Genomic DNA, 60,948 nt, shown 5'->3' with positions numbered 1-60,948 from the left:
ACCAAGACTCGAACCACCCTTTTTGTGCCTCTCTCTCTCTCCTTCTTTTTTCAAGTCTTTCTCTGACCTTTTGTAAGCTGTCTTCTACTAACCCCGTTTTGTCTGTATAAAAACAGCATTCTTCTTTAAGGGCAGCACATAATCCTCCTTGTTGTAAGAAAAGGAGGTCTAGTCCCCTCTGTTTTGTAGGACTACCTCAGAGAGAGAAGTAACTGAATCCTTAAGATTTTTTAGGCCCAATTGTAGCTCTTGGATGTCTCTATCAACTGCAGCACTAAGCTGATTATATTGTTGGTTAGAAGTGATCAAGGAGGCAACCCCTGTCCCGGCTCCTGCAGCTCCTAATCCAATAATGACTGCCAAAGTAATTGCGGTTATGGGCTCTCTCTTAGTTCTGGACAGAGTTCCGGGCCCTTTTCCCCATAATCCTAAAAACTCTTCAACCTCATAAAAAATTAGGTGTGGAAGAAGGGCAACTTGTACACAATAATCATGTTTTAAAAGAAAAACGTGGGTAACTATAAAGGTGGTCAGTCCTGACGAGCAAGCAAGGTAGGTGTTGTTAGAAGTTGAAATATATTGAGAGGAGCTATTCACCACCAGAGTCTGATTGCAGACTTTTGTCAGAGCTTTAGGAGGCAGCATGTTGGGCCCAAGGAGACACAAACCTAGGCCTGAGACTTTGCTGAGAGTCAGACCGTGTTTTTCTGGTGGGCTCCACTGTAAGGTAGAGGTATCATTAGTAAACAATAATCTTTTAAAGTTGGCAATCCCCTCATAAAAGGGTGGGGTGGAGGAATAGCAGACCCAGCATTCTTCTAACAGCGTAAAGTTGGCCCCATGAATGGTTTGTACTGAGGTATTAACTAAGGTCAAAATAAGATTAGCAGTAGAAGGGGGGCCTGCGGGGAGTGTAGGTTGAAAGACTGAAAGACAGGGTGGGGAGGAGGGGGAGCCCGAGGGGTGACAAGGCCAGCAAATATCTTTCTAGGACTTTGGGCTGGGTTATTCCGGTGTAACTCTGAATTAGGACCTACAGCAACGTTGTTCTGTTGATTTGGAATAGATTTAAGTAATCTTATTTTAAAAGTTAGTCCAGGGTCCCAGTTGGATTTATAGAGCCGCATCCCCCATCGGAATCCCCTCTCCCACTGTTCTGGGGTTACTTTCTTTCTTGCCTCAGTAAAAGCAACAGTAAGGGGGTTACACCATCCTTTGAGATCGGAAGTGGCATGGCACTTAGCATTTAGGGGCTGTCTACCTGCTTTTGTAACTCTTGCGTTGGGGTATTTTCTCTTAACTGTAATATAATCCCAGCTGGACCTGGGAGCCCAGTAAGTGTCCCCGGTGGTCACACATTCCCAATTGTGACAATAGAAGTCAGTTTCATAGCCGCAACTTCTAGCCTTAGAGCGATCCCTATGTGGACCTGGACATACATAGACTCCCCCGGTCTGGAGTGCTAGTATTGCACGTCTCACAGCGTTACTGCAACCTGGGTCTGTAGCTGGGTCGCTCAACTCCGGGGCCCGGTCCAAGGAGGCAAAGAGATCAGCAGTACCCCAATATTCATGTGCTCCCAAGGCCAGTCGACAGAGATCTACTTCTAAACTAGGCCAGGGTGTAGTAGCAGAAACTATGGAGAAGGAGTTTGCAATGTCTCCTGCCTGATTAGTAATAACCCAGGTAAAATTAAAGACTTGATACGGGAAAGCACTCACGACTGTAAAACATGAAAACATCCATAGAAAAAGCATCCTTCCTTTTGTCTGAAAATCAAGCACAGTTGAAAGGCTTTCTTTCTCCTGTCCGGTTGGTGGAAGGCCGCCCCTTCGACATAGGCGTAACTTAAGAGGATTAGTCGTCTTTTCTAGCATCCACCTATCTGGATCAGCTTCAGGTGGTGCTCTCTTAACGTGAGACGCGTGGATCCAGGTGGGAATTCCTTCAACTTTGAGAGGAGATAGGCCTGGAACCTATTGGGAAACTGATTTTACGGAGGTAAAGCCACCTGGTATGGTGGGCGTAGTCAGCAATACCAGATATGGTCCTTTCCACCTCGGCTCTAATTTTCCTGTTTGATGTCTCCTCACCAGGACAACGTCTCCCACTTCAAACCTGTCTATCACCAGCAATATAGGTTCTTCTTAATTGTGACCATATCTCTTTTCTTATTGTTTCTAAGGCCTTGAGCCAAATCAGGAGATTGGAAGAGGGAGAGAAAGATACGTCTGGGCTAAATTTATCAGTTACAGACTTATAAATGGGTGGCGGGGCTCCAAACATCAATTCAAAAGGGGTCAAACCAAAAGGGCCAGGGGAATTTCGGACCCTAAATAAAGCATAAGGGAGAAGGGCTGTCCAATCATTTCCGCCGGTCTCTAAGACTAATTTTGTCAAGGTCTCTTTTAATGTTCTATTCATTCTACTTGTCCGGAACTCTGGGGTCTATATGCACAGTGTAATTTCCAATTGATCCCCAGCTGTCTGGCCATTCCCTGACTTACCTGGGAGACAAAAGCAGGCCCGTTGTCTGACCCGATTACCTTGGGTACCCCAAATCGGGGTAGGATTTCTTCCAGTATCTTCTTGGTCACCACATTTGCAGTCTCATTTTTTGTAGGGAATGCTTCAACCCAGCCTGTAAAAGTGTCTATAAAAACTAGTAGATATTTATTTCCATACCAGGCAGGCTTTACCTCCGTAAAATCAGTTTCCCAATAGGTTCCAGGCCTATCTCCTCTCAAACGCCTTCCTTCTAGGAGCTTGTTGGACCCAGCATTAGGAAACGCACAAGCATGGCAGTTTTTGACTAGATTTTCAGCAGCTTTCTTTAATCCAGGAATATAGTAAGGGGACCTCTTAACTAATTCTATTAACTTTTTAACCCCCAGATGGGTAAGGCGATGTATATCAGCCAAATATTCTCGCCCTTCTTCTTTGAGAATCCTTTTGTCAGTCTCTTTGGTCTCTAGTTGAGATTGAGTTTTTATTGTCAAAGTCATAGGTCCCTGAGCTGCCTTCTTTGCTTCCTGGTCTGCCATTTGATTTCCTTTTTGTATGGGTTCGGTCCCTTTTTGGTGTCCTGGGCAATGTATTATTGCTACTTTATGGGGCAAGTGAACAGCCTCTAGCAGGCTAAGGATCTCTTCTTTATTTTTAATATCTTTTCCAGCAGATGTTAAGAGTCCACACTGCCGGTATATTGCCCCATGGATATGCGCTGTAGCAAAGGCATATCGGCTGTCTGTGTAAATATTAATAGTCTTTCCTTCTGCCAGCTTTAGGGCCTGGATCAGTGCGATGAGCTCTGCTCTTTGGGCCGGTGTACCCTCAGGCAGACTGCTGGCCCATGTGACGGCCTTTCCATCCACCACCGCTGCCCCGGCCCTCCTCTTACCTTCTACCACGAAGCTGCTTCTGTCAGTGTACCAAGTCATTGCCCCTGGCCATGGTTGGTCTGTGAGGTCTGACCGGACTCCGGTTTCTTCTGCTAGCACCTCCTCACATTTGTGTATAGGGACTTCATCAGCCTCAGGTAACAGGGTAGCAGGATTGAGGATAGCCCGGGGGGGGGGGGGGCGGGGAGTTTACACGTTCAGTCAGCAATAGACTCTGATAGTGAGTCATCCGGGCGTTGGTCATCCAGCGGCCTGGTGGCTGTCAGATAATGCTCTCAAGCAAGTGTGGGGCCACTATCGTAACACTCTGTCCCATGGTCAGCTTGTCAGCGTCTTTGGCCAGTATAGCCATTGCTGCTGTGGCTCGTAAACAGGAAGGCCACCCACTAGCCACAGGGTCCAGTTTCTTTGATAGGTAGGCCACTGGTCATTTCCAAGGCCCCAAAGCCTGGGTTAGGACACCCCTGGCCACGCCATTTCTCTCATCAATATATAGGATAAAAGGTTTACTTAGATCTGGTAGGGCTAGTGCTGGGGCCTGTAGTAGGGCCTTCTTGAGAGTCTCAAAAGCCAATTGATGGTCTCTAGTCCAGGTGAACTCTCCTTTTTCTTTAGTCAAAGGGTATAGCGGGGCTGCCATAGTTGGGAACCCTGGGATCCACAGTCTACAGAACCCCGCAGTGCCCAGAAATTCTCTCACCTGGCGAGATGTGGTCGGGGTTGGAATCTGCATCACCGTCTGCTTTCTGGCCTCCATGAGTCATCTCTGTCCATCTCTTAGGGCGTATCCTAAGTAAGTTACCTCCCTTTGGCATAATTGTGCCTTTTTAGCAGAGATCCGGTATCCCAGTTCACTTAGCTCGACCAGGAGGTTTTGAGTCCCAATTTCAGTCTTCACTGGTTTTCCTGGCCACCAAAAGGTCATCGACATACTGCAAGAGAGTTACCTGTGTATTTTTGGCCCGAAAAGAGGCTAAGTCGCGGTGCAGAGCCTCATCGAATAATGTAGGTGAGTTTTTGAATCCTTGGGGCAGCCTCATCCACGTCAGCTGTCCGACTTGTCCACTCTCGGGGTCATGCCATTCAAAGGCGAACAAAGGTTGGCTGTTGGGATGTAATCTCAGACAAAAGAAAGCATCCTTAAGGTCTAAGACAGTATACCAGATTCGCTCAGGTGGTAGTGTGCTGAGTAAGTTGTAGGGGTTTGGCACTGTGGGGTGTATGTCTTGGATTCGTTTATTAACTTCTCTGTGATCTTGTACTGGGCGATAGTCATTGGTCCCTGGATTTTTTACGGGGTGGAGGGGGGTGTTCCATGGAGACTTGCATGGAACCAAAATTCCTTGTTGAATGAGTCTGGTAATATGAGGGCATATGCCCTCCCCTAGCTTCCCTACTCATGGGGTATTGTAGGACCCCAATGGGGGTGGCTCCGGACTTAAGCTCAATTACCACTGGGGGAACTTGTTTTGCCATTCCCATACCCCCCGCCTCGGCCCATGCACGAGGGAATCGGTCAAGCCAGTCTTGGATTCTCTCAGGAAGCCTTGGTTTATTTTGGTAGAGCGGTATTCTTCTCCTAATTGTAGAGACAACGTCAAGGCCCGGGGCTCTCCTCCTGCCCAGGTTACTTCTGGTTGGTGAGAGGCAAAAGATATATTTGCTTTTAATTTAGTTAGCAAGTCTCTTCCTAGCAGGGGCATAGGGCACTCCAGTATGACTAGGAACCAATGAGTCACTCTGTTCCGTCCTAGATCCACTGTTCGAGACGTGGTCCATGGGTACGATTTTTGTCCGGTGGCCCCAATTACTACAGTCTTTTCACCCCTTTTTAATTTTCCCAAAGGCGTCCGCAGAACAGAAAACTCAGCACCCGTGTCGACTAGGAAATGTATGGGAATCCCCTCCACGTCTAAAGTTACCCTAGGCTCGGGGAGGGGGGCCGAGCCTCGTCTCCCCTAGTCTTCCTCATCTCCCAGGGACAATATTTTTGCCTCCTGTTTCCTCTTGGGGCATTCACGAGCCCAGTGACCAGTATCTCTGCAGATTCTACACTGGTTTTTTTCCAGGTATGGTGGATCTCCTCCAGGCTTCCTTGGTTCCTGCCTCTTTCTGTCTCCCAGGTTCCCTAGCTGTCTAGTCCTGTCTCTCCTTTCTCTCTGGACAGTGTTTCCTGTGTTCCTTTATCTTTATGGCCTGCTAGTCCTGGCGGCAGGGCTCAGCCCTGAGTCTGTGGGATTTTGGGGTTTACTCTTTTAATTTTGTATTTTTAAACCTTAAATTCGTATAATTTTCCTTTCACATCCATCCCTTTAACTCAGGAGTTAAGGCATCTAAGAGGTTATGTACAGTGTTTCTTCATCCTGAATAGAAACAGGAAGCACATAGGTGTGAAATCAGAGAAATCAAGGTAGCTCAGTTGGTATTATTTTGTGGGGGGTGAAGATTTAAGAAATGCTGCCCTGCTGAAGGAGATATATCACTTGCGGTTGACTTGAGAGTTTAGATCTGCACACCATTCCTAGGTCTAACTCATTCTGCTGCATACTGAGGATGTGAGGTGTAAGCCCCCTCTTTTAGCGTCATGCGCAACACTTGTTGCACTGCCACTTTCATGGTGATCCCGTAATCCTCCGGAACCATAAGTCAAATTAAACTCTTTTATAAGTTGCCCTAGGCACGATGTTTTATTATAGCAACAAAAAAGGCAGTAGTTCACACCCGTAAACTTTTACATCTGGATGAGTAATTGAAGAGAATTGTGAAGTCTAAAAGGGCTATCACTTAAATTCATACAATTGCGCATATGAATTTACAAGTACAAATAAAACCAAGAGGAACACCATAATGCTTGATTGTTTACACTGGTCAGATGTTCTCTTCAGAATAATCTTGTGCAACTGAAGTATGTTGGCTACAGTTCTTATAGGATCCTTATAGATCCCCTATAGTATGAATTCTTTCAGGTCCCTAAATACTACTGTGATGTGTAAAGTCTTTAACAGATTAATTGCACACTAAGGCTTTTAATATTGCATAAAGAGATCATAACACGTAAAGCTTTACCACAATGACTGCATTCACAGGTTTCTTTGCACTATGGCTTTTTCTCCTGAGCACAGTTACTCGCACAGGTTTTACCACATTGCTTACCTCCTAGTGTCGTCTCAGGCAGGTGTTCTTCTACCTAGTCGCATATAACTGTGTTATGAAAAGGCTTAATCACATTGATTACATTTGTAGGGTTTCTTGCCAGGACATGTTCTTTTAGATATTTGTAAATAACTGTTCTGAGAAAAGGCCTCCTAATATTGACCCCATTTATAGGGGTACTCACTTTTATGAATTCGAAGATGACTGTAATATGCAAATACCATGAACAAGTAAAAGAAACTGTCCTAAGTACAGCCATTTTGCTATAAGACTTCATTTAATCATAGAGCGAAACTAAATTCAAGTTCCCAGAACATAAGGGAGCTGGAAACTCCCTAATAATTGATAAGCTTCCATAATTCATTTTTGTTTCCCAAAACATGATTGTTCCTAACCACGTTTCCCATTCCACAAAACATATTGACTGTTCCAAACGACAGCTTCTGTTATTCATCTTTTTTTCCCCCAAAAACACAATACCTGTTGTTAACCACAAAGAGAAAATGGATATGATCTTTAGACTGTAAAACCTACATCCTGCCTGCATCAGTGGACACAGATCAACTACATAGTGAATACCCGTAGCCCTGGTTTTTGTGTCGTGTTGGATCTCTAAGTGGGCTCCATAACATAAAGTCTTCAGCACATTGCCTACACTCATAGAATTTCTCTCTGGTATACTTTTGTGATGATGAAGACTATAAAACCGTTTAACGCCTTCACCATATTAAATACATTCTTGAGCTTTCTCTCCAGGATGAATTCATTTATGCCTCTGAAGTTTGCTGAGACTTACAAAGGCTTTCCCACATTGCTCATGTTAATAAGGTTTCTGTCCAGTGTGTGTCCTTTCATGCCTTTGGAGATGACTGTGGTAGCCAAAGGCTTTGCCACACTGGTTACATTCGTAAGGCTTCACGCCAGTATGGGTTCTTTCATGCACCCGGAGACTGCTGTCATACGGAAAGGCCTTACCACATTGATTACATTCATAGGGTTTCTCTCCAGTATGTGTTCTTTTATGTATTCGAAGACTATTGGGCTGTGAAAAGATTTTACCACATTGATTACATTTGAAGGGTTTCTCTCCAGTATGTGTTCTTTCATGTATTCGAAGACTACTGTGATATGCAAAGGCTTTATCACACTGATTGCATCCATAGGGTTTCTCTCCAGAATGTATTCTTTTGTGTTTTTGGAAACTACTGGGACATGCGAAGGTTTTACCACACTGATCACATTCATGGGGTTTCTCTCCAGTGTGTACTCTTTTATGTATTCGAAGTTGACTGTGTAGTTTAAAGGTTTTACCGCACTGGTTACATTCAAAGGGTTTCTCTCCAGTATGTGTTCTTTCATGCACTCGGAGAGTATCCTGGATTGAAAAGGCTTTACCACATTGATTACATTCATAGGGTTTCTCTCCAGTATGTATCCTTTCATGTCTTTTAAGATGACTCTGACTCGCAAAGTCTTTACTACACTGATTACATTTGTAGGGCTTCTCTCTAGTATGTGTTCTTTCATGCACTCGGAGACTGCTGAGACACGCAAAGGATTTACCACACTGATTACATTTGTAAGGTTTCTCTCCAGTGTGTGTTCTTTTATGGATTCGCACATAATAGCGTTGTGTAAAGGCCTTATCACATTTATTACATTTGTAAGTTTTCTTTCCAGTGTGAGTTCTTTCATGATTTTGAAGAATATTATGACATGCAAAGGCTTTACCACATTGATTACATTCATAGAGTTTCTCTTCCGAGTGGGTTCTTTTATGTCTTTGTAGAGTGTTCTGATCTGAAAAAGCTTTGCCACATTGAATACATTTGTAGAGTTTATCTCCAGTGTGTGTCCTTTCATGTATTCGAAGACTGCTGTGATACGCAAAGGCTTTATCACACTGATTGCATCCATAGGGTTTCTCTCCAGTGTGTGTCCTTTCATGTGCTCGAAGACTACTGCGATGTGCAAAGGCTTCACCACACTTCATATCTTCATAGGGTTTCTCTTCAGTATGACTTCTTTCAGGTCTGTAAAGATAATTGGTATATGTAAAATCTTTACCACATTCATTACACCAATTAAACTTTTGATCTGAATGAATTAATTTTAGAATCTGATCTAATTGTAAGGAGAATCAGATCTTAGCATTTTATCACTTTGTTTAAGGTGTCCTTTCATTATGGGTAGTTTTCCATCTTTGAAGATACCCATGATAGTAATGAAAGGGAAATTATATGGATTTAAGGTTTAAAAATACAAAATTAAAAGAGTAAGCTCCAAAATCCACAGACTCAGGGCTAAGCCCTGCAGCCAGGAATAGCAGGCCATAAAGATAAGAGAAAAGGAATGCAGGAACCAGCTCAGGCTATCAAGGACTGACCCATAAACCATCGGGCAGGAAGACATCCCCCCAGCTTACTCAGGGTCATACTTTAGCTAGATGTCCTCCAGACCCTGATAAGCCCCTGACTTCTAGCATGTACTCTTCTTCTTTGTTTTAACCTCACTGCTATGTTTAAATGAGCCAATTGTGTGTAACCGTGCCAAAATCCCCTAGCTTTCCCTATATAAACCCCTGACTTTTGAGTTTCGGGGTCAACTCCTCTGTCTCCTGCGTGAGACACGTGTTGGCCCGGAGCTTCGTTATTATTAAACGGCCTCTTGCTTTTACATCAAGACCGGTCTCTTGTGTTTCCTGGGGCGCACCATCCTGAGACTTGAGCGAGGTTCTTTCATTAAGAGCTTTTACTGCATGATTTACATTTATACACTCCTTTTCCTCCTTTCCCTTTTTCTTTGATGGTTTTCACATATTAGAAGAGAACTGTAAGAACGCAGAACCTTACCACGCTGATTGCATTCATAAATTTTCCTGTAGTGTGAGTCATAACTACATTTGTAACGTGAACCAGGGCAAACAGAAGAATTTCCACATTCCCAGGACTCATAGGGATCTTCTGCAGTGTGCGTTTGGGGTTGTATTCCCAATGAACTTGGAAAACTAATAAATTATAGACTTAGATCACATTCAGAAAATTTACTCGGTGGGGACTACAGAAAAGACTAAGTCAGGCAAACTTCATGACAGGCCCCAAACCAACAGGTTGCCAGACAAGGCCTAAGTTTCTGTTCCTTAAACTGGAAAGTGTGGGCAAGTCAGTTACTAGAAAATCCAGAGTCTCCATGGGCAGACAATCACGAGCTGCCTCATCACCTGGCTGCCTGTGGAAACTCCCTGGGGCCTTAGCCATTCCCAGAGACATGTAAACCCCTGAAAATGCAGACAACCAGGATAAACTACAGGATAAAGGACACCGAGGCTTCCCTGCAATTCCTCAAATTGGCTTTACATTAAGCCTGTGACGCTCACATGTCTGTCTTCCATCCTGACGAATGGTAGACGATGAATGCTGGATTTTTGCAGAATCAACACTGGCCTTTGCAGACTATTTGAGTAGGGGATATTGTTCTTCGGTCAATCACAGACCCTTACATGACTACATATCTTCTAAAAATTACTTTTGGAGAAAGAAGTGCATTGCTTCTTTCAATATCTCCATGTCTACATGGCCTGTATTCATTGTGACACATGATACATCTATTGAAAGAATAACAAATGAAAGGTTCCCACATTGCATTCACACAGTGTTGAGGACTTTTTGTTTCTCATAGACATGTAGTATAGGGATTAGGTTTTGTCCACAACAACGTTCCTGACTCTCATAAACTGCCCCTCTCACAAACTTAGCAACATTACTACAGGGATAGGAGTAAGACTAGCTTTAATTAAAATGGATGATTTGTTTATTAGAAGGTTTTGGTGATATACTTATGTGTATAACTTTTACAATATCTGAGTATTACAAGACCAAACAAATTGGCTGTTTTGTAGCATAGATCTAATACAGCTATGATTCCAATAGTGACGTCTGCTAAGGCATTGTTTCCTTGAATTCTTTCTTAGAGGAATGATGTGCAAACACAAATCAGATACCTGACATTGGGATACATGATGTCATGGTTCAAATATGCTTGGCCTAGGGAGTGGCATTATTTGGAGGTGTGGTCTTGTTTGAGTAGGTGTATCACTGTGGCGTGGGCTTTAAGACCCATATCCAAGTCGCCTGGAAGTCAGTCTTCTACTAGCAGCCTTCAGATAAAGATGTAGAACTCGGCTCCTCCTGCACCATGCCTGCCTGGATGCTGCCATGCTCCTGCCTTGATGATACTTGACTGAACCTCTGAACCCGTAGGCCAGCCCCAATTAAATGTTGTTTTTATAAGATTTGCCTTGGTCATGGTATCTGTTCATAGCAGTAAAACCCTGACTAATACACATGGTTTTGTGAGAATTTAATAATCACAAATATACTTCAAACAGTGCTTTTTAAAATGTTGCTTTTTAAAACTCTTCTATGACACAGTAAAAATTTCTTCAAAGGCACAATTGTATTAGCTTGTACATAAAAATTACCTTCCATGTCTTCTAGAACTTTGAAAATGTTCTTCAATATTATGGTCTTCCAAACTGTAACCTAAAATACAGTATCAGAAAAACGTATGCTCTATAATTGGAAATTAGGTAAAATTCAAGTTATTATCTTCATTAAACCTTAGAGCCAAGCCTGATTAATTTACGGTATTCTTTCTCATTCGCAATTGAAATGACAATAAAGGATCAATAACAAAAAGAGTTGCCCCTTATTTTTAAAAGTAAAGGAACATTTACTGTCATACCTATAGCAGTGAGGTTCCAGTAGGTCTCCAGCATCACATCTTTGTAAAGACCTTTCTGGGAACGATCCAACAAAGCCCACTCTTCGGAAGTGAAGTCCACATGCACATCGTTAAAGGTCATTGCATCCTAAAATATCTCAAACATGTGTACAACATAAAGACTGTTACTGGCAGCACTCTCAATGTATACTACATTGACAATACATTCTTATAATTCTGGTACTTCCAACGTCTATTCCATAATACGGATGTTATAATGGAATTACCAAGCAATTTTTGAAGAGAACTGAAGAGGATAGTGACCCTTGTCATTTCTCTGCCCTTTGAATAAGATATACTCTTGCAAGAGAAACAACTACTAACGGGGGGGGGGGGGGGGGAGGAGGAGCAAACAGATCAACAGTAGGGAGTACATATCAGAGACACGATTTGAATGATTACTGACAACAGAAAGGATGGGTAAGATGGGTGTACTTGCTCACGCCTTTAATCCCAGCAATCAGGAGCCAGAGACAAACCTATCTCACTGAGGTGGATGCCAGGCTAGTCCATGTAATGGGAGACAGGGCATGCAGAGGTATATATTAAGACCTTGATTCCCCTGCAAGAATCAATTAAACAAACAAAATAGAAAGAACTCAGAGGTCTTTACTGAAGTTCCTGCAAAGATATAAAATTGAATACAGTTCTGTATTCATCTTCCTGAAACTTTAAGTGCCCCAGTTTAAACTGTAATATTAGTAAGAGCTTACTAATAGGAAATACATGCTTACAGTTACGAATACATGGATAAAACATTAGAAATATAAATGTTAATCATAAATAAGCAACATAGGGAGGAGGGATGGCTTACCAGTAAAATAAGTTGCTCTTGCTAGTCTTGCAAATAATTGGAATCAACTGTATTTACAAGGTGACTAATAACTATCTACTATTCCAACTTCAGGAATTCTGAGGTCATGTTCTGACTACTATGAGGAACAGGCACACATCACGTGCATATTCATACACACAGGCAAGATACTAATATTCACCAGATGTCCCTCAACAGAGGAATGGACAGAGAAAATGTAGTATATATGTAGTATATTTACATACTAGAGTACTAGTTATTAAAAACAATGATTTCATGAAATTCGCAGGCAAATGGATGAAACCTGAAAATATTCTGAGTGAGGTCACCCAATCACAAAAGAACACACATGGTATTTACTCACCGATAAGTGGATATTAGCCAAAAAGAATCTCGGAATACCCACGATACAACTCACAGATCATATGAAACTTACAGGATGATGTCATTATGCAGCAAGGCAGGTCCAGGATAAGGATAGGCAGGTTAAAGTCTAGGAAGGAGGGAGGAGGAGGAGCAGGTGCAGGAGAGGAATCAAGATGGAGATGATGAAGGAAGATGATTCAGATCCAGGTGGTCTCTCTTGTTTGGTCAATTTTCTCCTGTCTAGGTGGGCAGTTTCTATCTTTATTAATTGGCAGTGAATTTACTCCGTGGATGTATCGTAGATTGAGAATTCAACACATAAATCTGGTTGTTAGGTTACAGTTTGTTGAGTCTTGGTGTTACCAGGTAGCTGGGACCAGAGTTCCTGGCTGGTCAGGGCTGGCCAGGGTGACTAGCAATGGGAATGGAGAGACCACTGGGGCTAGAAGACAGCTAGGCTAACGTGGCGTGGCATCATACTGGAACCAGCTGCAGCTGAGATAAATTGATGTCAGTTCTGTATGGCCCTACAGTGCCCGAACTAACGCCAGGGGTCCAGTGTGGAGTGGTGATGCATGGGAACCGGACGTGCTCCTTTTTAATTTTTACCGCAACAGAAACTCAAGAAGAAAGATCATTCCAAACTGTGGAGGCTACAGCCCTACCCAGTAGGGGGAAGAGAATAATCTCGGGAAGTAGAGAAAGGTACCTGAGGAGGAGTGAGGAGGGGGAGGGAAAAGGGGGCCAATTCAGATATGGGAGGAGATGGGGGAGACATAGAGAGGCTCAGGAATTTGAAAGTAGGTGTGTTGTAGTGGGGGAGGAGGAACTGGGGGTAGCCACTAGCAAGTCCCAGATGCCAGGGACCCAAGAGGTTCCCAGGACCCAACAGGGAGGACATTAGCCAAAATACCCAACAAAGGGGAGCGAGAACCTGTAGAAATCACATCCAGTGGATAGGGACGGTCCCCAGTTGAGGGATGGAGCCACCCACTCACCTCAAAAATATGAATCCAGAATTCCTTCTGTTCAAAGGAAATGCAGAGACACTAAAGGAAAGGCCATCCAGAGACTGCCCCACCTAGGAATCCATCCCATCTGCTGATACCAAACCCAGTCACTACTGCTGATGCCAAGAAGTGCTTACTGACAGGAGCCTGGTATAACTGTCCCCAGAAAGGCTCTGACAGAGCTGGACCAATACAGATGCAGATATACACAGTCAACGATTGCACTGAGTGCAGGGACCCCAACGGGTAAGTTAGGGCAAGGGCTATAGGAGCTAAAAGGGTTTGCAACCTCATAGAGCAATATCAACCAACCAGACCCCCCTCACCATGTACCCAGGGACTAAACCACCAACCAAAGAGGGAGTACCCATGGCTCCAGCTGAATATGTAGCAGAAGAATGCCTTATCTGGCATCAGTGGGAGGGGAACCCCTTGGTCCTGTGGAGGCTTGATGATCCAGGATAGGGGAACGCTAGGTCGCTGAGGCAGGAGTGGGTGTGCAGGTGAGGAAGCACCCTCAAAGAGGCAGGGAGGGGAGGGAGGAGGAGATAGGGGGGTTGTGGACGGGAAAATGGGCAGGGGGATAACATTTGAAATGTAAATAAAATAACTAATAAAAAAATTCAAAACAAACATGAAAGGTAGGAATAATGTCACACATCTCCAATCCTATGACTTAGAAGGCTCAGGTACTGTTAACATCATGAATGCATGCTGTCCTGAAAAACAGACCATACTCTCCGTCAAACTTAAAAATTGAAGATGTGGAGGAAGGTCGTCACAATAGCATATGCTTGACTTGTACAAGAACCAACACTCTAGGCCCACCAGCCAATAATATATATATATATATATATATATAGTCAGGCGTGTTGGCCTCCAGAACTCTAGAGCCAGGAGTCGGGTGGATCTCTAAGTTCAAAGTCTGCATGGGCTTCTTTCTACTTTGAGAACAGGGAAGGTTACACAGAGAAACTTTATCTTCAAAAACAAAAACAACAAAATTGACAATATGAAAACATCTGGCTAGCAAATAACTTATTGTTGAATAGTAAGTGCTTCTGATAGAACTTAGCTGATTTGAAGTAATAGTCTATAATAGTGAGGGCATACCAGCCTGAGAGGAATGTGGCTGATCAGGTTCATCCACCACAGAGTAGACATAAAAAACAGGAAATGGGTTGACTTTATAGACACTCGAATCTCACCCCCAATAAGGAATCTAGGATGGCTCCTACTACAAAAGCTTCCTTAATCTCCCCCCGAAAATTAAAAAAGAGAGAGAAGTGCTCAAAGACATCATACTATCTGAGAGCTTTTTGATTCAATTTATTGCAGTTGAAGTCTGGTCACTATTGGCTCGTGGTCATCCTGTGATGAACATAAATTTATTCTAACTTCAATGATCCTCATTCTCTGCAACAACTCCTACACTGTTCAAATGTCCAAAGTTCCTTCTGACACTCAAAGCAATCTCTTAATCACCACACCTTATAGAATCAAAGGCACAGAATACCCCTTCTCATTACAATGAAAAAGGAATGTGGATACCGAGAAGGAAGATTGAACCATGGCAACAAACCCAGCAGGGCAACACCAGATCCTGTAGCTCTGTCTCAGACACTTGGGGCTTCAGTTTCAAGTTGATCAGCTGTCCCTATCCCTGCGACTTCTCATACATCTCAGTTTGCTCATTTCCATCTCCTATATGCTGCTCTCCATGCAGATGCCTTGAAGCCTGGGTATCTCAACAGCCTGTGGTCTCAAAAGGTAACCAAGGATTCATCCTGACAGCTTCATCCAAGGAATGTTTAGAATCTCTTCACTGGAGCTCCGACGCTGTGAGACAGGGATGAAGTGAGTGTGCTGAACCCAAACCACAGAGGAAGAATTCCTCACCTTTGAGCTTCCAGAGCCAGCACAAGATGGGTGTTCCTGTCAACGTGACGTCTACATTGAGACAGACCCCGAGCCGCACTGGACGCACAGTTGCAGCAGATTTTATATGAAGTTCTCTCCTGGGACTAGGAATAACTCTGCCTACTTCTTCCACTTATTAAATGCTTAGCAGCATTACCATAAGGGCACACACTTGGGCCATCTCTTTAATGGTGATAATCTCCTTGAACACCCTGCTTCTGTTTCAGCACTTGACTGCCACCTGAAACTACCTAATGCTGCTTTTAATTACAAAACAGAAACTACATTATTTCTGTCCCACATGGTGTTTTCACCACAGTCCTGTGTCATTAGCAATAACCATCTCACAGATTCAATATTTTGTCTATGAAATCAGTCCGTTATTTTCTTCACGTCTGCCTTACTCATTTTCTCAGGGTATGGGCAGATTAAGAAAGATCTGGGGCCAAAGTATCACACAAATGACCTCATGGTAAATTTCTCATGGAGTCTATTTTTTCACTGAAATCCCATGGCCTTGACTTTTGCCTACATTACTCTTAAATCTCTGATCTTCCAGGTCCTACATGAACAGCTGATTAAGCTCTGTGTACAGCCTTTCATGTTATTGGTCACCTTAATTTCTAACATCTTTGACACTCTTCCAAAAGAGAACACTTCAAGTTTCTCTCCGGCAGCAAAATCCCTTTTTACATATTATTTTGTCATTGTGGTTCTAACTTGTTACTGTGCTGCTGTGACGGAATCCTCTAAGCAAAAACATCACAGCTGATAAACATTTTTTTTGTTTTTTTGTTTTTTTTTTGGATGGTTCTCTCAGATCACAGTCCATCACTTTTGAGCCTAGAATTGAAACTCATGCTAGAAAAATGGGCAAAAACTGCTTCCTGGCTTGCTCTCTGGTGTGCTCACTGTCTCACGCTCAGGCAACTTTCCCATCCAACCCAGGCACACCTGCTTACAGACATTGCCACCTTCAGTAGAAGATTCTTTCCGCATCAATCATCAACCAACATAATCTCTCAGACGCAGCAACAAGACATTCTGATGGGGGCACACCTTCAACTGAGGGGGGCTCCCTCACATGACTGTAGGCTCTGAAATGTTGAGAAACTAAAGCTAATTAGGCCACAGAGACAAAAATATATGAGAAAGTTTTAACCATCTGACAATCCTGCCAGAAGACCAGGTAGGCAGGCTGTCCAGAGATCGACCAGACTATCTGTTACTCCAGACCAAATTTTCACAGTTGCTGCAAGTGCTGGAACAGAACACCAGAGGCAGCTTCCCCTCTCCTGTGTCTAAACCTCGAGTAGATTGCTAAGATTATCTCTCCATGGCTCCTATTCCCCAGCCCCCAACACTAGTAAGCATTCCCCTTGGCACACATCCACCAATTAGGTCAGTAAAAGAGGTAATACTCAGCAAACCGCCTTTCAGAAAATTCAGAGAGCAAACAGAAAGAAACCCAGGGGGGAAATACTCCCACCCAAACAAGACAAACACAGAAATTAGCACCAAGACCTATAATCACCCCAATCTCAGATGTCTAGACACCAGAATAGGAATATAATCAATAAAAGCCAGGGAAATATTTCACCAACAGAGCCATGTTATCATACCACGGCAAGTCCTGAATGTGCCCACATGGCTGAAAGCACAAGAAAAAAACCTTAAAACCAACTATATAAAAATGATAGGATCCCTAAAGAGCAAATACATAAATTCATTAAAGAAATAAAGGAAAACACAAACAATGACACTTGAAGGAAACACATAAAATAGTTCAAGACCAAAAAACGGGAATAGAAGCAATAAAGAAAGCACACACCGAGGAAATCCTGGAAATGAAAATTTTAGGACTGCAGAGGCAAAATTCACCCAGAGAATAGAGATGGTAGAATCTTGGACATTAAAGATAGAATAGAAGGAATGAATACATCAAAGAAAATGTCAAGCATAAACATTCCATGGTCAGAACATCCAGGAGTTGTGGCACATTATAAGAAGACAAAAACTATGAATAATAGGAATACAGGAAGAAAAAGAACACCAGCTCAAAGAACCAGAAAATACTTTGAACATATAAAGGCATACCTACTAGGATTACACCCGTCTTCTCAATGCAGACTCTAAACACCAGAAGAGCTTGGATACATGTGCTGCAGACTAAGAAACTACAGAAGCCAGCCCTGATTATTATACCCAGAAATTTTTCAGTCACCAAAGATGGTGAAAATAAGACACTGTGAATAAAGTCAAATTTGACAATATCTACCTGCAAATATACCCCCTATACAAGGTGCTAGAAGAAAAATATGCAACCCAAGGAAGTTAGCTCTACAAATGAAAACACACGACATAAATAATCTCACATCATCAGCAAAACGGAAAGGAATCGCATACATTCCACGACCACCACCACCACCAGTGAAATACTTGGAATAATAGATCACTGCTCACTGATATCCCTTAATTTCAATGACTTTAATTCACCAATAAAAAGTCACAGCTAATAGAATGGAGCTAAAACAGGATCCACCCTCCTGTTATATAATAGAAACATCAAGGATAGACAATGCCTCAAGGTAAAGGGTAGGAAAAAAGATATTCTAAGGAAATGGAAGTAAGAATGAAGCTGGTATAGCCATTTTAATACACAAAATAGACTTCAAACAAAAATAAAAAAGGACAGCATATACTCTTCAAACTAAAAAAGTTCTAAGAACCGAACATTTCAATTCTTTTATCTACGCCACAAACATAACAGCACCCCCCACCCCATTGTAAAAGAAACACTTCTGCAGCTTAAATAGCATGCACTAGCAATGGGAGAGTCAATATCCCATTCTCAACAACAGACAGGTCTTCCAGTAAAAAACTAAATACAGAGACCAGGCATGGTGGCACAGGCCTTCAATCCCTACACCAGGGAGGAAGAGGCAGGTGGAACTCCGACTTTGTGACCAATCAGGTCTACACAATGAGTTTCAGGAAAGACTAGGCTACACAAAACAGCCCTGATTCAAAAAACTGAAAGCAAACACCACACCACCACCACCACCACCACCACCAACAAAAAGCTAAAGAAATACTTCAGCTAAATGATGTTAAAAACCAAATGAACCCAACTGATATTTACAGAACATTCCACCCAAAAACAAAAGAATATATCCTCTTCTCATCCTGTGGAATTTTCTCCAAAATCAATGACATGCTTGAACACACTGCAAGTCTCAACAGATACTAGAAAATGGAAATAATCAACTGCATCCTAACAGACTACCATGGATTAAAGCTGCATATCATCTACAGAAACAGAAAGCCTACTAACCAATAGAAACTGAACAACTGGCAAGAAGGTATTCTACATACTACAGAAAGAAAAACCTGGACAGAAACCCAGCTAACCCCATTCCCTAAAATCTGTCCTTCCTGTAAGATGTGCAGTGGCATGGAGGCACCAAACCTGTTTGAGTGGCCAACCAATGTTTGGTTTAACTTGTGGCCCACACATGAGAGGAAATCCACGCCTTACACTACCTGGATGGCCAGCAATCTCAGAGACTTAAATAGCGAGCATAGCGAGTGCATGGGTGTCTTAGTTAGGGATTTACTGCTGTGAACAGACACCATGACCAATGCAAGGCTTATAAAGAACAACATCTAATTGAGGCTGGCTTACAGGTTCAGAGGTTCAGTCCATTATCATCAAGATGGGAACATGGCAGCATCCAGGCAGGCATGGTACAAGAAGGGCTGAGAGTTCTACTTCTTCATCTGAAGGCTGCTAGCAGAATATAGGCTTCCAGGCAGCTAGGATGAGGGTCTTAAAGCCCGCACTCATAGTGACACGCCCACTCCAACAGGGCCACACTTTCTAATAGTGCCACTCCTTGAGCCGAGCATATGTAAACCATGACATTCCACTCATGGCCCCCAAAGGCTCCTTCAAACATGAGTCTATGCGTGCCACACCTAAACATATCATAATGAAAAATACATTTAGTCCAACTTCAAAAGTCCCTGTAGTCTATAGCAGTCTCAACAATGTTAAAAGTCCAAAGATCAAGGTTTCTTCTGAGATTCATCCAATCATTTAACTGTAATCCCCAAAGCAAGACAGGAAACCAGCTGGGCAAACTCTAAATCTGAATCTCTATGTCTGATATCAAAGTGGTCTTCAGATCTCCAACTCCTTCTTCTCATCTTTGATGACTGCAATAAACTTTTTTTGCCCAGGCTGGTTCAACTTCCTCTTAGCAGCTTTTCTCATCAGATAGACCTGGGTTCTGGCATCTTGAACATCTTGGGGTCTCCAAGGCAACCTCAGGGTTACAATTTCTCGTTTCAATGTCTGGGGCCCCCACATGATCTTCTGGGCTCCTCTAAAGCAAGAGTCACTTCTCCAACTCTGCCCTCCGTAGCATTCTAAGCTCAGGTTGATCCACCCCACTGCCACTGCTGTTCTTGGTGATCATCCCATAGTACTGGCATCTCCAATATGCTGGGGGTCTTCTGCTGCAACTAGGCTTCACCAATAGCCTCTCATAGGCTCTCTTCACGGTGTCAAGTCTCAAATCCTTTGCATGACCCCTTCAGTCCTGGGCCATCAGCTGCAACTGAGATTGCACTTTCACCAATGGCCTTCCATGGCTTCTCACAGTGCCAAGCCCCAGCTGTTCTTTATGACCTCTTCATGCCTTCAAAACCAGTACTCCCCAGGTGACTCACATTACCAAGTACAGCTGAAGCACAAGGTAAATCCTTGCTATTTTTGGAACACAGCTTCTTTGTGCTCTCACAAAATAATCCCCAGAAGATTTCAGTTCGGTGATTCTGGTCTCTTCTTTTTTTTTTTTTTTTTTTTTTTTTTTTTTTCCGGAGCTGGGGACCGAACCCAGGGTCTTGTGCTTCCTAGGCAAGTGTTCTACCACTGAGCTAAATCCCCAACCCCTCTGGTCTCTTCTTAATCATCACTAACTTGTTAGCTCTAGCTAACTAGCATCAACTGTCCCAGTATTCCCTTCTTGACTCTATAGCCAGAGCTACATGGCAGAAGCTGCCAAGTTCTGCTGCTTGCTGGGGCTAGAACATGCCCCCTTGTTCTATTACATCATCACCAGCTTTCTGTGTTCCAACTCCTTCACTGCCTAAGTTTGGCTGTCCTGGAACTTGCTCCATAGACTGACTTTGAACTCAGAGATCTGCGTGCCTGGGATTAAAGGTGTGATGATCTACCAAACCTGGATTTAAGTTTTCCTTCACCTAGAACTTGCTCTAGACTGGCCTTGAACTCAAAGATCTGTTTGTCTCTGCCTCCTGGGATTGATTAATGGCTTATAGTACCATGCCTGGACCTAAATTTAGCTGGGTGGGATCTTGCCCCAAAAATCACTATTCCATTAATTGTTTCCATCAATTTAATGTCCTTGAACACAAGGATGCAGCTCCATTTTACATCCTGGTATCCTTTTTATGCTTGAGCCATACATTTTATATTTCCCCTTTCTCAGCTTGCTATGATTTTTTAAAATGCTCTTCATGAGACTGAACCAGAGAACAAAGTCTATGATGGGTGTCTCCGAGACTTCCTTTGTCAGTGCAATTAATCTAAATTTCTTCACCTCAGCCTCAGGCTGACTCTTCAGACAAGGGCAAGAAGTAGTCACAGTCTTCACCAAAACACCATAAAACCAGTCTCTAGACCACATATTGAAATTCTCACTGAAACTTCTTGGGTCAGGCCTGCACGATTCAAACCATTCTCAGTCTTCCATATTCCTACTAGGACAGCCCATTAAGCCCCATTTGAAGCATTCCACTGCTTTCCAAATACAAAGTCCAAAAATCCACATTCTTTCAAACAAAAGCATAGTCAGGCCTATCACAGCAACACCCAGTCCTTGGTACCAACTTCTACCTTAGTTAGGGTTTTCTGTTTGAACAGACACCATCACTAATGCAAGTCTCATGAAGAACATTTAATCGAGGCTGGTTTACAGGTTCAGAGATTCATTCCATCATCATTAAGGTGGGAGCATGGCAGCATCCAGGCAGGGGTGGTACAGGAGGAGCTGAGAGTTCTACTGGTTGGCCTTCTACATTAGGTCCAATGCTTTGTCTTTTATTTTTCATATTGTTTGCTCTTGTTCACCTGTCCTCTCTCAGAGGCCTGAACAAGAGGGGAAGTGGATCTGGGGGAGATGGGAGGCAGGCTGGATTTAGGAGGAGTGGAGGGAAGGAAAATTGGTCAAAATAGACTGTAATGAGAGAATAATCTATTTGAATAAAAAACGTTAATTCAATTTTCCCTGAATGAAAGTGCAAAGATTGGAAGCAATAATGAACGAAGAGAAGCAAAGTCATGAAGACAGGAAAAGGATGATTCTGATAGATACAGGTCTCTTTCTGTTTATGTAGAGGATGACCATCGCACAGGAGTTCATGACAAGTTCATTCCTGGGCCCTGTCTAGATTTCTGAGGTCAGAAGCTTCGCTTTCAGCAATGTGAAACATATACCATGTAGGAAACAGACCCAGGTCACTCTCTTGTGTTAGCTTTTATAGTAGTAGTTTGGATGGCGGAATTACAGAGGTTCCTACTGCTTCAATTCTAAAACAGTATTCTTGTTCCTCTTTAAGGAAAACTTGAAAGACTATTCAAATAATAGAAATACATATATATGTATATATATATTCTTATAGAGTATTGCTAGAGAAAGTATATAATACATTAACATATAAGTATGTTAAAACATATAAATATACACATTAACCACCACATATATATAATGCATTAGACATATAAACTGATATATAAAAATTTTAAATCTTTAAACAAGTTCTCCAAAGCAAAAGGGTGGGTAATTTAGAAGAAAAGAGAGAGATCTGTCACTTGCCTAAGGCTATTGAATCTTTGTTAAAGTAAAATTTTTTTGTCATTATTTAAATTCAAGCATAATAAGTCAGTCTATTTCTTAACCTCATTTTTCCTTTTTCAAGCAGTCTGACTCTTTGGCAGAAAGCTCTCATACCATCCAAATAAAGTGGCTTCTCCACGTTTACAGGATACAATAACAGCACATTTTCTTCTCATCTCTCTTGCTATAAAAGCTTGAAATTTAGTTTTCCTTTTCCATAATCAACTAAAACAATAGTCAGAAAAAAGCCTTTGAAGGTGATTGCTTTGGCTCGATTCTCTATTCTTTCCGCCCTTCATTTTATATGGCTATCTTAAGTATAGGCCGAAGAAGTTCTCACATCCATCTGACAAATGAGTTTATTAAAGATAAAATTGAGATGGGAGAAAGAGGATTTATCGATCCTGCAAGAGCTATAACTCCACGTGCTGCTTTGAAACCCACTCAGCACTGACTGTGAAGTTCTGTACAGTCCTTTGGCCTTCGCTCTTTGTCTTCATTCACTTAGCACAGTGCCCTCCTCAGGCGCCAGCTTGTCCTGAGAAAATGAGCATTTACGTTATTTTATACCTCAAGCCACCATGAACATAACTCAAGGAGAATAAGAATTCTGATACTTCTTAAAATTAATTTCAAATGCACGGAAAACACACTGACAATATTAGTGGGATCCAGGGCAATATTGTTATTTTTATGAGAACTCTGTATAGTGTAGGTACACAAAAACATAGAGTGAGAATGTGTTCGTGGTAATGGGGTACTGTGAGTGTAGGTAATATGTCCACCTGCATCATAATACATACAGTGAATGCTTGTAATTTTACATCAACTGTAACAGTGCAACATGGTTTTAACTAACGTTAGTTAATATCTGTGGACAATCCCCACCTACTGCTCTCAGAGTTTATTTAGCGTACTAACACACAGTCCCAAGTCACACTCACATTCAGTGTTTGACGAATGGTTCTGGATCATGTTTTAGTTTCCTTTTATTCTTCCTATTTAAATCATACTTGGTGCAAGAACTTTTACGTGACCAGGATAATGTATTCACTGAAGTCCTCTTTCTATGCCTTTGTACATCATTTCACATCAGTTTCAGTTTCACAACCTTATTGTATTTAACTAAATGAATAATTATTTAGAATAACATCTTTTATTCTTTTACACTATATAAACAACACCATTAAAATGATGTATTAAAAAAAATGTTGGCTATGTTCAATTTACACCAGAAATCCAATACAATCCAAAGGAAATTCCTAGCAATTTACAGCGGGAAAAAAAAGCCCCTCAGAATTCTCATTAGGATTATAAAGAAATATTACACATAATGGGGTAATGTGAATTCTGTACTTACCACAAAGCTACAACAATGAACAATGAATACAATATTTGTGAAAGAATAAGTGGACCGGACGAAAAGGCCAAAACCATAATTCTAAAATATATTCAGCCTTTCCATAAAAGACCTAAGGAAAGGTCCACCAGGAAAAATGTGAACTTGACAAATGTTTCCTGATTGTACATTACACAAGGTAAATAAGCACAGACGTTACAACTACAAAAACAAACAAACAAAAAAACAAAAAAACCCAAAGAAACAAAACCAAAAAAAGTCAAAATTACCCAAAAACTGTTATATTTCTGACCCTCCAGCTTCTGTTGATTTCTTTTTTACAAACAGAGAGGCCCCATGCTCTAGAGGTCTCTCTTTAGAATGGAGGTGACCAGACAGGTGAACTGTGTCTCAGCAGGCCCTCGTGTCCCTTGGGGTTTCAAGCACACATAGCCTCACTAAAGACAACACACAAAGCAGTGTTGGAGAATAACTTAATGTCTGCTTCCTACCACATGGACCACGACACAGGATGAGGAGTTTGCCTTACCCACATCACACAACACCGTGCACACGGACAAAGCCCTGCATCTCAGAAGCTCCCTCTGTAGCCCGGAATTTAATTTCCCTGCGTCACACCACTGTGGCTGGTGGGGGTGGGAACACAAAAAGACTCTAATCACGTATTGCTGAAGGTAGAACCCATCAGCTCTTTCCTACCAGTATCTAAACGATTTATAAAATATCCCACAAAATTGAATGCGGAACGCAATGTTCAGAACTTCTAGAAACCAGACTTCAGTTTCCCAATCTGTCTTCCTACTACACACCGAAAGCAACGCCAGTGTGCGCACACTAGATAGAGATACTATAAGCACCACATTTACCACTGCCCGTGTTACAGAGTATGCCCTGCCTGAGGGAATCCTACACAGAGAGGGTCTGAGTCTAAGGGCCTCTCTCTGCCCAGTCACCACCTGAATCCACATAACCACGTCTGACCCACATTCTGTCTCAGTCCCAGTGGATCAGATATGGATAGATCAGCAGACCTGCTCCTTCTGGCCTGGGGAGCTATGAGGAGGACGACACTCACCATGGCATGATCTGTGGTCCTCCTCATAGCTCCCTGTAGTTGCAAAAGAGAATAATACTGGAAAGAACCTGCACGGTACCTCCCACGGCTGGTCCTGATTGCTGGGTCTACCCAGAGTCCCTCATTATCTTGGACATCAGAGCTGGGCCTCAGGACAATAGCATCTCCTCTACTTGGTGACGGAAAGACCCAGACAACTGAGGCCTTCACAGCTCTGCCCTGCTATCCTAGGGGCAGAGAGAAACCTAGTCTGGGAAGTTGGCACTTCAGTGCAATTTCTAGAGCACTTTCTGTTTTTCTTCCAAGACATGGGGTCCATTACACACTAACATCTCCCTCACAGCTGGGAAATCCTGCAACCAAACTTCAGTCAAAATCAAACATTAACAACAATTAAAGCAAAAGTGGCCATGAAGTTTAAAGCAAGGAGCAGTAACATGGGAAGCGAGTGACAAACAGAAATAAAAAGAAAAGGTCATGGCTGCTGCTAGAGACAGTAGAACATGGAGTTTATTACAGATAAAAGGAGAGCAATGCCAGAGGCAAGGACATCAGGAGGAGTCCAGAGTAGGCAGGACCCTGAGCCATTTGAGAAAAGGGGAGAGAGCAGAGGGAGAACCAGACCAACAAACCAGGAGGTTAAATGACAGATAAAAAAGACCAAGTAACCAAAACAAGGGAGAAGGACCTGCAGCCAAGTCTGCTTTGATTTGTTACATAGGCACCTCAACCATCTGTCTCAGGGTTTGAGACTTAACAGTAGGGGGGAATGGAGAAGTCCAGGGTAGAAGGTTGAAATTATTTAATTATAATCTCAAAAACTATTCTGAAAAGTGGAAACAGGCTTTATGCTCCAATATTCTTCAGGGACTAGACATACTTATTAGAGTACACCAAGTATTATTTACAGCTGTTCTTTCAGGGTGTGTGTTTTCAGAGAGGAAAAGCACCATTCCTGTTAGGCACAGTGACACCTGCTTTTCCAGATTGTCTATGTTGGTTGATTGGGCTTCTGGAAATAAGTTTAGCTTCTCATTCAGATTCTTGGACTGCCTTGGTCTGTGAACACTCCAAAATGGCCAGTTTGGAATTTTACTGATTACCCAACATTGCTAATGCCAACTACTGCTAAAACAGTAGTTTTAACATTTCTCATTTTCTTTCTCTCCATCCCTTTCTGTGCTGTGACTACAACAGCTATGAAGTTCATCAGTGAACCCAACTCATACACAGGTCACTCTTTGTCTTTTAATTCTCCTGAAAAAGTCAGAGAGAGTTTAGAGGCCACACATTCACTGGTCTATTTTCCTTCTCACTCATTTACAGTCAGGGTCTAGCCTGAGAGGAGTTTTGGGACACTCTTCCAGGCACTGGGCATCAGAGGCAGGATTAGGGGTTCAAAGCAAATCTTAACTATATAGCATGACCAAAGAATGAGCAAGAGGAGATGTTACTCTAAACAGAAATATGAAAGCACTTGAGAAAAAGGAATAAAATTCTTAATGACTGGAAAATAGAAACAAATAAGAAATTAGAGCAAAGATGCAGAAATAAAATGAATTTTAAATAGTAATACTGTCCCTATCAGTAGTCCTTCCAGTACACATCCCCACATACAATTTCAGATTAGAAAACCACTACATACCACACACAGCTCTGCCTGCCTCCCTTGAGTCCTGCTTGAAACTGAGAAACATAGGTGAGACCCCTGTGACCCAGTCCTCCTGCATGCGGGGACCACAGCAAGCCCAGCAGCAACGGTTCTGCCCTGACTTATCAGAGACCCCTCTTCCTTCCAATCCATACCTGCACCTGCAATTGAGGTTCTGCACCACACACTCCAACCCACAGCTCTGCTGGCCTTTGGGGAGGCTTGCAGCTATCCAGGACAACGAGTCCCAGAGGCTTACTTACCCAGGGACTACCAGGCACCAACACCAGAGTCAGCCAGATGGCAAAAAGCAAATGCAAGAACATAGCCAACAGAAGTAGTGCAAAATGACAACATCAGATACCAGTTCTACCACTATGGCAAGCCCTGGATCCTAACACACCTGAGGAGCAACGCTGGGACCATAAATCTCACCTCATGAAGATGATAAAGGCCTTTAAAAAGGATATAAATGAATCACTTAAAGAAATACAGGAAAATATAATCAAATAGGTAGAAGCTCTTAAAGGGGAAAGAAGTAAATAAATCCCTTTCAAAATATAGGAAAGTACAATTAAACAGGTGAAGGATAAGGATAAAATGGCTCAAGACCTAAAATGGAAATGGAAGCACGAAAGGAAACATAAATGGAGGCAACCCTGCAGATAGATAACCTAGGAAAGAGAACAGGAATTACAGATGCAAACATCACCCACAGAATACAAGAGATAGAAGAGAGAATCTCAGGCATACAACATACCATAGAAGACACTGATGCATCAGTCAAAGAAAACGCTAAATGTAAAAAATTTCTAACTCAAAATAACCAGGATACTTGGGACACTATGAAAAAAACCAAACCTAAGAGTAATAGGGATAGAAGAGGATGAAGATTCCCAGCTCAAAGTGCCAGAAAACATCTTCAACAAAGTCCTAGAAAACTTCTCTAGCCCAAAGAAAGAGATGGCTATAAACATACAAGTGTCCAGACAGGCATGGTGCGGGAGGAGCTGAGAGTTCTACTTCTTCATCTGAGGGCTGCTAGCAGAACACTGACTTCCAGATAGCTAGGAGGGGGGTCTTAAACCCCACACCCAATGACACACCTACTTCAACAGGACCACATCTTCTGATAGTGCCACTCCCTGGGCAGATCATATACAAACCGTTACAGAGAAGGAGCTCTATTTTATTCTCAATAAATCAGGGCCTTAGGGGAAGCTCCCTCCCCAAGCTGTTGCTAGCTCTGACAAGCATGTTCCTGGGCCTGAGAAAAAGCTGTCATTCTCCATACACTAGGGCCTCCTGGAAAGACTTGCTTGACTAGGCCAGCCCTTAACACAACCGTGTTGTGTTTTCAAAGAGTTATCACCCAATGTAGTCTTGCCCATGTGGCAAGAAAATGTACCTATAGGTCACATCAGGTCTTAATGTTAGTTATGACCACGTAATGCCCTCTGGGCAGCTTGTTAGAGGCCTGTTCTTGGATGTGACAACGAACCTCACGAGTGATTGTAAATCAGGGGGTCTCCTTTGTTATCGTTTGGAGCCAAATTTCTGGACAATTATGGTCAACAAACATGTGTATCCTAGCCTGTTAATCTCTACTAGGCCTGATTAGCGTGCTTCTTGTCTGTAGGGTGTCTTAGCTTAAATGTTATTTGATGTCACTTACTATTTGTATGCATTGGTAAATCTTTTACATCATCTAGTCTCCTCTCCTACGTCGCAGCTAAGTACTGGAGTGCTGCTACCCAACACTTGAGATACCTTGTACAACTTCCACAACGTTAACTCCAAATGGATCTGACACCTAAATGTTAAATGCTAAGGGCAGAACTTGTAGAAGACACAAGAGAAAGGAGGGCTCTCTAAGCTTGGCTTCCTGCCAAGGATATTTCTACACACAAGACTCCAGTCTCAGAAGTGAAGTAATTCCAAGGCCACCGCCAGGTCCAAGGACACCGAAAGACTTCAGAGGGGGCTGCAAATAGGCTGCTGCTTCTCACCCAGTCCCAGGAAGGACCCACCACTCCGGTTCCCAGCGCTCAGCCGCGTGCTCCTCCCCGTTGTGGGCAATGACCTTTCGCTCACGACCTCAGGACTTTGGAGCTTGCCTGATTTCCCCTCACAGCACCCAGAAGCAACGCACAGAGCACAGCATAGCAAATCATTCAAACCTGCTCAGCTACAGAAGGAATCCTGCAGCAGGGCACCCGGGGGAAAACAAAACCCTCCTCCTCTTCTGACTGGCAGGTCCGCTTGCAGGCTCTGACTACCCAACAAGTCTTGAATAGCTTGAGCACCTCTCTTTGGGTTAGAGTGTGCTGAGGGAACAGGGCGTAGTGTTCCAGGTCTAGGCTTTCAGACCAGGGTCAGACCATTTCCAGATAAGCAAAGGTCTGCATTTCGGTAGCACTTGTGCCTATCTTCCCGCACAGCCTCTGGGGAGGACCCACCACTCTCGCTCCCGCTGCTCTGCCCCTTCGTGGGCAGTGACCCTGCTCTCACCATGCCGTGACTGCAGACCTCGCCTGAGCTCCCTCGCCGCACCACACTGCAGCGCACAGAGCACGTCACACATTCAAGCCTGCTCAGCTGCAGAGCTGGACTCCCGGTACCGTACCCGGAAGAGCCCTCCTTCTCTTCTGACTGACAGGTCGGTCTGGAGACTCTGATTGGCCAGTGAGTCTTGAGCCGCTAGAGCGCCTCTCTAGGGTTAGAGTGTGCTGAACACAGTGGTTCTTGGGCCGGGCTTCCAGTCCAGGGCCGGACCTTTTCCGGATGCGTAGAGATTCGCATTTCAGTAGCACTTTTTCTTGTTCTCCAATAGCTACCACAGCCAGTTCCTGGGAGGTCCCCACCACTCCAGCTCCTTGCTGCGCAGCTGCCTGCTCCTCCCCTTTGCGGGCCTCGCCTGTGACGTCAGAGCTTGCCTGGTCTCCCATCACAGCACTTCCTTCCCTTTTCCTCCTGGAATCAAGGTGGTTAGCTTGCTGGGGAATTATCAATATGTCCCACAAGTGGAAGGGAGCTCAGAATATTAAGCGTTAAAGAGAGATTTTAGGGAACAAGATTTTTGTCTTGTGGCTTCCTGCTAGGTTCAACTACTTTCACCTGGGAGGTATAAGACAAGACTTGAAGGAAAGCAGGAAACAGATGACAAACATTGTGGAGCACTATTGCTACCCAGCACATCTTCCTCAGTGGGAAGGTGGAAAACAACAGAAACCACAGCTGTCTTAGTCTAGGATCTCCAGATGGACAGAATTGATAGATTGAGTCTCTGTACATAGAAAGTGTCTGTGTACCCATGGAAAGTTGAAGAATACTCTAGTGGTTCAGCCCATGTGGCTGAATGTCTCAGTGATCTTCAGCATATAACATAATCCTCAAGCAGCAGGCTCCAATGCCTTAAAAAAAAAAAAAATGAACGTGTTATCCAAAGGTCGGGAAAGCAAAAAGTGAAAGAACTACCATGTCAATGTTCTTCAAATATGCAGGCTGCCACCAGAAACTGGGGTCTAGGTTAAAACCGGATCTTGTTACCTCAAAATTACCTCAGATTAAAGAAGGGTTTCCCCCCAAGCCTCCACAGTACCCAACTCTTTGGGTTTTAGTTAACCCCAGATGTAGTCAATTTGACTAAGAACAGTAGCCATCACAACAGCCAAGGCAGAAGAACTGAGAAAATTTTCACTCTACTCCCACACCCTGTGGCAGACCAGGAAAACATGAGAGACATTTCCAAAGGAATGATTTTATGCAACAAAGGAAACATTGACATTTTACTTATGGAGTCCGGATATGATATAAGTTTGTGTAATCCTAAGCGTGTTAAGTTAAATCCTTTACTGAATGTGCTCAGGGTGTAATAGCAGACATAATTTAAGAACGTTCTTTGCTCGAGCTCATGCAGAAACACCTGTAAATTATAAAAATGATGGACAGGAATGACTCCGGAATGTTCATCTTGAACCATAAGGTCTTAGCTGAAAACAAGTAAATGACACTGTGAACGTAGATTGCTCAAGAGTCAATTATGTTAATTATGATGTGTGATCTGACAGATGGAGATATCAATGCCTCAATTCTCACATACACTAAGAACACAGAGCTACACATCAGGAAAGTCACCTGTCAGCACTGTGAATGAGTGCCTTTCTTAGAGGGACAGCTTGGCTGAGCTAGTCTAGCCTCAGGATGGGGCTGTTTTGCCCCTGAGCAGGCTGGCTCAGAGGAATGCCACAGCTGCTTCCATACAGACCAGAGGAGCTCATGTGAACTGGTCCTCACTGCTGTCCATCTCAGGGCTGTGACATCACGGTATAGAGTTCTATATTCCTAAGGTTCACTTTTATTTTATATGCATGTGCATTGTCTGTATGTGTCTGTGTTCAGTGCCAAAAGAGGTCAGAAGAAAGCAGGAGAATCCTGGGGCTAGAGTTATAGTAAATGGATAGCTACCATGTGGTTTCTGGGGATGGAACCTAGGTCTTCTGTAACAACAACTATTGCTCTTAACTGCCAATGTATCTTTCTGGCCACTTTTTAATTTAAAATTTATTTTTATGCATTTAAATTAGGATATATTACATTACTTTCCCCCTTGAAGTCCTCTCTTCATCCCTTCCCAAATTCTGCCCAGCCAATTTCTTCCTTGTTAAGTATGTGTGGATAAGTATACTCAGATATATTAATAAAATTCGCTGAGTCCATTTCTGTTGGTTGTGTGTATGGTTTCAGAATTGACCATGTTGCATCAGATACCCGAAGGGGGAGCTCATTTGCCTGAGACTAGTTCACCCACTTGCAGGAGAGTTCTACTTTTTAAAGAACAACAGGATGTTGAGGTTTGGAGCTAAATCTCAGGACAATCCTGGTGAACAAACATCTGTGTCCTAGCTTCCTATTTTCTAACAAGCCTTGCACTCACAAATCATTAGGGAAGCCTGGAATGTTAAAAGCACAGGTGCTGCACCAGCTCCAGTGGAGCCTGCCTGACATGAAACAATCCCGGTCAGCAGGCCAGAGATATGTGTTCCTTGGAACTTGGTCTCCTGGAGACACTTGGCCACTTCCTGCTCAACTTTCTGCCTAGCTGATTGGAATGGGTACGATCTAGAGTTACATACTGACTCTTTTGTTTCTTTTTTTACTAACAGGAACATCGAGACCCGATTTGGTCTTTATGGACCATGCCTCTTTGAAAGCACTAGCAAAAATTAAGTAGAATCAGAATGAAATTCTAAGAGATGTGATCCATAACTTACAACAGGTGAATTAACTGTGGAAAACCCAGATCTCCTAGATAGTGAAAGAATTAAGGCGCTAGCTATGAGAGGGGAAAGTCCTGTCAATTATGAAAAATCCAAACATTTAGGAATTCCTATCAAGTAGTTATATGGAAGAAAACATTATTTAATTAGAGGAAGGTGGTGGGCCACTCCTTTAGGTAAAAACAGCATGAGTAGATACAGGACTACTGCGGAGCCATTGCCCTACACAGGGACATATGATGAAGAAGGTGATAGATGGGTTAATATTGATGGGAAGAGAGTACTATATTATTCTTTAAATTTTATAGAATGCTTAGCCAGCACGTCCCCGTGCTTGCCTATTATCAAGAGGAACTATCCTATCTTTAAAAAGAAAATTACATGAATATTGGCTAAGAGAGAGAAAAAGACTAAAGATTCCTTACAGCTGGCTGTCCTGTTGTTATCCAAGAGATGATATTTAGAGATTGAGGTAAATGAGGTCTATGACCACCGTCTGGCACCAGTCTGATTCTCAGGAAAATTTACTTCCTGTTTTGCTTTCTGTTCTGAACTTCATGTAAATTGTTAAACTTTTTCTTGGTTATTGTTTGTGTGTACCCTGTCTAGGGGCCAAGAAAGTTGGCTCCTGTTCAAGCATTGTATGTAACCACAAAGCAGATTTCAGTGAAATCGCAGCAGATTCAAACCACCCTGAGTGTGTTGTGTCTGTCTGTCATTGCGTCGAACCTGTGCCTTCCTGAGTACCAGAGCCCTGCTTCTCCCGAGGTGTCCTCTGTCTGAGTGGTCTGTGGCGCACAGGGGCCTTGTTTCCCCTTTTAAGTAGGACTGAAGCACCCACACTTTTGTCTTCCTTCTTTTAAGCTTCATATAGTTTGTGAGTTGTATCATAGGTATTTTGAGCTTTTTGTCTAACTTTCACTTATCAGTGAGTACATACCATGTGTATTCTTTTCATCTGTGTTACCTCACTCAGGATGATAGTTTGTAGTTTCATTCATTTGCCTATGAATTTCATGAAGTCATTGTTTTTGATAGCTGAGTAGTACTCCATTGTGTAGATGTACCACATTTTCTGTAACCACTCCTCTGTTGAAGGGCACCTGGGTTCTTTCCAGCTTCTGGCTATTACAAATAAGTCTGCTATGAACATAGTGGAGCATGTGTCTTTGTGATATGTTGGAGCAACTTTTGGGTATATGCCTGGGAGTGGTATAGCTGGGTCTTCAGGTAGAGTTATTTCTAATTTTCTGAGGAGCTGCCAGATTGTTTTCCAAAGTGGTTTTACCAGCTTGCAATCGCATCAACAATGGAGGAGTGTTCCTCTTTCTCCACATCCTCTTCAGCATCTGCTGGCACTTGAATTTTGGATCTTAGCCATACTGATTGGTGTGAGGTGGAATCTCAGTGTCGTTTTGAATTGCATTTCTCTCATCACTAAGGACTCTGAACATTTCTTTAATTGCTTCTCTGCCATTCTAGAGTCTTCTGTTGTGAATTTTCTGTTTAGCTCTTTACTTCATTTTTTAATTGGGTTATTTGGTGTTTTGTAGTTTAACTTCTTGAGTTCTTAATATATTTAAGATATTATCCCTCTGTCAGATGTAGGGTTAGTGAAAAAATTTTCCCAATCTGTAGGTTGTTGATTTGTCCTATTGGTGGTGTCTTGCCTTACAGAAGTTTGTGGGTGCCCAAACAGACACGGTAAGGAGCCAGGCGTAGGCCTGAGAGGTTTAAGAAAAAACACATAGATTCAGGTCCTTTGTGTCACCAGAATGCCAAATCTTTTGCTTTATTCACTGAATATATAACCCAAGTTCACCAGGTAGAAAATTCCAGGAAGCACAATGGAAAAATGGGATTACACTCTCAGGAACAAAGAAAGAGGTACAAAAGACAGGAACTGATTATAGCCTAAGTGGTACACCTAGCTGTCTCTTCAGGGCCAGGGCATTCCTTTGCTAGGAACAAAAGGCTTCTATGTGCTTCAGCAGGGCTTCAGCAGGGGTCAAACACTGTAGGGGCCCAGGAGGGTCCGACAGAATTTTTTTAGTTTCATGAGGTCCCATTTATTAATCATTGATCTTAGAGCCTGAGCCATTAGTGTTCTGTTCAGAAAATTTCCCCTCCACAGGCCAGTCCCAGGAGCTAACAGAAATATAGTAGAGGTCTGCCTGGTCAGGTCTTAGTGGGAGTTTGCTTAATCCTTGAGACTTGAGGCCCTAGGGAAAGGGGAGACCTGGTGGGAAGGGGGAGCACTCTTTTGGAGGCAAAGGGAAGGACACATGGGATGGGGGGGCGCTCAATGACTGGAATGTAAATAAATAAAATAAAAAAAATTTAAGAAAAACCCAAAAATATTAGGTTTATAAAAGAGAAAATGTAAAATAATGCTTGCTTAATGTATTAAAGCTGCATCTTTGTGCATCTGTATGCAAGAATATATCTTGCTCGAAGCCAAACTTTGTGACATAAAAGTAACTTACTTGGTGTTGAGTTTAGAATATAATTAACTGTTGACATTGTTAAAACTTGGTTTTGCTTTTTCAAAATTATAGCTGTGCTACCTGTCTTCACATTTTAAAATGTCCTGTATTGTGATATTATAAGAGCACACAATTTAGAGATCTTAAGCTTTTTAAAAAATGTTTTAGAGTTTTACAAAAAATTAAAAACTGAGTGTTTAAAAAAAACAGCTTTAAAATGTTTAAAGTTATAAGGCCATGGAACATTTTAAAGTTTATCAGATATTTTTTATAATGTCTTTTTGATATATTATCTTGATGAATAGGTAAATAAAATACTAAAAATTAAGGCCACAACTAAATACTACAGACTGAAGAATTCCTATCTTATGATGTGAATGACCTTAGATACTGTAAGAATAAAATTTTTAATTAACTCCACTGCAAGTGAAAGACCTCTGGTCTGGGGAGTCCCTCACTCAAGTCTCGGGATGATGCGACCCCCCAAGAACTCACACAAGACCATCCTTGCTGTAATCACATGAGGTTTATTGATAGGAACCAGTGCACTGGGGTCAAGATTCGTATCCCACACAGGAGCACAGGAGTTCGACCCCCAGTAGCTGGGAGAAGGGGTATTTAAAGGAAGAAGCCACAACCCAAGGGGGTAGGGATGGCGTCATTGGAAAATGTGGAGAATACCAGTGAAAAGTCACAAGGAGAAGCTTTCTGTCTCTCAAGATTGCTTTTAAGATTGTAATCTAACTTTATGGTCAGCTAGTTCCTGGGAGAAGCTTTCTGTTACCTTTACTAAGTAGGGAACCACATATCTAAGGGCCTTATCTTTAAGCCCTTTTATCTAGTTTCTGGGAGAGCAGGCTCAGGAAATGTGACTTTTTACCTACTTACAGGTAGAGAGCAGGGTATGGAATTTGAGGTACTTAGGGCTTCTTAGGGGTGAGATAGCATTTCTAAACTTCTGACTTTTTGACTGTATTTTTTATTCTTTCACAAGCACTCAGGGACCTACTCGTGCCGAGCCTGGGGACACAGCCCCCAGTTCCAAGAAATAGGCTAGCCACAAGTCCATCTAGCACCAATTAAGGCCGGCTCACGAAAGACAAGAGCAGAGAAATGGTCTGGTCAGATAAGGTGACTAAATTTATGTTATAGATAAAGTGTGTCAATTTGAACAACCCAATGAAATTGTTACACACCTACTGCTTCCCACCTGAGTGAATTTCTGAATAAAATGAACCCCGAAATTGAGTTCAGGGTTGACTCCTCTGTCTTCTGCGTGAGATACGTGTTGTCTCCAGAGTTCTGGCTTCTCAAATAAACCTCTTATTATTACATCAAGACTGAGTCCCGTGTGTTCTCGGGGGTGGTGAGTGTCCTCAGGACTAGAGCGAGAGTCTCCTCAATCTGAGGGTCTTTCAATACTACCCCAGTCTGATATGAGGATTCCTGGGACAAGGGTCCTCGAAGGCTAGGTGATAGCAGCCGTGGCAAACAGAAACAAAGAACGGAGGCCATTTGAATCTGAGTGTATTTTGCAGCTCTCAAGCAAAGATTTTTATACATAATGAAACAGGTATTGAAATTCTTGAAGATGTCTTTAGTGAAGCAATCACGGATAGGACAGATAACATCATTGTCATTTAGCACAGTAAAGCACACAGTTAACTAAGACTCATGGCATATCTCCAAGAACAGGTTAATACATTTTTATGGTCAGCTATTGTTTAACATCTAGTGCCTAATTTTTGTAAATCTTCAAGGTGTAAATTTAAACTATTTTAATTCTTTTTTATTTAAGGCCCACTTTTGATGACATGCATGCATAGCCATATGAAAGTTTATTGTTGGGGAAGTTTTTATCATAATAGTGTTCTGTAATTTTGTAAATGATTTATGAAATAAAGAGCTGGTTTTCCCGGAGATAAGGTCAGGGCTAGTGACCCCATCTCAAGGGATGGATTTTTATCCATTTTTCTCGCTTAAAATCTCAGCCTAGGCCATCAGGAACATCTCGTAAATATGGAAAGGGAACAGAAAAAGATAAAACCGATAAATTGCCATGAGAACTATGGCTCAATATTTTGTTCCGGACAAGAGTTCCACAACCGGTTCCAGGAGGTTTCCTTCCTTCTAAGTTTTCTCTTTAGTTTGTGGAACTTGTCACGAAGATCCTCCTGGGGTTGGCGTGGCACTTAGGCCTCCCGACAAAGAGCTTGGAAGAGTTACTCGATGATGGCACCCGTGCCGCCACAGTTACCCAGAGACCAGTGAAGGCCTGAGGAGTTGAAAGAAAACACAAAAGCGGGTCAGTGGTGCTGAGGGAATGCCCTTTACTCAAGGTTTCAGGCAGATATATATACAGTCTTAGCCCTTGGTGGAAAACCCCAGAAGCACAGTGGAAAAACACCAGGTGCTTAAGTTTATGGTCTCAGGATAAAAACTCAGGACTTTGTAGCTGCTACATTGTATGCTACAGCCTTGGCAGGGGGGATAGGAGGGGTAGGGGGTGGGGGGAAAGAGAGTTGGGGGGTGAGGGGTGGGGGTGGGGAGTGAGGTTGGGAGGACACATGACACATAACACGGACGACACAACTCCAGGTTAACTCAAGGGTCATTTTTTACAAGGGAATCTGGGGATGCCTGCAAATCAGATCTTTGTTTTATGATTGGGATCACTACTACAACATAAAAAGGCAGGGGTGATTATCACAGGCTTAAAAAATTATCTGTCCTTACCTAAGGTCTATTCAAGCTAACAAAGACTGATTTAAATATGTATGCCTAGCCTCCTTGTTTTTATTTTGCATTGTTAAGCTGTAGCTGTTTTTTGGTAAAGTGAATCATACAAGAAAATTGTTATGTTCTATGATAGGATACCACATAAAAATCAAAAACATTCCCAGTCTCTGATGTTTTACCTTGCTACTGAAAGAGCATCAATTCGGAAATTGACAGTTTTGTTGTAAAGTGTTAAAGATAATTAAGAAATGCAAGTTAATAGTCACCTTATAAATGATCAAAGTCTTTAATATGTTCAGAACTATATTTATAGTCATGTTAAATAGTCATGTAATTAATTGCATGCTTTGCATAGCCTCCTGCTTGATGAGCAGATTATTAAAATCAGACAAGAATTGTTTGACCCAGATATTCTTTGTAGATACATACCCTCAAACCTGTCATAGATCTGCTGAATATGGCATTTAAGATATTTAAACTCTGAATGACAGAGACTCTCAGATCCTCATAATGACCCCAAGATCTCCAAGAAGAAAGTGGACGCAGCAACAAAGGACTCCACCTAATTGTGCTAATACCGGGCAAGATCTCCCCAGTGCCTCTCCGACTGCTAGGGCATAGCCTACACTCTGGGTAAGCAGCATGCTGGAGAATTGGTTGCCCCACTTTGCCTACACAAAGTAAGGCCAGCCCTTCCCACGCTCCTCCTGCACAGGAATGTATACCTTTGCCCACGTCGCCACGGAGACCAACAGGACCTTGGGATGGCTGTCTAGGTTATAGACTACAGATTAGTTCCTGTCATTTTAACTGCTACATAGTCTGTTACAATTTATCCTTCTCAGGTCTGTGATCACACTGATGGCTAAACTAACTCTAGCTTTTGTCAGTTAGGCAACATCAGACAATCATTAATTCATTAGTTCATTAAAGCTCACAGGTTTATCTTGTTTTCAGGCTTCATATCAAAGGACAAACAGGTTTCAGATGTAACTTTTCACTAAACAAACAAGCTTTACAATGACTGTCCTAAATAGTAATTCCTTAGGTCTCTGATAAATGATTAAAAGTTGATACACAGTCTAAGGATAAAAACAAATATAACTTCTAAGGACCTTAAAAACTGCATGAATATATAGAGACAAGGTCTGTTTTACATTTCTTCCCCTTTCTGTTCTGCTCTTGTGATATTTCAGAAGTTCACTGTTTGATGGAGCACTGACTGCTTGTTACTCAGTAGTAAGCTCAGGATTTTGTGTTTTCTTTGGTTGTCTTCTAAATATAGCTTAAAGATGCTTTTCATTAGGCTAAAACATCTTTCCAACCTATGCAGCTTGATCTCTGAACACACACACACACACACACACACACACACACACACACTTCACAATACACACACACACACTTATGTATTCATACATTCATATTCAACATGTATATGCATACAAATAAACACACACACACACACACACACACACACACACACACACACACACACACGTATTTAATGCCTTTTGAACCTAAAACTATAGTTTTTGCTGGAACTGTTTACTCCCATTGTCTTACAGATCCTGTTCAGTGTTTTTTCTAAATATGGATCTCAATACACTGGTAATGCTAACATATCTCCTTTTAAACTAAAATCTTGTGCAAACTTCAGGGAATAAAAGAAGTCCTAAGACTTGGATCCACCTGCCAGAAGTTAAAAGGACTCCACAAAAGTGTAGCCTATGTTTCTGTACCTGCCTATTCCTGAGAATGGGATTTCTCCTGGTTGTGGATTCCTCTCAAGCTGGGTTGATTCAGGTAACCTCGATCGCTCCGCCCTGCAACGTCCTTGTGGTCCTTCTGAATAAACCTCCAATGCATGTGTATTCAGAAAAAAAAAGAATCGTGAAACACCCATGCGTACACATTGTTCATTCACAAAGCTCTTGCCTGGATAATTTTAAACGTTTTATGCCAAATTTGTAATGTGGTTGTTGTTCTTGTTGTTGTTGTTGTAGTTTTTGTTTCGTTTTTTACCTTCCAAATGAAGTGAAATGTGTGTGTGTTATTTGAAAGGTTTTGGTTCTCCATGAAATACTTTATTATTTTCATTTCATCTATATTCTCCATCTACCCCTGTCCCCCATGTTAAAACTAAATAGCTTTAATGCTGAGTTTGGGTGACATTAATGTGTACATTGGAAGCACATTAGGATTTTGCTCCATTGAAGAAGATAACCTATTACAAGCAATTTCTGCTTTTAAATGGCTTAAAACAACTCTGCAAGATCACAGCTAATTCAGATTCGGAGAGTTATTGGTGAACTCAGTGTCACTGAAACTTAAGGGATAAGACTGAATTAAAGTCTAATCAACACATAGCACAATATGTTTCTGCACCTTTTTTAACACTTAACTTAGATTAAAAGTCAAATCTAGGGGCTGGGGATTTAGCTCAGTGGTAGAGCGCTTGCCTAGGAAGCGCAAGGCCCTGGGTTCGGTCCCCAGCTCCGAAAAAAAAAAAAAAAAAAAAAAAAGAACCAAAAAAGTCAAATCTAGAAGACTCAGCAAGCTTCCCTGCATATTAATGAATTCTAGTTGACAATAAAGATAAAAATGTATGTAAATTTAAGAATCTACAGGTACTTAACTAGAGGCATCTCTTTTGTAACATGCTTTCGGCTTTTCTCTGTTTTCATTGTGCCTTATGTCTTACATGAGAAACACAGAATTACTATTCTAAATAAAGGGAACAATAACTCAAGAACTCAGGTTTCTCTGAAAAGCACAGACTCACAAATTCTTTCCTTAGCATTGCTAAGTTTAGCAAGTTACTCAGAAGTAGCCCTACTTTTACTCTTGGCCATTTGTCTGCATTTAACCACTTCTGATTTCAACATGGACATTCTAAAGAGTTCTCAGCTTTGCCAAATGTTTTTGCTTAATTTTAAAACAAGAAAAAATTAACCAGGTATGTTGGTTCAGTTCCAGTACTTATGAAGCAGAGGCAGGAGAAACTGTAATATCAAGGCCGCCAGGGTTGCCGAAGGAGTTCTAGAACAGCCAGGGCAAAACAGAGGAACCTTATCTCACGAGAGGAGGGAGGGAGGGAGAGAGGGAGAGAGAATTTACCATAGCTCTTCTTACCTATGAAAAGGATCCTAAATGCTCTGTGATAATGACAGAAATTCTTTACATAGTATGTATAATTTCTGGCACTGTAGCCCCGATTTTAACTTCATCCCTTCTCTCAACAGTTTTAGCCATCTGTTCCGGTTCCTTTAACCCAACTCCTGTTCATCTTCCAGAAAGCAGACTTCATTGCTTGGCGTGAGGATGCCACTTCTTCCTACAGGGTGCACCTTTCTTGTTCTTCAAGCCCAGACAGCAGCTGTCCCATCTCTCGACCTCTGTAGTCTCCTAGAGCAGAAATGAAGTCCTGTGCCTTCCTCTGTTCTGTTATGGAATTTTACTAACAAATATCGTTTAAGATTTGCTGTATTAAATGCGATTTATCAAATTTCATTTCAATGATGTTAAATTACTATACCTTTTCCTCTTTGTGCTATATATTCCTTATGGACAGAGAAACTGCTACATTCATTCTATATTTAGGACATACCTTATGCCATATAAAGTGACATATTTTCAGTCATGGATGTAGCTTAGTAGGAAAACACTTCCCTAGCATGCCTAAAGCCCTGGATATGATTCCTTTGACAAAAGATTAAAAAGACATACACAATCAAATTTTGGTCACTTGAAAACAAAAACAACAAAACCCTAAACTTGAAAAATCATGCAGTTCAGCCATACATAGCTACTTATTAAATTTTGTGCATTTATCCTTTTGGGGAATATGAAGAAAGAGTACAATGCACTTTTCAATATCTAGAAGTTCAATGAGTCAACAGAATGACCAGAAGGTGACATTTGCCTCCATGTGCAGTTTTGGTCACATAAGAATGAAAAGAATATTATCTCAAATCTGCTTGTCAAATTCATTGAATGACTAGAAACCTGAATTTTGTACATGGAATACTCCTTTGAAAATACCTACTTCCAAAATAAATTTATAAGTAAAAGTAGACTATGTTTGTATATTTAATAAAAAACTTAAGGTTAGTGCTAAGGTTAAAAATAATGAATGGAATACTTACATATAGTCACTCATGATACCCACGTCACACCTATTTTTCTGTAAACAACATTTGTTCTTTTTTTTTTTATTAACTTGAGTATTTCTTATATACATTTCGAGTGTTATTCCCTTTCCCGGTTTCCGGGCAAAAATCCCCCTCCCCCCTCCCCCCTCCCCCCTCCCCTTCCTTATGGGTGTTCCCCTCCCCATCCTCCCCCCATTGCCGCCCTCCCCCAACAGTCTAGTTCACTGGGGGTTCAGTCTTAGCAGGACCCAGGGCTTCCCCTTCCACTGATGCTCTTACTAGGATATTTATTGCTACCTATGAGGTCAGAGTCCAGGGTCAGTCCATGTATAGTCTTTAGGTAGTGGCTTAGTCCCTGGAAGCTCTGGTTGCTTGGCATTGTTGTACATATGGGGTCTCGAGCACCTTCAAGCTCTTCCAGTTCTTTCTCTGATTCCTTCAACGGGGGACCTATTCTCAGTTCAGTGGTTTGCTGCTGGCATTCGCCCCTGTATTTGCTGTATTCTGGCTGTGTCTCTCAGGAGCGATCTACATCCGGCTCCTGTCGGTCTGCACTTCTTTGCTTCATCCATCTTGTCTAATTGGGTGGCTGTATATGTATGGGTCACATGTGGGGCAGGCTCTGAATGGGTGTTCCTTCAGTCTCTGTTTTAATCTTTGCCTCTCTCTTCCCTGCCAAGGGTATTCTTGTTCCCCTTTTAAAGAAGGAGTGAAGCATTCACGTTTTGATCATCCGTCTTGAGTTTCATTTACAACATTTGTTCTTACCTCACTGCAAAACATCCTGATTGTATTTCGTTGGTCACATTGACATTAAATATTCACGAGTGGATAGTTTGTGCCTTCCATCTTGGGGTTGTGTCAAAGTTATCTTCTAATTGGCAGGTCTTTTCAGAGTGTCTCAGGTTTCCTAGATGTTTTTTGTCAGGAAGTTTTTAGAAGGAAAAGAAAGGTTTTCATCAGGAGACATGGAGGGGACAGTCAGGCCTGGAAGTGACACCTGTTTGGATGGGGCTGGGTGATCAGGTTAACTTAGATAAACTAGTTGAGAATCTATCTAGCTAAGGCCTAAGCTTTGAAATAGTAAAAGGTCTCTGTATGATTATTTGAAGAACTAGTTGGTCAAGGAATAGCTGCTGCTGTATTGATTTCCCACATTTTTTAATATATACAAAATCTTAATACTCTTTTTTGTACCTGTAGATCCAAGAGACACTGTAAAATCTAGAGTACAACCTTCAGTCCAGAATACAAAATCAAAGAAACTGTCTTTGTCCTCTTCTTACCAAAGCCTTACCAAAGTCAGCTTCTCCCTAAGGCTGACTCTGAAGATATTTCCCAAAATACACAAACATGTGCTTTAACATACGGGCAGGTGGGAACGAGGAGGGAGAATTCATGTGGTGGAGGGTCCAGTGTTCATCCATCTCTAAATGAAAAAAACTTGGAAATGCCCAGTGGTTACACATTTCTTTAATCCCTACAATTGGGAGGCCTCAGAAATAGGAAGGTCCAAAGTTCAAGGCCATCTTTGGATATAGCCAATTGCCTGAGATACAAAAGACCCTGCCCCCTCTCCCCCCCAAAAAGGAGGGAAGTATAAGGAGAAGGAATGGAGGAGAGAGAAAGAGAGGGAGGGGAAAAGCTAAAAGAATTATTGCTGGTGACTTGTCTAAGGTAGACTTGGTGCCAGCACACTAAGTGAGTGGAAACATAAGTAGTTTAAAGGTTCAGTAACTCCCTGGTGATTCGAAGACTCAGCTGCAGCAGTTCCATCACCAGCTCTGAGCACTCACAGCCTTGCTCCACTCAATTTGCTGCACATGCAATCTCTAAGACAGATTTTTTGCTCCTTTGGTTGAGAAGAAAATGAGGAGTTTAACTATTCACAAAAAAAGAATAAAAGCATTTTCAAAATGTATTAAGGTTGCAGTAATCATTTATGATTTTCTTTGTTCCTGGACCTGCCAAATGGGGCATACTGTGACTTTCACAGATCAATATACAGTGTAGGCTTGAAACTTACACGTGAAGAAAATGTTCAAGATAATAGGTCACCTAAGAGTCTTAAAAAGTGTTCAGAATTAATATTATGAAAGTATTTCAAACCTAAAAAATTTAAAGGTCCCAATAGCAGAAGAGATAGAAGATTAAACAAAAAAAGGAGGGACACCTCAATGAAATTCAACTTAATAGTAAGCATTCATTAGAAAGAAAGTGAAGCAATATTTAAATGCCACAATGGAAGTTCATATTTTATATAATATAAAATATAATATAAAACTTCATATTTTATAAAGTTATAATACAGTTATAGTAATAACCTGTGTGTAGCATAGAAAGTCAGATTACAGAATAACAGGCTTTTTAGTGTCAACAATAGGAGATTATTCAAGATTCAATAATAGGTCTTAAACATATATCACAACCTTCCTAGAATCCCCACTGTGAAACATGCTTCTAAGTTCAAGAAAGTGTTCTTGAAGGCTGAGAGATGTAAGTAGTGTGAACCATTACCTATTATGTGAGAGACCCTAGTTTCTCTCCCTAGTGCCACGGCGGAAAACAAACATCTATATTCTTGAGTCAGTCTGTCCTTTTTATGTCCCTAGTAACATCACTGATTCAAAGGTACACCTGTGGTGGCTCTTCCTGGTTGTCATCTTGACTACATCTGGAATGAACTACAATCCAGAAATGGAAGGCTCCCCTGTGATCCAGATCTCGAGGCTGGAAGACACAGACTTCTGGCCTGGATCTTGCCATGAAGACCTTGAGTCATAGCAGCCATGAAAAGCTTAGGACCAGGCAAGTTAGTACCTGCCTTTAATCCCAGGGTGCCAGGGTCCAGCCTCGACGCAGGATCGGGGTTCTCAACTGGAAGCAGGGATATCTGGAAGATGCATAATAAATACATACAGACTACTCTTTGGGTACAAACTGACAGGCAATTTCAAGGCTTAAAGTCTCTCTCTCTCTCTCTCTCTCTCTCTCTCTCTCTCTCCCTCTCTCTCTCTCTCCTGCTCTCTCAAAGCTTGAGGCTGCACACACACTACATTCTCTTGCGCACTCTGCTTTTTTCTACTGTGCTTTTCTTTCCTCAAACTCCCACACCCATGCACACTTCTGTTCATTATCCTTTCATTCTCACGCACACTCTTCATACACACCTCACACATCTCTCACACACACCACATGCGCTCTTCTTTCACTCACACATGCTCTTCATACACAACTCACATTCTCTCTTCACTTACTCTTCACATGTTCTCCTCATGCTCTCTCACTCGCTCTCTCATTCACTCTCTAGCCTTTCTCTTGCCCCAGTCTTTTATTGATAAACCAGAAGCAGGTAGAAAAAAGACATTGTATAATCATTGCCAAATCAAATTCGAAAGAATAACCACAACCCACAAAGTATTAAGAATTATAATTGTTCCCCAAAGTTTCAAGCTTCCCTATTCCCAGGCCTGGGGAAGTTTAATAATTGTAAACTTATCATTATTTAAACTTTAACTTTTGACTTATTATACTTCAGAGCTCAAAGCTCCGAGGTCAGCTACTTGCATTTTTCTGTGAAGCTCTAATGATAAATGACATAGGCAAAGCTGCCAGGCAGTGGCCAGAAAGAATCATTAACCCTTAACTCAGTAGTTCTGCTAGCTCTCTGTTCCTTGCACACAATGACTCCCATAAGAGTCCCAGTATTTTGACTTAGTTTTACTAGTATATAATTTTATATATTCTATACTTCCTTATCCAGGAACCACTCTCAAATTTTATGTAAAACTTATTTCCTAATTTCAATAACTTTTTCTTTCTAGAGGTCCCAATGTTGGCTCTAATTCATTTTCCAATAATTTCTTTAATGTTTCTTTACAAATCACGCATTAATCTGGAACTATTATTATGCAGTTGTTACATTGTTTCCAAGATGAGAACACACAGCATGCACCTGGGCCGTTAGGGCTGTGCTATGCTGTGCTCCTATGCATCAATTTCCAATTATTTAAGAATCATTACATCAAGGAACATCTAGTTTCACAGAATTCACCAGAGCATAAGGAGAAAGAAGTAGGAAAGTCAGATATAATAGAATAATTATGCACACCAAGGCCAACTGAAAGGCAGTCACGCACAAATGAAATCTATACAGCCGTTGTCCAGGGCTAAGGTTAGGAGAAATGGGAACAACCAAAGAGCTGCTGCGGGCTACTGAGATGTCTCCATCCCGGCCTACTGCAGGCAGCCTCTTATTTCAGATGGTGGGTCCTGGAGGGATGTATCTCCTGCTTCTCAGGGTCCTAGATGCCACCTTTCTTTACAAGGAGCTGCTGCAGGCTTTTGAGATGTCTCCATCCCGGCCTACTGCTGGCAGTCCCTGTCATTGTATGTTGTCCCCAGCACCAGGGAATAGAGGCAAGGAGATCTCTGTAGTTCAAGGCCTGCCTGGAACAAAGCAAGTTCCAAATCCAGGCGTGGTGGGACACAGTTTTAATGTAGACCACACCTTCTGCTGGAGGTCTATATAAAGACATTGGAAGGAAGAAGATTATTGCTCGGATGTCTGTTGGGCCAGCTGAAACAACTAGCCCCGTGCGACTGAATAACCACTAAATTTTTGGACTTCCCATTCACAGCTGTTCATTGTTGGGTTCCTTGGACTACAGACTTTAAATTACAATAAATTGCCTGCCGGGGCCTCTTGGCCTGGAGAAGGTAGTGCTGGAGTGCACAGAGTAAGACTCTGGTGATGACTTTAAGGCCTGAAGGTCTCTGGATATTCTAGCTCTCTAACTGTACTGAAATGCTAATGATGACTTCTAAAACTTCCTAAAAAGTTTCTTGATCCTCCTGACGGTAAAAGGGTGCAGGCTTAGATGATTAACACCTGTAGCCTGACAGCAGGAGATTAGGCAATGTGGCCTTTGCTCTGTCTTAGCAGGAACTGTGCTGCTCTAACATTCAGCCTACGTGTCAGAGGTCGCAGAAAGAAAAAGGGACACTTAGAAAAGTGATTACAGCATTTATTACTAAGTTGTAAAACGTTTCCTATGAAAGCTACCTAAGGGGAAAAGTGGAAAGATTCTGGGAGGGGGGAAGTTCTCGTAAGGGAAAAAAGGCTCTTTTCTATCTCTTTGTCCTCAGTACTTATACATCTTTCAGAATACATGATCACATGTTACTAAGTTCATCACAAGTTCACACAAAAAATCAAATTGTAAATTGAAATAGAAGTTTACAACAGACAATGTTTACTTGCAAATCCATTAGGAGAAATTATCTGGCTAAGCATCCATCACCTGTCACAGCTCTTCAAGTTCACTGAAGGTTTAAAACCATAACTAAGTTATTAGTGAAGTTTTATATAGACAAACTCAGTCAATATTTTATCCTCTGTCCTAGCACCTATAATAAATCATTAGTTCCCTCTTTATGACGTTTGGTTAATTGTTTTACAACCTCTTGGAATGTGCTCTGAGTAGGAGAAAGTCTGGTTACCTTCTAAGAGCAATTAACTGGTGACACTTGGGAGACTGGCAGAGTTCTCACTGCAGCTTTGACTATCAGAAAAAGAGTTAATAGCAGTCCCACTATAAAAGGGTTTAGTAATCACTGATATAATTTTAGGAATTCTTATAGGATCATTATTGAGATTTAAGAAGTCATCTTGATAGAGCTGCAGAGATCTGCTCCAAAGGGGTGTGCTATTACATAATGATAGGTTATATATGTTTAATAATAACAACAGGAAAAGCATTTTAATAGCAGGAATCTTTCCTAAAATAAATCCCTTACAGCCTTGCTTAATAAGGGCGAGCCAGTTGCAGATTATATAATAATCCGAGGCTGGCAATCTCAGGATGATCACCCGCTAGTTATTAGCTTGTCCCGTTATATGGCTCCTGATGATTTCCTTAATACATGGAGACATTCCATAACTTCTGCTACTCTAGAGAACTCTGACTAATTGCAGTGTTTTTGCTTGACCCACTTGACAGTTTTGCAGTAAGCCAGACTGGCTCCCTGGTAAAGGGTCTGTGCAGTTGCTGGGCTTTACAAAGTAAGTTAGGCCTTTGGCGCAGTGGGCCAAGTGGTTCTTGGCCACATAGGAACCACTCCTCTCATCTTTTTGTCTGCCTGACACAGTCGACTTTGAACTTGGGTTGAGTAATCTTTCCCAGATGTCACCTAGGTACTGGTTCTTCTTCTGGGTCCAGGACCCAAAAGGCCCATTCCAGAACAGAGTCTCTATTGGGCTGGGAGTGGGGAGTTTAGGATCCAAGTGACATCTTTTACAAGGCTACCACAATCCCCACTGGACGACCCCAGGCACAGGCTGGAAAAATGAACACAGAGGGACCTAAAATCGATTGCCAGGTGCCACGGGGATGCCTGCTGAAAAATTTATCCAAATTGAACGTTTCTCAGACCTTGTACCCCAAATGCCGCACTTGTTCTTTGTTCTGTCCTGGCCACAGTAACTAGTCTAAATGGCCACTAGAAGGCACCCTAGAATTTAGTTAGCATCCTGTGTGATCCTGAAATTTTCTGCCAGCTTACTGGCAAATGGCCTAAATTCCTTTATATCTGGGTTTTTTGGGAACTTCACTCTCATCCTTCCCTCTGTAATTTTAGAACTTTTTCTAGGGACGCTGGCACGAATAGTTCAATAACATCCCTGTCACCCAGTGGGCGCCTCGTTGTCTTAGACCATAATAACTCCAGGCTCCCCCACTGGGGTGTCTCCTGGAAAATCTCAAATCTCTAAAGCTAACACACCCGACTTGAGGGCATCAAAGCTAGTTCACCTCTGCAAGAAGGTCTGGATTCAGTACCCATTAGAACATGACTCCAAGTGGACACTTAATGGCACATTAGATCCAATTATCTCACGGGATCTTCATACCCACTGCCAGCGGTCTGGTAAACGGGAAGAGGTTCCCTATGCCCAACCATTTACCTATGTTTGCTCCAACCCCTCCGTGTGTTCTTCTTGTTCCCTGACCCAATTTCTCTTTGCAAAGAAACCTCTACCAGATGACACTACAACCTTCGATCCAGCCAATGAACGCCCTCCTTTCTGCCGCGGACCTGTTTCCACGCCTCTGAAACCCCAAACCACTGCACATTCTCTTCTCCAGGCTACCCCAGAGCCTCCTTGCTCAGCCTCTCCAGATACCTTCCCTCCCCCTGTGACAGCTGCAGGTCACTCCAATCGCCCTGCATTGGCACCTTTACCCCCCACCCGCACTCCCCAATCACCTGCTCCAAGGCCACAGTCAAACCCCCAAATCCTTCTCCCCCTGGGGCACCTGACTCAGCATCCTTCTTCCTTTAAGGGAAGTTGCTGGGGTAGATGGCCTTGTCAGAGTGCATGTTCCTTTCTCTCCGAGTGAACTTTCTCAAGTACAAAGCAGACTGGGTTCCTCCACCTCCACCTCCTCTGCCTTTATTAAAGAGTTTCATTACTCAGTCTTCTAGCTTGACTTTCCACGATGTACACATGATCCTCACTAATAATTTACTTCCTGACAAATGCATGCAAGTTTGGGAGTAGGCAAGAGTACATGCAGATGAAACTAATCAAACAGATGGGACATATCCAATAAGATCTCAGGCAGTACCTGACCAAGATCCTCGATGGAATTATAATTCCGCAGGTTGTATTTTACCCAGAGATAGATTCATAACCTACCTCCTGGCTGGTGTCCGTAGGGCAGCCTTAAAACCAGTAAATTTCAAAAAACTCCAAGAGATCATCCAGGACAAACAAGAAAAGCCATCTCCGTTTTTAGAATGCCTTCAAAGGCCTTATTACATTATACTAATCTAGACCCTGAAAACTCAGAAGGTAAGCAACTTCTGGTGACCTACATTTTTCCCCTGAGCTATCCTGTCATAAAAGATAAACTGAGGTGGTTGGAAAGGGGTCCTAACTCCACAGGCAGAAGTTTTGGTGCTGTCCTTCAGTGTGTACCATGAGAGAGATGAGAAGGCCTGCAGACAAAAATACCATATGCCAGCAAAGGCTATCTGACCAGCCCCAGTCACTGCCCTGGACTCTTGGTCTTCTAAGGCTCAGAGACCACCAGGCCCTTGCTATAGAGGTGGTCAACAAGGTCCATTGGGCAAGGGCTTTCCCTAACTTCCACAAGCCAAAGGGGTCATGTCCTAGGTGCCATCAGGAGGAACACTGGGCTGCTGATTGCCCTCATGTTGTATAGGACAGAAGGACACCACTCCCAGGTAACCCTCCAGCCGATCTCCTAGGCTTGGCTATGAATGACTGAAGAGGCCCAAGCTCTCTTGACCTGACCACAGCCATCATTAGCAGGAAGCCCTAGGTAGTAATCATGGTATGTGGGTGGCCCATCTTCTTCCTTTTGGACACTCGGAACACTTACTCAGTCCTGACAGGGTTTTTGGAGACCCACTTACCTCTCTTGCTTTCCTATCATTGGGGTAGAAGCACAACCTTATCTTCCTCACCAGACCCCACCACTTAGTTACATTTTTAGGGGTGTACCTGTCACCCATTCCCTTTTGAGAGTGCTGTCATGTCCTGTCCCCTTATTGGGAAGAGATCTAGCTAAGTTGGGAGCCTCTATTTCCTTTGCTCCCCCATTCACCTAAACCCAAGCTTGCCAGCAGTTCCTCTGCTCCCTGTTCTAGCCATTCAACCCATTAACCCTAACATGTTGTTTCCTTTATCAGCTTCTCAGGTAAACCCCTGAGTCTGGGATGTCCAGAACCCCTCTGTTGCTAAACATCAGTCTCCTGTTGCCATCCAATTACTGAACCCTACCATGTACATAACCCAAGCTCAAAATCCCCCTCCCCAGAGCCTCAGGGGGCTTAAGCCTATCATTTCTGACCTCTTAAGGAAAAAAAAACTCCTTCGCCTTACCTCTTCTCCCTTTAACACCTCTACACTAGCAGTTAAGAAGCCTAATGGAACCCATTGCCTGGTACAGGACCTCAGCACAATGATTCTGCAGTGGTTCCCTCCATCCTGTTGTGGCTATTCCTTATACCCTTCTTCCCACTATCTCCTTCTTCCCATTTCTCAGTCCTAGATCTCAAGGATGTATTTTTTTTCTATCCCTCTAGGTGCCCAGTCTTAGCACATATTTGCCTTTACCTGGACAAATCTGGACACCCACTTCTTTACCCAACTCACCTGGACTGTTCTACCTCAGGGTTGTTGGGACAGCACACACCTATTTGGACAGGCCCTGGCTTCTGACTTACTTTCTGTGTCCCTCCATAAATCTAAGGTTGTCCACTACATAGATGATATCCTTCTTGTAGCTCTCCTCTAAAAATTAGCCAAGCTGACATCTTCTCTGCTCTTCTAGATTTACTTTCCAGGGGAGGCTACAGAGACTCACCTTCTAAAGTCCAACTGTCCACTCCTCAGGTCACTTATTTGAGACTAATAATTACCCCAACCGACAAAGCTATTACCATAGATAGAAGAATCTGGTTCAGTCTCTAACTGATTCTTCTTCAAAAGAAGATATTTTATCATTCCTAGAAATAGCTAGTTTTTTATGTCCTTGGGCTTCTTCCTTTTCTCTCCTTTCCTGCCACTTGTATGAAGCAGCATTAGGCCCCACCCATGAACCTCTCCACAAACTTGTTACCAAGCCCTTTCAAAGCCTCCAACAGGATCTCCTTAAGGCCCCAGCTTTACATCCCTCTGACCCAACTTGTCTTTTTTCCCTCTGCATAACTGAAAAAGAGGGATTTGCCCTTGGAGTCCTAGGTCACCAACTGAGACCCTCTTTTGCATACTTGTAAAAAAAAAAACTAGGTCTAACCATCTGGGGATGGGCACCTTGTATTTGTACCTTAGCAACCACTGAGCTCCTTATTCGAGAGTCAAAAAAACTAATTTTGGGTTGCCTATAGCTGTTTTCTCTTCTCAAAACCTGTCACAACTCCTAACTTACAAAGGCTTACAGAATCTACCTCCCTCTAGGGTTCTTTCTCTTCAGGTAGCACCAATAGAAGACACTACACTCACCTTTCAATCATGTCTGCCTCTTAATATTTCCAATCTTCTTCCTCAACCAAATACTAACCACTCCCTGTCTCACTCCCGGAATGAGAGTTTAGAGGAACTATTACCTCATCTTTCACACATACAGGAAGGCACATTGCCTCAGGCCATCTACACCTGCTATACAGATGGCAGCTCCTTTCTATATGAAGGGGCCAGAAGAGCTGGCTATGCCATAGTGTCAGACACCAAGGTGGTTAAGGCCTAGGCCCTCCCTGTTGATACCACCAATCAACAGGCTGAACTAATAGCCCTTACCCGTGCCTTTCAACTGGCACAGGGACAATGCCTCAACATCTACACAGACTCCACACATGCTTTCCATATTCTCCTGTCCACGCTGCTATCTGGAAGGAGCACCCGTTACTTATGATTAAGGAGGATCAGTAACTAATGCAAACCAAATTAGGGCCATGCTAAAGGACTCCCATCTCCCCACAGCTGCTGGAATTGTCCACTGCAGATCCCACCAGACAGATGACTGTATTGTCTCCAAGGGAAACAACCAGGCCCTTAGAGGCTTAGACTCATCTCACCCTCCCCAGGACATTCTCACACTACAATCCACATCTATGCCCTCACCCCCTGACACTCCTCAAACTCTGTCCCATCTTCACCAGCTCTCTCGTCCTAACAGCCAAGCCTTGTCTTATTTTGTTAAGACCACCTGCAGCCCACTCCTGAGGACCTGAGTTTCTTAAAATCTAGCACTGCCTCTTGCAAAATCTGTCAGATTTCAGACTCCAACTCCAGGTATCTTAGCACCCCTTTTCCTACCCTTCAGGCTAGAGGGTCCCTTCCTGGAACAGACTGGCAACTTGACTTTACCCACGTGCCCACTGTCAAATATGCCAAGTACCTCCTGGTCTTGGTGAACACCTTTTCAGGGTGGGTGGAGGCATTTCCCACAACTAACAAAAGAGCGCAGACAGTTTCTGATTTCCTCCTCTGAGAGATCATGCACTGATTTGGTGACTCAGCCTCCCTCCAGTCTGACAATGGGCCTAAATCTGCTCCCCAAATTTCTCAAACTCTATCTAAGGCCTAGAGATCCCCTGGCATTTTCATATTTCCTAGCATCCCCAGTCTTCAGGTAAGGTAGAAAGAACCAATTGCTCTTAAAAACCACTCTGGGCATGCTGTCACAGGAACTTTATCTTGACTGTGTAAAACTCTTATCCCTGGCTCCTTTAGACTACAAGCTCAAGCTCTCCTCAAGTGACCTCTCCTCATCTCACCCCTTAAACTCATGTATGGATGTCCAGTTCTAACTCCTGACTTTTCACCTAAATGCTCTCCCCTCCCCAATCACCTACTCACCCTACTACTTTGCCACTTCTGCTCTCTCCTATGGAACTTTGCTGACCACCATCTATCAAGGCCACATGCTGTCCCCTGTCCACTGTCTGTCAACACTGGAGACCAAGTTCTTCAATCCCCTCCAGATCATCAGCCCTACCCCTCTCTCCTAAATGGCAGGGCCTTTTCAAGGTAATTCTTGTGACTCCTACAGCTGCTAAACTCAAGGCACTCTCTCATTAGGTCCACCTGTCTTACCTAAAACCTTTCATGCCTTCACCTAAAAATTCTTCATACATGTTGATCCTAACAGCACCATGTTCTATTAAGCTCCAGAAGACATAGTGACCGCCTACCTTGTCCCGAATCCCAGAAAATGGGACTCCACTCCAGCAGCTGTACTTGGCCCCACTGGATTAGACACGGGCTTCTCATCCTACCTCTGCTATTTGTTTCCATTCAGGGTAGCCCTTACATCTGGAGATTTGAGGTTCAAGAAACCTACACTGATAACAAACAGTCTTTCAAAACAGGGTCAGGAAACTGCTCCATAGCCAGATGCCAGGAACTGATCCCAATTGCTGTCATCCCTGTATCTGTATCCCACTTAAATATTATGATCTCTTTGCTGGCTTTCTATTTGACCAGACAAAAGATGGCTGTAAAAAATGGCCAGATGAATATGGGGGCTGCCCATATGGGTCTTGTCAGATACATATGCTAGAATCATAGACCAATCACCTCTATCAACAATGGAAGACACTCTTTCTCTACACACAAGACCCATGGAATCCCAGGTAGGAGACAGGAGTTGTTGGTAAGCTGTACCATAAAAATCAAGCCAGGTCTCCAGCAAGTACTATCTGCATCCAGAGAAAATATGTCTCAATTGGCCAACCTCTAGAGATCAGAAAAGTAGGAGAAGTAATCAAACACTCCTCCGAGGTCCTTATGTCCTTGATTTTACCCCTCAAAAATGGTACTAACTTGTCATTTTGCCTTTCGCTTCAGACCTTGACATCAACACACCAACTCCTTCATGTCACCTGACCTGGTTGCTTTAAAAATTGCTGGCTATGTGTAACCCCTGGAACTAACTCAAAATTGCCTCTTCCAGCCTCTCCCATGATTCTGCCAAGTAACCTTAACTCAACTTCCCTGACTCTGATGTTTCAATGATTCCATACCTTTTCTCTATTCCTCTTTTTGGTGTGGCAGACTGTTTTGAGACCTCCGGGATATGTTCTGTAGGAATGCTAAGCTCCCTAGACTTCAATAGAACAATAACCCTTGACACCTCATCTCTGCCATAGTGCCCTGCAGACCAAAACATGCCAATTCTTTGTGGCACTCAGGTGTATCATCGCCTACCTGTCAGCTGGTCAGGAGTTTGCACGTTGGTATTTCTTTTCCATGAACCAGGAGTAATCCTGGGAAACAAGGCCCTGCCAACCCCAGTTGTAGATATGATGGCTGCCCAACATAAGAGGGCAGTTCAGGTTGTGCCATTCCTGGTCTCTGTGGGAGTAGCCATAGGTGCTGGTACTGGAATTACAGGATAACTACTTCATAACCCAATATGATAAGTTCATTTCTGAGCTTGGCACTGATTTTCAAGAGATGTCTGAGACCACGCTTACCATCCAGAAATAGATCAATTCTTTGGCAGCTGTGGTACTTCATAACTGATGGGGGGCTAGATATCCTGAGAGCAAAAGAAGGTGGTCTTTGCCTGTTCCTCCGAGAAGAATGCTGTTTCTACGTCAACCAATCTGGGATGGTGAGGAATAAATTCCAGCAGCTACAATCAGACATACAGAATTTCAGGAATTACGAGGCCTCCGATTCCTACATTTCTGAAAACCCTAAATGGAAGTGCACACTCCCTTTCATAACGCCTTTCCTAGTCATCTTCCTGGCATTATCATTTGGTCCTGCCTCATTAGTCTTGTTTCTACATTCCTTCAGTGACAAATTCAAAAGCTTTATAACCAAACTGTCAATCAGTTCCTGTTACAGGATTTCAGCTGCTATCCACAGAGGAGCCGCTGTTCACAGGGGGGCCTGATATGAATGTTTACCAAGTGCACCCTGATGGTGGAAGTCAGCTATACTCAAAACTGATAATGCCCCTAAATAGCAGGAACCAGTTTAAGAGATCCAATGCCCCTATTCCCCTTTCACCATTGGCTTCCCCCTCCTCCTTTTTTCCTTCTCTTTGTTATAAGAAAAAGAGAGGTATGTTGGCATCTGGAACTGGCTTTATAGCCAGGAACAAGCTTTAAGGTTATAGGGCGCTTATGAGTTCAGCGATGACAGTGATGTCACACATAGGCAACCAGGACTTGTGCATCTGTTGCCATGACAACCGTCATACATTTCCAGCATCCACCTGGTCCACCTCCCACCTTTACCTGCAAGTAGTTATGCCACAGCCCAAGTAAAAGGCAGACTCTTTCCGACCTCTTTCCCTTTCCCCCCTTATGTCTTTATCACTCCCTTTTGTCCTTTTCCCCACAAATAAACCTCTCACCTGTGGAACTGAACTGGCTTGGTATAATCTGTCCAGATTCGAGCCATGATTCTAACAGAACCATCATTCTAATATTGAAAAAAATTGACTTTCAACCAAAACTTATCAAAAAAGATGGACACTTCATACTTATCAAAGGAAATATCTACCAGATGAACTCTCAATTCTGAACATCTATGCCCCAAATGCAAGGGCACCCATCTTTGTAAAACAAAAGTTACTAAAACTGAAAGCACACATTGAACCACACACAATAGTAGTGGAAGACTTCAACACCCCACTTTCACCAATGGACAGATCATGGAAACAGTAACAAAACAGAGACATAGGTAAACTAACAAAAGTCATAAATCAAATAGATTTAACAAACATCTACAGAACATTTCACCCTGAAAAAAAAAGAATATAACTTCTTCTCAGTACCTCATGGTACCTTCTCCAAAATTGGCCATATAATCAGACACAAAACAAGCCTCAATAAACACAAGAAGACTGAAATAATCCCATGCATCCTATCAGATCACCACGGACTAAGGCTGGACTTCAACAACAACAACAACAACAACAACAACAACAACAACAACAACAACAGCAACAACAACAAACCAGAAAACCTACATAAACTTGAAAGCTGAACAACTCTACTCAATGATAACTTGGTCAAGGAAGAAATAAAGGAATTAAAGACTTTTTAGAGTTTAACGAAAATGAAGGCACGACATACCCAAATTTATGGGACACAATGAAAGCTGTGCTTAGAGGAAACTCATAGCTTGAGTGGCACCATAAAGAAATTAGAGAGAACATACACTAGCAGCTTAACAGCACACCTGAAAGTTCTAGAACAAAGAGAAGTGAATACACTCAAGAGAAGTAGATGGCAGTAAAAAATCAAACTCAGGGCTGAAATCGACCAAGTAGAAACAAAAAGAACTATACAAAGAATGAGCAAAACCAAGATCCGATTCTTTGAGAAAATCAGCAACATAGATAAACCCTTAGCCAGACTAACTAGAGGTCACAGAGAATGTATCCAAATTAACAAAATCAGAAATGAAAGGGAGACATAACAACAGAAACTAAAGAAATTAAAAAAAATCTGATCCTACTAAAATAGCCTATACTCAACAAAACTTAAAACTCTAGATGAAATGTATGATTTTCTAGACAGATAGCAAGTACCAAAGCTAAATCAGGATCAGATAAACCATCCAAAGAATCCCATAACCCTTAAAGAAATAGAAGCAGTCTTAAAAAGTCTCCCAAACCACCCCCCCCAAAAAAAAGCCCAGGACCAGAAGATTTAGTGCAGAATTCTATCAGACATTCAAAGAAGGCCTAATACTAATACTTTCCAAGCTATTTGACAGAATAGAAACAGAAGAAATACTATCCAATTTGTTCTAGGAAGCCACGATTACGCTGATACCTAAATCACACAAAGACCCAACAAAGAAAGAGAACTTCAGACCAATTTCTCTTATGAATGTCAATATAAAAATACTCAATCAAATTCTCACAAACCAAATCAAAGAACACATCAAAATGATCATTAAGCATGGTCAAGTAGGCTTCATCTCAGGTGTGCAAGGATGGTTCAATAACATATAAAGGTTTGACTCTTTTTTAAGGGAAAGTTCTAAATATAAATTTATCTTGCCACTATCTAGAAGTCTTATTTATGCCTTGGAGGTCATTAAGCATAGCTAAGCATATAGCTAAAAATTCCTAATTGAGGCCATTACACAAAAATCTTGTGGTATTCACTCCTAAGCAAATTCAAACAGTATAATGTGTGCAGAGTAAACAGCCAATTGAGTAATTCTGACTGTCCAGAGGAATAGGTTAAAAATCAAGGCCTCCATTTACAATATGCTTAGAGCGCTTTGAAAATGCAGGGGTCATATAGGCACAGCCCTGGAGGAGTAGAGCTCAGTAAATAAGACAGATTGACTGAAATAAAATAGCATCTTCCTACTTTATAGCCTAGATAATGGAACAATATAGTAATAGGTGTTAGGTATTAATGTTTGCTATTTATAAAAAGACCATTCAGATATTTTCTCTTTGTCTGGAGTGTTTTAAAACTGTTAGCACTGGCAACCTAAAAGTAGATTGTTACATAATAAATGTGTTTGCTTTGGAGGAGACATTCTTTAGATTCTCTAAATTGGAGATATAGGGGTGATAATAAAAATAAAATCTGTTCTATCTGTACATTCTAATTGTGACTGAGCTTGTAACCCTGGACATGTAACAAAAAAGCAATTAATCTGTACTTTTTGGATAATCTTTAGTCTTTGTTCTGTGAAATCTGCATAAGTTAAGTATCTGAATGCTAATAAGTCAGAGCTGCAAGATTCAGGCCTCACTCACTCCTCACTAAATGAAAACCTATCACTTCTTCTGGCCATCCTGTCTACAAATGACAAAGGGTCTGGGTTTGGGAAGCCCACGGTATGTGATGATATAGATGTTTTCTTATTCAAACTTTCTTTTTTTTTTTAATTGTCAAAGAACAAATTTCATTGATAAAACAAAATTTTTAGGATACATAAAATTATATACAAATACATATTTATAAAATTCCACCTCAGTGTATAGAAATATTTCACAATATACAGAAATTGTAATCCTACCATATTAACAAAACCAAATAAAACAAACTGATTAAAATAATTACAAAGCAGTACTTATATATCATCTAGTATTAAAATATGTACTATATACAAATTTAACACATAATAACTAATTAAGTGACTCTGTCATCTAATTTCATCTATGCTTTTAGATCATCTAGAACCCAAGGGTTCTGTCATCCATGCGCTTTTTAGGCAAGCGCTCTACCACTGAGCTAAATCCCCAACCCTTAATTATATATTTCTATTGAGTTGTTTTTCTTAATCTAGTCTATCAAAAAGTATTTATTTAATTTAATTTCTGTAGTCAATTCTTTTCCTTAAAGCACTTGAATTATCGCTTCCACCATTCCAGTTGCTGCTATGCTTTTCCTTCTCCATTCCCCTTTATTGTTCTGACTTTACACTCCTGTGAGATAATCTTTCTACTTCATATTTCCTCTGCCCTGAACTGAGTGAGCCGCTCATCTGCTTATGTTCCTCGGTGACTCAAGGCATTCCGTCCCCTCTTTGTATTGAGCGACCCTCCCAATAGTTTTGTGTAAAGCTTACTGTATGAATGTTCCTTCTCCAAAACCATTGGCATAATGAATAAAATTGGTCCTGATATTGATCGCCGGAGCTTCGTGGTCCATCCATCCCACCTGTTCCACACTCTGATATCAAAATCAATGTCTCATCGACTTAAGTAGTTCATCCCTTGCCGTACTCAGCTGACACTGAGATTCGTTGTCGTACGGTATCATTTCTCGGTACTGTGACCCAAAGTCTAAGTCATTGGTTCTTGGCTTCCTCAGTCAGACTCAGCAATTACTTCATAACAATGAGGCAGATGAGATGAATTCCCTTTAAATTAAGTCATAACTTTCTGATGCTTCCAATTGATGATTTCCTGGTTGTGAACCCCTTGGTTGGGGTCCAAACGATATAAACCGCTGTTCCTTTTTCAAACTTTCTTCATAGCCATTTGCATTGTATCACTCTCTGAGCTTGGACCTCAGTCACGAATCCACATGGTCACTATAAAATTTTAATTTGTACAAATGCAGTCACACTGTAGGCAGCCTTCTCATTTGGTTTCTTCATTTAGCACAGTTTGAGGCCTCTTCCATAGTGATGTATGTGTAGTAAACAACTTACTCCTTTTTGCAAGAACACTTCATAGTTCTTGTCGGTGTTCTGGGTTACACTGGACAATTGAACAAGGAAAGTAGAGGCACTGTAGGGTGAATTTAGTCTTCTTAGCAGCAAGGAAATCAGCCTCTCAAAGACTGAACACTGACAGCTTCTTAGAAGCTCCTTTTCACTGTTACACATGCCAAAACTTTCCCTCTGACCTAGGCATCATTTTGAAAGACCCAACACCTAAGTCTCATCGAGAAGAGACTTCCTGGTTTGGTAGGCCTGTTTCCAGACTAAGTTATGCAAAGGCTCTGAGAATCCTTTAAAAGAATAGCCCCATAAAATCTCAAATAATAATCATTGACAAAGGGCTACTTCAAAGCGTAGGTGCCGTCACTCCAGATTCATGCACAACACAACTTTTATTCTAAAATCCTGCTGCAGATCCATCTGGAGTTGAGTTCTGGGCAGGATGATAAATACATATCTATTCGTATTCTGATACATGCTGCTATCTTATCCCAGCACCATTTGTTGGAGATGCTCTCTTTTTTTCTACTGTGTCTCTTGCTTCCTTATCAAAAACGAGATGTTCACAGGTGTGTAAATTCCTATCCATTTCTTCAGTTTGTTTCAACTGATCAACATGTTTATTTTTACTCTAAAACCACTATAGCTCTGCAGTACAACTCAAAAATCAGAAATAATGACACCTCACCTAGTCTTTATTACTCATGATTGTTTTAGCTATCCTGGGTTTTTGATATTTTCATATGAAACTGAAAATTGTCTTTTAAAGATTTGTGAAGAATTGGGCTGGAATTTTTATGGAGATCACACTGAATCTGTATATTACTTTTGGTAGTATCACAATTGTTACTATGAAAATATGATAACCATTTACATGTCATAGCTTCACTTCTGTCTTCAATGACTTGAAGTTTTTTTATACAAGGTTTTCATTTGCTCAGTTAGATTTACATCACAATATTTTATCTTTTTGAGGCTATTGTGAAAGGTGATATTTCCCTGATTTCTTTCTCAGTCCTTTTAGCCCATGTACATGTGGTAGTGACTGATTTTTGTGAGCTAATTTTATATCTATCCACATTGATGAAAATGTTTATTAGATGTAAAAGTTTCCTGGTGAAAATTTTAGAGTCACTCACTTAGGGTTACTATCCTATCATCTGCAAATAGAAATATGTTGACTACTTCCTTGTAAATTTTTATTTCCTTCATCTTGAGTTGTCTTATTTCTCTAGCTAAGACTTCAAGTACTATAGTAAATAGGTACGGAGAGAAGAGACAACTTTTTCTTGTTCCTTTTCTTAATGGAATTAGTGTGAGTTGTACCTCTTGCTGCAGCTGTACTTGGTAATGTGTAAGAGTTATTTATGTGGTACTGGTTTTGAAGGCATGAAGGAGTCATGAAGAGCAGCTGAGACTTGGCACTGTGAGAGGCCATGGAAGGCCACTGATGAAGGTGCAGTCTTTTTTTTTTTATCTTTATTAACTTGAGTATTTCATATTTACATTTTGATTGTCATTCCCTTTCCCGGTTTCCAGGCCAACATCCCCCTAACACCTCCCCCTATGCTCTTCTATGGGTGTTCCCCTCCCCATTCTCCCCCCATTACTGCCCTACCCCCAACAATCATGTTCACTGGGGGTTCAGTCTTGGCAGGACCAAGTGCTTCCCCTTCCACTGGTGTTCTTTTTTCTTCTTCTTCTTTTTTTTTTTTTTATTAACTTGAGTATTTCTTATATACATTTCAAGTGTTATTCCCTTTCCCGGTTTCCGGGCAAACATCCCCCTCCCCCTCCCCTTCCTTATGGGTGTTCCCCTCCCCATCCTCCCCCCATTGCCGCCCTCCCCCCATAGACTAGTTCACTGGGGGTTCAGTCTTAGCAGGACCCAGGGCTTCCCCTTCCACTGGTGCTCTTACTAGGATATTCATTGCTACCTATGGGGTCAGAGTCCAGGGTCAGTCCATGTATAGTCTTTAGGTAGTGGCTTAGTCCCTGGAAGCTCTGGTTGCTTGACATTGTTGTACTTTTGGGGTCTCGAGCCCCTTCAAGCTCTTCCAGTTCTTTCTCTGATTCCTTCAACGGGGGTCCTATTCTCAGTTCAGTGGTTTGCTGCTGGCATTCGCCTCTGTATTTGCTGTAT

At 42.1% G+C, this 60,948-nt stretch overlaps 1 protein-coding gene across 3 annotated transcripts; it reads right to left on the bottom strand.

The window, feature by feature from the left end:
- Positions 1-6,060: 6,060 nt before the first annotated feature.
- On the bottom strand, positions 6,061-31,099 carry LOC120095871 (zinc finger protein 431-like). Of its 3 annotated transcripts, none has more exons than XM_039089913.2 (4): positions 28,967-31,099; positions 11,298-11,424; positions 11,035-11,095; positions 6,061-8,587 (listed from the first exon to the last, which is right to left on the bottom strand). In XM_039089913.2, exons 1-4 carry the CDS (start codon positions 28,967-28,969, stop codon positions 7,375-7,377), a joined length of 1,404 nt encoding a protein of 467 aa, XP_038945841.1. In that variant the 5' UTR covers positions 28,970-31,099; the 3' UTR covers positions 6,061-7,374. The 3 variants fall into 3 exon arrangements, with proteins under 3 accessions (XP_038945841.1, XP_063127917.1, XP_038945842.1); XM_063271847.1 differs by having other exon boundaries at positions 11,298-11,433; positions 28,967-29,111; XM_039089914.2 differs by lacking the exon at positions 11,035-11,095 and having other exon boundaries at positions 11,298-29,040.
- Positions 31,100-60,948: the final 29,849 nt, after the last annotated feature.

This window comes from Rattus norvegicus, chromosome 12 (assembly GCF_036323735.1).
Source record: "Rattus norvegicus strain BN/NHsdMcwi chromosome 12, GRCr8, whole genome shotgun sequence".
NCBI lineage: Eukaryota > Metazoa > Chordata > Mammalia > Rodentia > Muridae > Rattus > Rattus norvegicus.
Note: the sequence above shows the minus strand (reverse complement) of the source record. Positions and strands in the feature narration are given on the sequence as shown.

Bases quoted from the DNA above. Each gene is read 5' to 3' on its own strand.
- LOC120095871 (XM_039089913.2), bottom strand. The intron at 11,096-11,297 runs GTATGACAGTAA...ACTGTATTTTAG, and splicing joins CTGGAACCTCACTGCTATAG to GTTACAGTTTGGAAGACCAT. The intron at 8,588-11,034 runs GTAATTTTTATG...TTATCTTTACAG, and splicing joins AGTTCTAGAAGACATGGAAG to ACCTGAAAGAAGTCATACTG.